The following is a 72,089-nucleotide window of genomic DNA, read 5'->3' on the forward strand; positions in this document are numbered from 1 at the left end:
CGTTTAAAATGCATGGGAACTATCCATGGACAAGCCCGTGAACTTGCAGGGCACCACAAACGTTAAGTGGCTTGTAAATATGTTGGGTACCGTTACCGTTTCCGCTATACCGCCTCCGGAGAGGCAGGTTGGAGGGAGGGCCCTGAGCAGAGCAGGCCAGGGCCCAGCCACCAAAGGAACCGGTGGCCACCCTCTGGAGGGGAAGGACAGATCCCGCTCGGGTAACTTGTGCTGGACTGTGGGTCAAGGGGTGCTGCCTGTGTTTTAGGGGCAGCATCAGGGCCAGGTTGCTTGGGTGGGAGAGAGCGGAAACCGTGACCGTATACCGTTGTAACGTTAAAAGTAAATGTGCCTCCCGTCTTGGGAAGAGTTGTTATTAAAAATGTATATAATTTACCGTTTATAATGTCATACCGTTTACCTTTTCAGAAAAACAAAAAGGAAAATAAAACCGGTGTTGGACGGGCAGCCCGAGGACGGTCTGCGTTTTGCTAAGGGGGAATGTGTCGCCCTGGGCAAGCCAGGGGACACAGATAACAACACACACGCACCCCACATTCCCTGTAGGTACACCAGCTAACCCAAAAATCCTTGTTGCCTTCCTCCAGGAGTCTGATGATGCACACCAGGGGGTGGGCCAGGCGGTTGGCTCCGCCCACCGAGGAGCTCACAACTCTGGAGGCGGGAAGTAACCAGGCAGATAGCTCAGGGACGAGCTTGAGTAAACAACAGGAGTGAAGCCCAGGCAGGGCAAGAGTGAAGGAGTAGTCTAGACAGGGTTAGAGTAAACAGCTAAGTGGAAGTGAAGGAAGAAAGCAGTAAAGAGAGAAAGCCTGAAGTTAGTCTGTGGCTGTGTGCCCAGAAGGAGCCAGCAAGGTCAGCAGACAGTGGTGAAGATCTGCAGTGGGACTGTCTGGAGGTTGCTGGAAGGGCCACGGAGGCTGTGTGTATCCGGGGGCCTGGAGCAGTATACAAAGGGCAGTCAGCACTAGAGCAGGGGCTTTCGGATCCCAGCAAGGCTTGGAGTCGCTGTAAATTGCTAAATCCGTTAGTGAAGGGGACGTAGATCCCCCAACAAGCAAGTCCTGATTGACGGCAAAGGTCCAACCACAACGGGGAAACCCCGCCACCGCCAAGGCACCAGTTTCCCAGGGCCGGCGCCTGCGGGCAAAGTGTGGAGCTCCTCCGGCACAGATTGCAGTCGGGGAGCGGGTAACCGGTGGGAATCCACCGCTACCAAACAGACATTTCAAAGGTGCAGGGAAGAGACCGTCACCGCTAACTGCAGGGAACCGCAGCACCGTGAACCGTCCGAGGGACCCGTCCAACCAGCCATTTGTTTACCGAGAACTGTGTCGTGTTTACTGGCTGAGTGAGTACCTCAGTGCCGCAAGGCACAGCGCTGCCCCTGCGCCCCTGCACCCCACTGGGCCCCGGGATCACCAACCCCTACCCACGGAGGGGGCAACGCAACACCTGGCTGCTCCGCATCACCATCCCCGGGACCCCCATACTGAGCAGCAGTGGTGCAATCACCACAACCGTGGGTGGCGTCACGAACTATAACAATCCCCACACCCAACCACAAAACCCCCTTTCACTCACGGGCGAGGAGTGTCGCTCGAGAAACCCCGGGATCCGGCCCACAGCTCGAGCCACCAGGAGCAGCTGCCGGACCCGAGCAGAAGGGGTGAGCGCGGTGTGCTGACACCCTCCTCCCCGCCCGCGACAGTTGTACATGTGATATAATGCCTGATGTTATAGGTTTTCAAGCCATCAGATGAGCAAAATGTATTGCTCCGCAAGACATTGCCACAAGCCACACAGTGACCACACGGGAAACATCCCTGTGGAGGACCCCGAGATCCAAATGGATTCATTCGAGGTGGAATATAGTGGCTCCGGACCAAGAAATCCCTCAGATTCCTCGCTCTCCTTGAGGTCATCAGGGGATCCGGGGCAAGCACTTCAGACAGCACCGGATCGGTCAACAAGACCGGCCAATGCTTCTTTAAGATCTGGAAACCAAGATCTCCTTTGAACACTTAAGGACGTACTTTATCATGTGTTGTTATGTATTGAAAATGGTTTATAAAGAAATATATAAAATTACTCTGTATATATGGACTGATTTATACTTACCTCCCTGATATTGTTGTGCGGATGTCTCTGAGCGATCGCGCCCGGTGCCTCACGTGCCCGCGTAGCCGCGGCCGTCTCAGCATCGCGCGCATGCGCGGGAGCCTTGGTGACGCGTCCCCGCTCCCGTGCATGCGCGATTTCGACGTGACGGCCTGCGTCTCGCGTGATCTCGCTTGGCACGGTGACGCGACCGCCAACAGTGGGACTTCCGGGTCCGCGGTAACTATCACCACATATTTAAAGCCTGCCATCATGGATGTGCTGCATGAGACGCCTCCTCCCTGATGAAGATTTTCACTCTATAATATTGAAACGTACGTAGGTGATTCTGGGGCTGCCTTTTGACAGAGTCTCCTCTTTTATTATACTTGGCTGATGCTTACTCTTGGGTGCAGTCACCGTCTAACGGTGTAGTTACTGGAGCAATGTGACTTATGCTCAGGATTTTGTCTTTATACACGGTAGTTGTATGCTCTAAGAGAAATTAATGTTGATTTATCACTACATGCTTTTCTGACAGTGCTGCACCATCATGCTTTGGAGCTTCATATTTGAACCCATGATAATATTGTAACATGGGAGTAATCTGTCATATGATTTTTTAATATGTTTTTAATGTTCATATGGATGTTTATTTGTCCTCACCTTGTCTAATAAAACTTTGTATTATTATTTATTATTATTTATTAACCCCGACAAACCCTCCATGTCCGGCGTACTCCACGGACCTCCAGCGTCGCGTCCAGCTCTGCTGCATGGAGGTGACAGGAGCAGCAGAAGACACCGCCGCTCCGGTCACCTCCACACAGCAAATGAGGTGAGTAGCGCGATCAGCTGCTGTCACTGAGGTTACCCGTGGCCACCGCTGGATCCAGCGGTGGCCGCGAGTTACCTGACTGACAGCAGCTGATCGCGCTACTCACCTCATTTGCTGTGTGGAGGTGACCGGAGCAGCGGTGTCTTCTGCTGCTCCTGTCACCTCCATGCAGCAGAGCTGGACGCGACGCTGGAGGTCCGTGGAGTACGCCGGACATGGAGGGTTTGTCGGGGTTAATAAATTGGTAATGAGGGAATTTGTGTGTGTTTTTTATTTCAAATAAAGGATTTTTTCGGGTGTGTGTTTTTTTTTTACTGTAACTTACAGATTAATCATGGAAGGTGTCTCATAGACGCCTGACATGATTAATCTAGGACTTATTGGCAGCTATGGGCTGCCAATAACTCCTTATTACCCCGATTTGCCAACGGCACCAGGGCAAATCGGGAAGAGCCGGGTACAGCCCCAGAACTGTCGCATATAATGTATGCGGCAATTCTGGGCGGATGCTGACTGATATTGTTAGGGTGGGGGGCTCCCCATAACGTGGAGCTCCCCATCCTGAGAATACCAGCCTTCAGCCGTATGGCTTTATCTGGCTGGCATTAAAATTGGGGGGACCGCACGCCGTTTTTTTTAATTATTTATTTATTTATTTTACTGCACAGTATAGACACGCCCACCGGCTGCTGTGATTGGGTGCAGTGTGACACCTGTCACTCAGCGTGGGGGCGTGTCTCACTGTAACCAATCATAGGCGCCGGTGGGCGGGGAAAGCAGGGAATAGGAGATTGTTTAATGAGCGGCCGGCTTTTTCAAAATAGTAAAAGCCGCCACAGCCGTGTGAATGCCGTGCAGCGCTGCGCCGGAGATCGAGGAACGGTGAGTATGAGAGAGGGGGGGAAACTTCAGTCAATCGGGGGATTAGCGGTCACTGGTGAATCCTTCACAGGTGACCGCTAATCAGTACTCGACACAGACAGAGCCGCGGTATGAGGATGAAGTCGGGTGAAGTTCACCCGAGTTCATTCTCATCGCGCAACTCTGTCTGCTGTCAGCCGACATTTATAAACGACATTGTGCATCACACACACGGACATTACACACGGACATTACACGTACACATACACGTTAATTCCACACGCACACACGGACGTTCTGCACACAAACACGGCTAGCATACGCAATTCACACAGGTGCCACACGGACCATAAAAACGGACACAAAAACGGGACACGGACCCGAAAAACGGCCCGTAACACACGTGCGTGTTTTTCACGGACGTGTGAAGGGGGCCATAGACAGAGTGGGAGCTGCATCCAAAGCGCAAGAATTAATTGACATGCTGCATTTATGAACGCACCGATTTGGGTCAAAATTTTAGCATCCAAATTGCTGCGGTCAAAAAAGCAATGTGCGCACGTATCATGCACAATCTACATAGATTATGCTGGGGATGCAGGATGCATGAATTTACGCTGCAGTGCTAAACGCAGCATAAATGCATGATATTATGCAACGTGCGCAAGAGCCCTTAGTTTGGCTCATTAGCACAATCAGGCTGATATTTGTGGCTTCCATATGGGCACAAAAATGTCCCATCTTTACATTTGTGTGCAGGCAGCCTTTAATGTGATGTTTCCCTGAGGGAAGAACAGCTATAAAGAGAGTCGCTTGCTCTGGAGGACCCAGCTTTTCTTTACTTCTTCTGCGGATTTCCAAACATCAAACTGTACATCTTCAAAGAAATCTGGGTGCAAACCTCTGAAAAAATCTAGCAAATATGTGTTGGATTTCCAATAAGCAAGTCTGACACCTGAGAAAATAAACTGTGCTGTGTAGTTCATAAGTACTCGGTGACCAGCAGGTGGCAGTATTAGAGTAGACATCTGACAAATTAACTGGCTGGTATTAGTAATAATCTCAATCGCTAGAACTAAAGTGAATGACGCGTCTGATTTTGGAAGTAAACGACGCAGATGTGCCGGGTGTACGAAAGCATCTGAGCATATGAAAACCATTCCTTCACGGCCCAATAACTTGTAATTTCAAGTCAGATTTAAAAGGTGACGCCTCTGTGCTCTCAATAAAACCTTTTTCATTTTCTCTGGGTAAATCCTGTTTCTATATCACATGACGCAGAGTCCTCGCTGGGAGAGGCGGTTTTCGCAGTAATACATATGCAAATTATACTTGTTTTATTTTCCAATCTGTAAATTGTCACTTTTTGTGCCAATCATTGCTGCTTTGAAAATAAAACAGTCTTCATTAACCCCTCTGTGACCACCACCTCCATTCAGATTGTAGAGGCACGCTACCTAATTAACAAATTATTAATGCTCAAGGCTCCGCTGCAATTATGAATTTCTAAAGCAATTTTCATTTTACCTGTCTGAGGCTATCTATTATTTATGATCATTGAGACACTCACAGGAGTGTATATCAGCATCAAACAGGTTATTACTGCTTCTATAGTCTGTACAGTCATCTCATGGGTGAAATATTCTGCACAATGACGACTTTTTTGTTTCAAAAAATGTATTTACAGCCAGCTTACATGATTATAACAAGTCTTGTCCTTTAGAATAGGCTTTCTACCTAACCTAAAGAACCAATCCAGCATAGATTTTTTTATTTCACTGCTGGAGTGGTGTGATTTACATATAAGTCCCCTGCCAATGGTCTTATACTCACCTTCTGCCTTCTTCATCTTCTATCACCACTGCTCCTATCAGTCTCTGGCAGTCTGTGACCTGCCGGCAGCTGCAGTGTTTCATGGAGTGAGCCAGAAGTTACCAATGCATACAAGTCTATAAGAGCCATATTCTGGCTGTCATAGACTTGTATTGACTGTTTGTGATGTAACTTCTGATTTCCAGCATGTCCGAAGTTGCCATCACAAGTTGGCGCTGCGGAACCATAGAAACAACAAAAAAAGTGAAAATGCTAGAGTCTAAGAATAAGACCAGGAGCAGGGGACTTGGATTTAAAGCATCATTCCAGCAGTGAAACAAACACTAAAGTGGTGATTTAAGGGCAATGCCATACCCCTTGCACTTGTCCACGTGTGGGGCTATTTTTTAAAATTTAAATGCATGTATTTGGAGTTAAAAATAAAGTGTAATCATTTTCATTTTTATTTCAGAAATCAATAGTACATAGGAAAATAAGCAACTCTGTAATTTATATTATCAGATAAATTTGAGTTGATCAGCCTGTAAAAGCCAAATGGATTTTTTAAAGAAAAGCATCAAAATTATTTTTTCTCCAAACACATATACATTTAAAAAATGATCCAGAAATGTGTGTGATAACAGATATTACAAAGTTGATTATTTTCATATGTATAATTGATTTCTGAAATAAAAATTAAAATGTTTACGCTTTATCGGATATTAGACCCCCTTCACATGTTTGTTTTCCCAGTACATGTGCTATCTATTTTCACATGTCCTGGAGACACGTTCACACACATACTCATTAAAATCTGTGTTGAATTTCTCACCTCCGTATTTTCATGCGGACCATGTGTCTGTGTGAATTACACGTTTATCCATGTGATCCACACAGAGACGTGACTTTTTTTAGCACCAGCACAGATGACAAGGGCCAATAGAAGTCTATGTGTCTGTGAAAAACCACATATAGCATATGGATAGGATCTGTGTAACATCCGCGTGCTGTCCGTATGACTTGGACCAGAATTAATTGCATTCAAGAAATTAAAGATTTTTATATGATAAAAATGTGGAAAAATGATAGAAGATAGATACAATTGAAACCAGGAGTTTACAAACACTTTCTAAAAGATAGTAATAGATAATGGTAATAGATACAGTTGAAACAATTCCACAATTCCCTTCCTGAGATCTTGGCTGATTTCTTTTGACTTTCCTATGACGCTACACAAAGAAGCAGTGTGTTTCAGGTGAGCATTAAAATACATCCACACGTGTCTTTACTTAACTCAGATGTTGCCAATAAACCTATCAGAAGCTTCCAAAGACATGACATCATCATATGGGCCGTCCCATATTGTTTAAAGGCATAGTACTCTTTTGTGTATGTAAACTTTTGACTTTGCAGAAAGTAATAAAAATGCCTTAAGACATTCTCTCTCTCCCTCTCTCTCTCTCTCTCGCATTATTCTGACATTTGGCAAATATAAATAATTTTGGTAATCCTAACTAACCTAAAACAGGAAAAGTTTATTCTGATTTCATGTCAGATAGAGAGAAAAACCTGCAGATGTGTCTTTTTAAGTGGGTTATATGTGTCTTTTTTAGTGTATGTAAACCTCTGATTTCAGGTGTAGATGATAGGTAGATTGATAGATAGGTGGATAGAGACATAGATGATAAATAGCTAAATGATAGATAGATTTAACAGCTGTTAGATAAATAAATAATGAATTGAAAAAAACAACATGGAGTCTTACTATTTTTAATAACCAGCAAAGCTAAGTAGACAGCTGCAGATGGATATTATGGGCCTGGGAAGGTCCATGTTTATTTGGCTCTTCCCAAACTAAGAATAGAAACCTGTAACTGCCGCAAGAGTGGCGCATAACATTACATGTGTCAATTTACATCTTGGGTAAGGACACTGTGGGCGTCGGAAACGCGTCTGGGTCATGTGGTATGTGTGCTTCGGCACCATGTTTTAAAGTTTTGTCTATGTTTTGAATAATAGAAGAAGATACTTTTTTAACTATACCGGATGTCCCAGATTTGCTAATTTTTTGATATTTATGTCTCCCTGACGGACTTCATCTGAGCACTCCACTACATGTGCACACAACAATTCCACTATTAGGAACGTCAGCAGCTCCTTTCTACCTTTTTTTACATCAATTAACGTTACCGCTGTTTAGGGTAGCGCCTGCAAGAATGCCGATTAACTTGCCCTCACGGCCGGACTGCGTCCTCCCCCACTTTTCCCCGGCAGTCCATGTGTGTTGCTGTACTCTTCTCCCTCTGGAGCTTGTGCACGCCACACTGACTCCCCGGGAATGTGCTTAGGGTATGCGCGCGCACACCGTACCTCCTCCCAGAATTGCCTCTCAGCCTTTGGCATTGTGTATTTAAGGCACCCTCTCATTAGGGGAAGTGCCTGCGCAACACTTCTAGTTAGTTAATTTTTCATTCTGCTAGCTAGTTGTTAGGTCCCCCTCACGAAGGTTCATACCGAAATGCGCATTGGGCGCATTCCCACTGCACTTACCAACATCCAGGTAATGTTATTCTTTGATTAATAGTCACCTTCTTTGCCTATTCCGCTTGCTGAGTAGCTATTTTGCCCTTACGTTCCACCTATGTCATTCATTGTCAGTGTCTATGCTAAAATTGTATTATTAAAGGCACCCTTTCTTTGCTGCAAATGGTTTATATATCAATTCTGATTGATCTTTGATTCTGCAATCATTTTTGCAGCCTGGATAGTATATGCCAATATATGATCCTACTTTATGTTTTATTAGTTGTCATTTTTTAGGATTTACACTGACTAATGATACATGGGGATATTTCCTTAACATCTACTGTATGCTACTCATGTTGGGTGTTTCTCTGCATGAATTAATTATTGTATATATGTTATCGGTGGTTTTTGAATTCACTCCATGCACAGGATACACCTTACATTAAGGACTAATTTTCATCTCTTTGAGTATGTCATTACTAGAGGTTTTTCAGGCTAATTATTTAATGTTTGGCCATTAATTTTTAGACTAAGGATTTTTGCAGTCTGACAATTGTTGTATTTTTATATCTTGATGTCATTATACCTGTCAGTTGCAGTGATGTTACATAAGGATAAGGCTGCACATCAAAGTAAGATAATAGTATAATGCTATAAGCATACCGAAAAACATTGACGCATACAATGAAAATGCCACTTGCTAACTTGAAAGTGTGAATAATGAAATGCATACCTGCCATGAATATTAGGAAAAAGGAGATATTTAGCAAACGCATTGATCAATGTAACTGAGCCCCAAAACCTCGTCAAGGTATATCTCAATATTGGGGTCCCTAGCTCTATGACCCTAACTGTGTGTCATCTCATTGCAATTAAAAACTGCTGTGTGTGGAGAGGGGTAACCAAGGACTTTCTTATCTAGGAGATGGAAAAAACATGGCTGAAAGGGGCGGAGCTGTGTTCACATTCAGAAAAAAAACTTCATAATACTAAATAGGATAACTGAAGTGAGCATTAATATATATTATGAGTGCAGAGCCAAAAAAATCTCCTTTTTCCCTAATATTCATGGCAGGTATGCATTTCATTATTAATATCTCCTTTTTCCCTAATATTCATGGCAGGTATGCATTTCATTATTCACACTTTCAAGTTAGCAAGTGACATTTTTCATTGTATGCTTCAATGTTTTTCGGTATGCTTATAGCATTATACTATTATATAACTTTGAAGTGCAGCCTTATCCTTATGTACTATGTATTTTTTTGGCTTGCACTCATAATATATATTAGTGCTCATTTCAGTTATCCTATTTAGTTGCAGTGATGTAACCTGTTTTCTCCCTTACCACATCTGCACTAATAAAAATTATATTTTGGACCTATTGATCGCCTTCCTTGTTCTTGTTTACTATTAATCACAGCAGCACACGGACTGCTCACTGATGCCATGGACCCATTGATTTATATGGGTCATTTTAATTTATGATTTGGATCAAAAACAAACGTGTTTCAGAGATCTTTTGTTGACACACAATTGGCAAAAAAAGAAAAACAGACGTGAATATGAGTACATGTTCCATCTATGAAAAACATGGATAAAACACATGTGAAAAGCGTAAGTCTGAATGAGGCTTTTTGGTTATTACAAGAGTTTTTAAACTAACCCCTTCACAAACTATGACGTACATTTACACTATTGGCTGTGTCCCTGTCTTTTTTGCGGGCTTACATTTAATCTGGCATCAAGTCCCTCTAACAGCCGCTGGTGGATGCAAGATCCACACGTGGCTCTTAACCAGTTACATGCCATTGACAATCACTGACGGCGGCATTTAACACATGCAGATAGAAAGCGCAAAAATGATCCTGCCCATTGTGCGCCCGTCACATGATCATGGAGTGCCGATGGGTAATCATTACAGCTGTGGGTCGGCTTAAGACTGATGCACTACTCTGTAACACAGGTGAACGTTTGATTGTAGCTTCAGGTGCCCTAAAAGAACTATTAAACACAATAGAAAGTAAAAAAAAAAGTTTTAAAAAAAGATAAACAAAAGTTTAAATCACCCCTCATTTTCCCATTGAAAATAAAAAAAAATAAAAAATACTTATATTTAGTATCGCTGCATTCAGAAATGTCTGATCTATCAAAATACGAGTATTAAATAAATTAATCTGATCTGTAAATGGTGTTAGGAAAAAAGAAAATACCAGAAATATGTTTTTTTGGTTGCTACGATATTGCAATAAAAGGCAATCAAAACATTGTATCTACCTCCATATGGTATCAGTAAAAACATCAGATTTTTAACTATAAAGTGATGATCAGATCTGGCTGTTTATTAAATGGAACTTTTTTGTAGTGCCATTCAATTGGTATCAGCTCATAGTTTCATAGTGTTTAAGGTTGAAGGTAGAAAGTCCATCGAGTTGAACCCATGACCTAACCTAATACGTTGATCCAGAGGTAGGTAAACCTGAGAAGATGGTGAAACAGATAAGACAAAAATAAGTTTTGTTTGATGTGCTATCTTTTAACAATGTACAGCCAGCCCAAGTATTCAAACTTTTTTTTTTTTTAATATTTTATGCCTTTCAAACAGGTGAAGAAAAAGATAAAGAACTAAGGAAGTTGTTTAACGGAAAAAGTTGACGCAAGTGAAATCTTGACCATTACTTTTATTTTTTATTAATGTACTTTTTACATTACTGAGACATGTAAATATAATTGGAAATTCTGTCTTCTTTGATCGCAGATTTTACTTGTAAACTGAAAATTTTGAAAATGAATGATCTGTCCTGGCAGAGAAAAAGAGAGAGTTCTGTATTAAGATATATTAGAAAGTTTGTTATTTTCACCTGTAATATTGATTTATGAAATCAAAATTATAATGACAGTTACTCTTTAAGAGCTCATTGATTGATGATGTGTGTTTAAACGAGTGTCTTTGAGCTGAGGAAAAAAATACACCCAGCCAAGAATTTATTTCAGTATGGCAAAGCACAACCTCAGCTACTATTGGTCATGTGAGATAACCATAGGGTTACAGCTTCCTCTCTTGACTCAAGACTCAAGAGTATTGACACTTTTAGATTTAAAAAATTGGGCTTGGTCATTAAAGTCAAAATTGGCTGTTACTAATGGGTTAAATAAATATTATTTAACAGCCTACACCTTGATCCATGGTGACTTGATGGATGAGCGCTCTGTGCAAGTCTAGATGAGTTCACCAGGGTCTTCTCTGCTGTTATCTTAATTGTATCATGCCATCGGGTTGCTGGTCTTCCTCTTCACCTTGTTCTTAATTGGATAAAGCCATCGGGTTGCTGTCTCCCTCTTCACCTTGCTCATTTTACTCTTCCGACCATAATGTCCTTCTCCAGTTATTTTTTGCTTCGTATGATGTGTCCAAAATAGGCAAGTCATAGTTTGGTGATCATTGCTTTGAGTGACATGTCTGTTTAATTTGTTCAAAAATTGATTTTGTTTGTTCTTCTTGCCATCCATAGTATTGATAATGTCCTTCTCCAGCACGAAATATGTTACTTGTTTAATAAATAATATATACATGTTTTACTGAAACTTTTCTCACAAAAGTTATATAAGTCTTATCAGCTTCTCCTGCTATATAACAACCTGACTGCAGATCAAATTATATTGTCAACAAGACAGGTGTGCTTATAGCCTTTGTCTTGATTGCTGCAGAATGAGTTATTTGAGAATCTTTCAGTGAGTTTGTTCTGACATACTCCTGAGAGTTTGAAAAATTATTTTTCTGAGCTCCTCTCTCAAAGTTGGAAGGTGTAGGGCAACAAAATGCCCATGAATGCTAAACTGCAAAATTTGTCATGAAAATCAGTTGCACGAATATTTAGCCTCAAATGCCTAAAAAAATAAAAAAAAATAATAGTTGAGCCCCTTTTAGGTAATGCTCAGACCAGTATGAAAAAATGGTCATGCAGGTGACATTGCATCGACACATCTGCCAAGTCGAATAGATATCACCTGCCAGTCATCCAATCCAACAGGATTGTGCATGATCAGTACCTGCTGACAACTCCTTTAAATGGGAAGGGACCTTAAACAACAATAAAAAAACACTTAAAAATTGTAAAGAAATTTTAATTTAAAAATAAATGAAACTTTTTAATGGTATCTAATTAAAAAGAAATGCATAGTGTGAGCACCTGCTGAAATTTTTTATGAAACCCTAGTGTAGTGCTAGGTAACATTACACCTGCAGTAAATGTGTGAAGGATCTGCTCTCGTGTCTGATGTCTCCTCCCTTCTAGATTTTGATCCTAAACTTCACCCTCCCTTATTCTTTTGCACAGTCCAGAGCTGTTACTGGTGACTGCAAAGTGATACTGACATGTGGACAGTGACACGAAGGACGGCTGACAAGGCTGATTGTTAATTGTTGTCACATGTTGCAATTAGATATGCAAACTATGATACGCTGGGGTTAGATACATGAATCAGTGTAGCGTATCACACAAGATGGGATTAGATGTGCGGCCCCGCTCCATCCACTTCAATGGGAAAAGTGGTGTAATGTGTGACTCTGCACCATCTATTTCTATAGGCGCACTGGTGTAATGTGTGACACCGCACCATCTATTTCTATGGGAGCAGTGGTGTAATATGACCCCTCTGCAAGCAGAGGTGCCATGTGTCAGAGTTGTATTGTAGCACCCAAGGGGCAGGGGGTTCAGGTCTGGTCTCATAACTGTTAGGGCATGTGCGCACATGTGTGTATTGCATGCATTTAAGCTGCGTCTAGTACTGCAGCGTAAATGCATGCGTCCTGTGTCTCCTGAACAATCTATGAATGTGCATAATCCTTGCGCACGATGCTTTTTTGAACGCAGCGATTTGGATGCTGGAATTTTGATCCAAATCTCTCTGTTCAAACATGCAGCATGTCACTTCTTTAGTGCGCTTTGGATGCAGCTCGCACTCTGTCTATGTGAGAGGCAGCATCCATACTGCATGAATTCAGCATTTATTCTGCTGAAACACTGCATCCATTACGCAGTGTTTCTGCAGCGATTTGAAGCACACATGTGCTGTCAAATCGCTGCAAAAATCGTTGCAAAGAACACAGCCTTACTCGTCACCGGGATGGTGTAGCAGTCTGGGATGTCATGGTGGCCTGCCCAGCTTCGTGCCCTGAGGTGTCTACAATAGAAGAGTGTAGAAAGTTATGATGGGGGTTGTAGTCGTGGCTAGGGTTTAGTCGCTGCTGCTGTCGCTGTCCTCCGGGACGGATGGTAGTAGCAGCAAAGATGGTTTCACTCCCCACAGGTGGAGCGGGCCCCAGGGAAGATGATGAGGGGAGTAGTAGTGGTAGCAGTGGCTGTTGGCGCTGAAGCACGGGGCACTGGCGCCGCTTATAAGAGTCCGAGTCGGCTGCTGTGGGTCCAGGTGTGTTTACTCACTCATATGCCGCTCACCCGGGAAGTACCGGTCACCCGCTGTGATGGGCCCCGTCAACCTCAGATTAGTTGGAAGAAGCTACTGATGTTTGGAAAGTGCCCTTTGTAAGAGTTGCCCCTCCAATATTGAGGAACCCAGGCTGAACGTTCCGCTCCAAGCCACAGGCCACGTGAAAGAAGAAAAAGGAAGAAGATGGTGGTGGTGTTGTGTCGCCAGAACTAATGTCCTGGGTAGACTCACTCAAGATTGTGTAAGGTTGCTCCTACTTCTACGCCAAGTGGAACCCGTCCCCCAGGAGGCTGTCCTAGTGACCGGGAAAGTCCCAAGCTTCATGATGGCCAACCCCCCCTGCTTACCCTAGTCTAGTCCACCAGTAAGAAGGCTCCTAAGCTGTATGTAAAGTGTAAATGTTGAACACCGGTTATTAACCTCCTCCTTACCCGAGGCGAATATCGCACCTTAAATGAGGTGCAGTACTCTGTGGTGACTGGAGCCACAGGGGCGCCATAGTATCACAGATGATGGATTAGATACATGGCTGGGAGGTTGATATGGGCAGCTGGGCATGTACAGGTCACAGCTGGATTTAATTTCTGTGTGTTACCAGTTTTGAAGGTGTCTCGGAGCACCAGAGTTACACCTCTAATTGATGCACCGCTTACTTATCAATGTCGAAGGTAGAAATGCTGAGCCAGGCCATGTCCCATGCATCCATTGCATGCCTTTATACTATTTGTACTTTTGGGCAATTAATGTCACTTTAGTGGTGTCTTTCCCTATTTTTTTTGAAATGTGGAGACTGCAAGTTGAGTCTCCATGTTGTCTGTTGCCTGTAGTGGCCGGGGTCTCAGAAGACCAGGCACACACCTGTCATTCATTCACCTCTTTATTTTAAATTAATTTGAAAGCTATAAATGCTGGCCCAGACCCTGTCTTGTGCATAGCTCTTGTCTGAGTGCTGCGCCATGACAGTATGGGTACTCTGGAGCAATTGATGCCACTTTCCTGGTGTCTGCCCCTAATTTGGGGAAATGTGGAGACTCCAAGTTGGGTCTCTAAGTTGTGTGTTGCCTGTAATAGTTATTTATCTCCAGTGATACATTTGTGTAGGTCCACACAAGTATTCAAATCTTTTTATCTCTGCTGGGATAATGTGGCAGGAGGACAGTATTATCAATCAGTATTTATAAGCTAAAATGTCTATTTGTGACAGGCCTTAGGACCACAGATTTAGCTATCATAATTTAGATGCTGAAATTTCAATAGCCGGCAGGACCATAGAAGTAACAACAGCTATTTCAATGATGGAATAGCAATTTGTGGCTGGACCATAGATTATGGAATCTCTATTTAGATGATGAAATTGCAATTTTTGGCTGGGCCACAGATTTTGCAGTCTCTATTTAGATGATGAAATGACAATTTTTGGTTGGACCACAGATTTTCAAGCTTTATTTAGATGATGAAATGGCATTTTTGGTTGGACCACAGATTTTGCAATCTCTATTTAGATGATGAAATAGCAATTTGTGACTGGACCACAACTTTGCAACCTCTGTTTAGATGATCAAATGGCAATTTGGGGCTGGCCCCAATAATATGCAATCACTGATGAAAAGCCAATTTGTGCCACACAACTTTCCCTACACTGCACGCCCCTGCACTTATCAACACAAGATTCATAAGATATTCAAATCTGACATAGGTCAGGAACCATCTAAAATAGAATGGGTTCTTCCGAACCTCATATCCATTAGGATACTCCACAGACCAACAGAACAACAACATATGCGGAAGGAGTAACTGGATAAACCACCCAAAAATAGTAGATGTAACACCCATGCCGACATCCTCACACTCTGCTGTCCCACTCCCCCAACAAGGATGTCAATTCTTTCACCTGTTCAGGCGTCCTGCGGCTGTGGTCCTGTACTCATCCCATGCTGCAGCCTCACGGAGCATCTGTACTCCTGACAGGCTCTGGGCCTCTGTCTATAGGGCACGCCATGCCCCCTTTTTTAAAGAGCCAGCGTCCTCCTAACCCAGATGTGCCTCCCTGGTCAACTGGGAGGCTGCAGGTATTTAAGGCAACTCTGCTTAGACTCATTGCTCTAGACAGGTGCTGTTGCTGCCGCTGTCTCTTTGTACTAGTCCTGTTACTTATTCCTGTTTGTATTACAGAGTGCTGCTGCCATCATCTAAACCTGCTGCGGGCCACTTCAACGGCCGCCATTACCTAACCTGCCACCGCTGCCACAAGCTGCCATGCCAGCCATGTGCCCTGCTGCTGCAAGCATCTCCACCAGCTGCTGTCACATCCATCTATCCGTCCATCCATCCACCTTGGACGGATTCCCTACACCTCCTGCTGCCGCAACTGTTTGTCAGAGACTATCGCTCCTGTACCCCTGGGGCCAGCCGAAAAAACACCAGTCTTCCCGAGTGCACCCGGACCAATACCTGCAGCATAACACATCCACCATCAGGGGCTCTAGAGAAGACCAGACTCAGGTCTGTAGTCAAGCCCCTGTGGGTTTCTGTGTGTTGCGGTCCAGTGGGTTTGCTAACATCACTGCTCAACTGCCGAGCATAACAGTAGAATAGGTAAAAATAGACTATTTATTAAAAATAATTTAAAATCAATACATATACAATAACATCAAGTGAGTTGAAGGGATGCTAAGTCCCGTAAGCACCCCGCGACGCATGCACAGGCTGAATTGCTAGCGCCAGGTCCTAAGTCCTGTAATGCCTCTATGGAGCATGCTCAGCTTGTTAGCGATCAGTCAGAGAATAAGCGTGGAAATCTGCTTACTGAGCATATGCGGGCAGTTTCCACTGTCTCTGAGGCTAAGTCCATAAAGGACTCTATTGAGCATGCCCGTGATGTGGCGGATCTTGATTGGCTCTCCTTTTTCAGCTGTCCTGCTGACTTGTCAGTTGCTGATTAGCCGCCGGACGCCTGCTCTCAGGACTTACCTTTTGGAATTGGCTGAACCCCTAGTTTGGGGTGGAGCTAAGGTTATTTAGTGTTCCCACTGGTGCACATGGGTGCGTACTTATCATCACATACCATTTGGCATTGAAATGAGGTTGTCTGGCTGTCCATCATTGTTGCATGCTCTGAGCACTGTGACCTTGACCTGTGAGAGCTACTCCAAATCTTAGGCAGGTTGCCTTGGCAGGTACCATCTGTCCAGTGGCCTGCATCTGTGAGAGGGTTACTCCACACCTAGACCAGCCGCCTAGACAGGTGTCGTGCATACCGTGACCTGGGTCTGCGAGAAGGTTACTCTGTTCCTTATCCAGGTCACTTAGGCAGGTAGCGCCAGACACAGTCTTGTAAGCACAGCGTGTTCAAGGCTGTTGCATGCACCGTGTGCACATGTGTAGCACCCAGGGGGCAGGGGTCATCAGGCACGCAGTATCTCGTACCTGAATTACTCGTCACCGGGCTGGTGTGATGATCTGGTATGTCATGGTGGCCTGCCCGGCTTTGTGCCCCGAGGTGTACACCAATAAGGATGGAAGATGATGGGGGTAGTAGTAGGATGAATGTCATGATGCCACCGGTGGTATATGGCCAGGGATTTAGCCACCGCTGCTGTCGCTGTTCTCTGGGGCAGATAGTAGTAGCAGCCAGAGATGGTATCACTCCCCACAGATGGAGCGGGCCCTGGGGAGGATGATGAGAGAAGTAGTGATGGCATTTGGCGCTGAGGCGCGGGGCTGGTAATAAAGAGTCCAAACTAGTTGCTGTGGTTCCAGGTGGTTTACTCAGTCTTTAGTGCAGCTCGCCCAGGTAATACCGGTCACCTGCTGTGATGGGCTCCGTCGAACCCAAATCCTTTCATAGGTCAGTCCGGTGAGGTGCTCTATGAGTCCCTTCCTCCTAGCACATTGATTCTTTAATCCCTGTGGCTTAAAGCTACTTGTAGACCCCAGTTCGTCTTAAGTAATATGTACCGCCCTGGGGGCTCGGCTGCCTGCCAAGCCGCTCGGATCCGGGCTCGGGTTCTTGGTGTCTCGAGCGCCTCCGGACCGGGGATCACGTCGCTCCGAAAAGGGGGGTGATCTTGCTGGCGCTATGGGTAGGGGTGGTGTGGTGGACGGTTCAGGGCCAAAGCCGCGGTATTGGTAAAGTTCGTGACGCCACCTACGGGTCATGGTAATTGTAGACACCACCGCTGCGGTGAAAGTATGGGGGCTCCCGGGAGTAGTGTAATGGCACAGCTAGGTGTTGACCCCTCTGTGGGTAGGGGATGTTGGTCCCGGGGCCCGGTTGGTGAGGGCCGGGGTGCAGGGCGGAGTGTTGCGGTGCGGTGCCTGATGGCACTATTGTACTCACGATTATAACCACACAAACAGTCACTGGTAAACCAAGTTCGGTGATGATCGGTGCCCGCAGCCGGCTGCGTGTTCTCCTAGTAAGGTTGGTAATGTCAGCTTTTCTCCTGCACCTCTGTGTAGTGACTTTTGACTCCTATTTCCAAGCGACGGTAGTCCACTCCCCGACTTGTGTACGCCGGAGAAGCCCGTTTGCCCACAGACGCTAGCCCTTTGGATCTCTGGCCCTTGGCGGTGGTACTTATCCATACTGGTTGGGCTGTTGCCTTCAATCGGGACTTAGTTAGGAAAGGACCCTGAGGTCCAGACCGCAATCAGTTAATTTGACTAAGATCCAATGGCTTCTGGACTAGTTCGGGGTCTGAGTACCCTGCCTGGTGCTCCAGTATCCAGTTGGCTCCCTGGTTCGGTTCCGGTGGGCCACTACCCTGTCCCGGTCCCTTATGGTTCCACCGGTCGTCTTCCAGGTCTCCTGCAGGCGGCCACTACCGTCTGCCTCCTGGCTGAAAAGGGTACCTAGGCTCCTACCCAGGCCCCTGACAGTTCCTAGTTTTTCTCCTCCACTCCTCCTCTGTCAACTGTCAACACTGTTCTGTTTTGTGTTCCCGCCCCAGGCCATCCAAACTCCTCGGTGGGCATGGCCGACTGCCTGACTCCGCCTCACCGGGTGTGACTGTCTGGACCTGGGAGGGGCGATTCAGGGTTTCAATGCGTGGCTGCTATTACCTTATTAGGGTGGGGTGTGGTGCGTGGGACTACCTGTGACCCCTGGCTAGTCCAGGGCATCACAAATACTCTTGTCCCTATTAGCAGGTACCGCGGCTCCACACTGGGACCTGGTGCTGTCCAAGGCCCCGGATCCTATCTTGGTACTGTGCTTTCGGGCTCTTTGTGGCCAGGGAAGCTTGAAACCTCCCTGTCCCGGCAGATTCTGGAAAACCAACATGAAGTGTGATCTTCCCTAGGGTCCTGCACCCTGCATGGCACCAGTTCTGAGGGAGCAGTGACACTCTCCTTGCGGCAACCACGTGAAGTCCTCTGTCTCACCGGAGCACCAGGGAGACACGTCTGCTCCTTTCCTCTCCTGCTGGAGAACTCTCTCTAACTGTCGTGTAGGCTCCTAACTCCCCCTAAGTGGCCGCCCCTCCCCCGAGTTCCTGTCACTAGTGGGTGGTGCCCCCCATGTTTGAAGGCAACCTTACGACCCTACCCTAGCCTGGTCCCCATTGGGGAGGGCAACCTGGTTGTGTATTTGAGTGTGTAAGTGGTGAAACCGGTACCAACCTCCTCTGGATTCGGCTGCAGCATTACACCTTAAATTGCAATACTCTGCGGCGACTGAAGCCTCAGGGGTGCCACACATGCTTATATATTGATTCATTATTCAGTGTAACCCCTGTGAGGTTAACACAGGTTACAGTGTCTCATTCTCTATTTAATTTGCATAACCTCTCTGAGATCAACACAGGTTATTGCGACTCATCCTTTACTTCTGTGTGACGTTAACACAGGCTAGTGGGTATTTATTTATATTTTACTTATAAGCTGTTGTGTGTCTGCTTTATCCTCTGGACTACTAGCAGCAGTTTACCAGCTCTGCACAGTGGGCGTGATTACATGATTTCCATGAGCTGGTGTCATTGGAGCTCCTGGAAATCTTGCGCATGCATGTGGCTCATTTTGGCAGTGTTAGTGTGACTCAGATGCCGGGTGTACGAGTCCCGGTATCAAAGAGGCCCCTACAAATGATCAGAAATGCAGAATCTGTTCTTCTGATCATGTGCAAAACATTGATTTTAGTAAATAGAATTACACAAGGCTGGTTAGGCGGTGAATTTTGGCATACTTATGTGAATGCTGCTGGGTAAGAGGGTATAAGGGACCTGACAGTTTCCATTAATTGTACAGAACACTTTCCTATTAAGACACCAGAATTGTTTTTCCTCCACATTTAATGAATATCCCCTGGTCCTTTGTAAGGTCCTTGAGGGAATAAGTCATGTCTCAGCCCTTTAAATTGACCACACATGTATTATATTATTTTTTTTCTAAACTTAAAGGGAAGGTGCTGTAAAAAAAAAAAAAAAAAAATTCAATAACTGAAAAAATGGAAAGTATTAATGTTTTAATGTTTTGTTTAAATATTATTATTTGCTTTTAATTGAGCAAAATATAAAAAAATAATAAAAAGTTTGATATTTTCCACTGTTAAACACTAGGGGGAGCAGCTTCTGAAATCCTACAGAAATCCCACTGTAGAAAGAGCCTGGATTAAAGCTGCAGTAAAGTGGGCAGAATCTTCTCTCCTGTTTGTGATGTCATCTCCCCCTCCCAATCTGGGTGTTTCCAAAGGATAACAGAGAATGAAATTTAGGATCACAATGCAGAGCTATTTTGTTGGTGACCATAAATGTCTAAAGTGTCACCAAGGACAGTTGGAGTATCACACAGGATAGGATTAGATACACAGCTCAGTAGACAGTATCACACAGGATAGGATTAGATACAAAGCTCAGCAGACAGTATCACACAGGATAGGATTAGATACACGGCTCAGCAGACAGTATCACACAGGATAGGATTAGATACACGGCTCAGCAGACAGTATCACACAGGATAGGATCAGATACACAGCAGTGCAGACAGTATCAGACAGGATAGGATTAGATACATGGCTCAGCAGACAGTATCACACAGGAGAAGATTAGATACACAGCCCTGCAGACAGTATCACCGGTACACACACAGACCGACAGGTGGCAGGCGGAAGGGTGGGGGGTGTTGAAGGGGGGTGTTTTTGGAAATGGTAGCCCAACTTTTACAACCTCTGATCATTGGAGAGACCTTCTACCCCATCTAATGATCTAGCTGCCGTCTTTGAACTGACTCCATAGAATATCTTTTTTAAAGAAAATTGAATCCTATATTAAAAATATATGTTGTAAGGGCCTAATTTATTACTGCACTTGTGCCTGGTTTGTTGGTTTGCATTCTATACTTTGCATCTTATTTCTTTAGGCATCATTTTCTTTAAGCATCACAAACTGTTGTCAAAGTTTGTTTTCACTATGTCACCATCTGCTATGAACTATGCTATGATTGCTGGTTATAAATGCCATTTTTCTCTTCATTTGCTCTTCCGGTCCCGGGGCTTCTGGAATGTCATGTCTTGCTTGTTTTTGTGCCGTCTATCATAGTCTTCTGTCCAAGTCCTTATTGTTCCACGTGCCTTCCTGCCATCCCAACACCCTCGGTTCCTTTTGCCCATGCAGATCTGCGGCTTCATGAATTCAACTCACCAGGTGAGTCTAGCAGTGTGTAACACTAGAATTCTCTCATGAAGAAAGCTGAACACACCGGACAGGCTGGTACTGATTTCAGCAATGTGAAGATGCTGGAAATGTCAGTTCTTTCCCTCCCCTTCCTATTAGACCGTTGTCTGTAAGATCTGCTCTCTGCTCATGTTGGTCAATGGGGAACATCTCTCCATTGTAATGTTTCTCTTTTATGCAGATAACATAATGTAAGGCTATAAAAGTAATACATGATCCAGAGGTGGGATGCAAGGGTGAAGAGATAAGAGAAATTACTGCACTTTCTGTAGGCCCTTTGCTGCAGTACCAGTGAAATACTCTTATAGCATCTAATCGGAAACTCAAAATGAAATGAATGCTTTTAATAAAGGTTTAAACTAGTCTTCAGCTATCTATGATATAGCATATAAATGGCATTGTGCTGGCATTGAGATTTTCCATTGATAGCAAATGGACCTCCACTCCCTTTTCATGACCTTTGGGTCAATTGCCCACCTGCTGCAGAGGTTTTTCCCACTCAGTAGTGAAGGAGATGGGACCAAGCAGGGCTGGACTTCCTCCATTATTCCCTACATGTCCCATCTGTATAATTTAGAAGCAAAGGAACATTGAACATTGAGAAAGAAAAACGTACTGTAGATCTGTTACTGCTAAAACTTTTCATAATTCCTATTTATGTGAATTTGCCTGTTATAAATTAAATTAGCTTGGGATTCAATATTCCTACAAAATGTTTTACTGCTGAATCCATTTTGTGTGACACTATGGATAATGGACTAGTTCTATTACTTTTTCATTAATGCTCTTAAACCTTTCTAATGGATTGAACTATTTTCTACAGTTGATAGTTTTCTATAGAAGCGTTTACATTAGTCTCCATTAGGCCCATGCACTTGGCCGTTAAAATTATTGAAGTTTTTTTGTGTTTTAATTTTTTTTTTTTACTTAATGAAGAACAACTATGGTAGGAAATAAAGAAACACGGAAATTCATATCCTAGCAGCAGCTCAACTTCAGCTGTATTGTTCAACAATGCCTTATAAAGAAAAGTTTTATATATTGTTACACTCACAGGCTACATGGCGTACGCTGCTCACGTGGCGCCCTGGGCAAGCCAGGACGTCACAAGCACTACACCAACACACCCCACACTCCCAGTCAGGCACACCAAAGTCAGACAAAAAAACCCTTGTTGCCTTCCTCCAGGGGCTGATGTCCACACCAGGGGGTGGGCCAGGCAGTTTGTCCCGCCCACCGAGGAGTACACAGTCCTGGAGGCGGGAAAAGCAGGCAGAGATAGAGTTTGGAAGTGAAAGTGGAAGGAGGGAAGTAGCAGTTGAGAGGCCTGAAGTTGGTCCGGGTGTGTGGCCCGGACGGAACAGCAAGGTTGGCAGACGGTGGTGACCGTCTGCAGGAGTGGCCTATTGGAGCTAGCCGTAAGGACCGTGGACGGGCGGTGGCCTGGCGGTACCGGACCGGTACGCAAAGAGAAGCCAGCACCATCTGGCAGGGGCTTCCCTACCCACGGAGGGGAGGACTAACATCCAAGCTGCTCCCAGTCATCGTTCCCGGGATCCCCGTCCAGAGCAGTGGTGGTGTCACCAATCTCACCACAACCGTGGGTGGCGTCACGGACAATATCTAATCCCCACAATCAAGCGAGGAAAGCCGCTCGAGTCCCCGGGATCCAGCCCACCGCTCGAGCCACCACCGAGCAGCAGCCGCAGCGGCCGGACCTGAGCAGTGGGAGAGCGCCGCTACCCCTCCTCTGCCCGCGACACTCACACATTGTAATATATACTCAGTTGTCATCTCAGTTCAGTTTTCACATACTGAACTTGGCCTTAGGGTTCGGTCCATTTGCATTTTGCATGGATGAGTGCAATCCGATAAAACATTGGATTGCTCTCACTCTAGTGCAAAACTATGGGGCAGTTTCCATCTGCGATTGATTTATCATGCCATAACGGAATGAATTGCAGCATGCTGCGTTTGGCAGCAAGTCTCGGCTCACGCACTCGGCTCACTCGCATGTCATTCGATTGCAGTGCGATGTACGCAGAGACAGGCTACAGAGGAGATGGAAGAAAGTGCTCCCTCCCTATTCTCCACAGCTGTGATCCGATCGCAAGATCGCATCACAGTCGCATGACCCTCAGCTGACACTCGCAGCAGAGGGTCATTAGCATATCACTTCTGATGCTCTCGCATCGGAAACTGTGCGTAAGTGTAACCGTACCCTTATGGCTACAATCCCACAATGAGTATTTGCTGAATTTTTGATGTGGCAGAATTTCTGCAACATTTCTGCACCTATTGTATAAATTAAGATACTTACATTTTTAAGTGCCTTTTTTACTTGTTTTTATGTGTCATGTTTTAAAGCACCACTCTAGCAGATTTTCTTTATTTCACCACTGAAATAGTGCTTTAAATCTAATTCCAATGTTCACTATCTTATACTCACCTGTCACCATCTTCTTTTGTTTTCATTGCTGCTCCGGTCAGTCTCCGGCACTTTGTGACTTGCTCCAGTGTTTCATCCAATGCACTGGAGGTCAAAAATCAACGTTAAGTCTATGAGAGCCTTGTTCTGAGCACTTGTGACTATAGCTCCAAACCATCTCAGATTCAGCGGGACTGTCTTGATTTGAGGGCTCAGGCCTGTTGTCCCGGCAATCACTGATCTTGTCCTGTCTCCACCCCCTCGCAATGCATAAATTAAATATCCTCCTTTCATCTGGTCCCCCAGGACTAAAACTAATAAACCCTGTTTCTGTAGGGAGCAGCCCTACCATTGAGTCACTGCCTGAACTGTGGGGTAAAGGAGCATGTGGTAATCTTGACCTGTTTTGGAGGCAGGGCATTGAGTAGCAGATTTTTCAGGTACATAGAGATATATTGTAAATATATCTTTACATTCCTTGAGGGAAAAAAAAAAGTCAGATTCTTTTCCCTGTAAAACTACTATAAAATAATGAGAAACAATTGCAAACATTTTTTTTTTACTTTCACCTTTCCCTAGTAGGGCTGAGCGGGCCCGGGCTGTAAATGTCCGGATCCGCGCGGTTTCAGCACTATTCCCAGGCCCGATCCGGGCCCGGGATTCTGGCTGCATAATCCTGCACATTTAATAAAAAATGAAAAAAAAACCCCAATAAATAAATAGCGTTTCATACTTACCAGACTCTGTCATGGCGGCACACTTGCTTCCGGGTCGCGCTTTTACTTCCTGTGCTGTCACATAGCTTTCCGTGTTTTCCCCGCCCACCGGCCGTCCTCTCAGCTATGATTGGTTCCTGGCTGACCCGCCCCCCAGCCTGTAACAGTGTCTGCCGTGCAGTCATTGCTTATCGCGGTCAGTACTACGCTGCACTCAGAGCGGGCGGTCGTGCTCTATGGCTGCTCGCTCTAACATGTAGCAGAGCTGAAGCGGCGTGGGACTTCTCCTGTGGATTACGTTGGAACTGCAGGGTATTTGGGGGTTAATAAAGTGGTGAAGGAGGAGTGTTTTGTATTTTATTTCAAATAAAGGATTTTTCTGTGCGTCTGTGTTTATTTACTGTCACTTATAGGTTAGTGTGATGCAGGTATCTGACAGACGCCTGTGCCATCACACAAACCTAGGGTTTAGCAGCAGCTAAGTGCCGCTATTAACTCCTGCTATTACCCCGACTGGCACCGCATCACGCCAGCGGGAAGAGCCGGTATCTCACACCGGTATGTCGCATCTAACAGATGCGACATACCGGACAGCTGTGGGCTGAGCATATACCAGCCCCCGGCCGGCGTTATCTTGGCTGGATGTGAAGATTAGGGGGACCGCACGTAGTTTTTTTTTTTTTATATATATATATTTTTAAAAAAAGCAAGCGTTTTTTTTCTACGTCGCAGTCACACTTGTCAGCAATCCCCGCGAGTCTGACATCGCAGAACAGCTGCACACTTCTGACAGGAGCGTGCATGTGTTTCTAGGTATATGCACGCTCATGTTCAGACAGCAGAATATGGTGTAAAAATCCCAGCATCAAATTTGCATCCCTTGGCCCCCAAAAGTAAAAACAAATTTAAAAAAATCTGCCACAGGTGGAAATTTGGTGCTGAAAGCTGCTGCAGGTGATTTTGTTTACTTTCACCGGAATCACAAGTGCGAGGGGCTCTGGCAGCACCCGGCAGCCTTGCACGTGTGTGACTCGCCCACCCCAGGGCTATGGGACACCCGGTGCCGGGCCGAACTAGTCCGGGGGTCGTCAGTGGTGGCGGGGCCCGGCTCCGTGGCCCTGGTGGGTGTCAATTAATATGGCTGGTGACTTGGGAGTAATTAAAGCTTTTATTTCGTGATGCCACCTGTGGTTTGCAGCTATTAAGCCGCCGCTGCTGTATGAGGCCTCCGGGGTGATGATATGGCAGCAATGGTGGTACTGCTCCCCACAGGTGGAGCGGTGCCCCGGGGACACTGTTGGTGCTTGTGAGAGTCTATGGTGTTGTGTGGATAACACGGTGCAGGGCCGACAAGCAATGAAAGAAACAGGCACAAACAACAGTCTCTTTACCTTCTCCTCTTTTACTTCACAAACGGTTAGTCCTGGGAGACCGTTACAGGTGGTAGAGGGCTCCGGCCGGCCTGGAAGTAACTGAGATGTCGTTTTGGCCAGATGCGTATGAGGCCTACTCCTGTTCTTTTCCTTACTGTGATAGGACCCTGCTCTCTGAATTAAGCAATGGCCCTCTACGTCCCTCTCCCTGTGTGGTAGGCTGCGCAGGCCCTCTCTGGTGCTTCTCTGCTGGAGTCCACACCGGGCCCTAATGATGCAGCTGTACCTTCGGGCTGTTTATGGGCCAGGTGCTTGCAGCTCTCCTGCCCTTCGGATTCGGCTACCAGGGAGTATTTTAGGCCCTGGTGGCCACAGACTCCGATGTCCGAGTCTCTTCTGTGCCTCTCTGCTCCTCCTGCTTCACTGGGCCAAGCTGCTCCAGCTCTAGGCCCCAGTTCCACAGGACAGCACACTCTGCGTCTGCACTCTCTGCTTTCTCCTACAGACTGAACACTAACTCCTCCCTCAGGCCAGACTTAAGGAATGCTCCCTGGAACTCCAGGTTCAGAGCTCCCCCTGCTGGCCTGAGGGAGAAACTGCGTTGGATGTTAAACTTACTGGCCAATAGACCTCCCAATTACCTCCAGGCTCAGCATTAACCCTTTGGAGGGGCAATGCTGTTGTGGCGACCAGGTCCTGGGGCACCACATGTGACTCCGGGCACTGGATAAACAGCACAGATACTGCGCGACGGCTGGGGCTGCAGCTGAGCGCTATAACTGTGCTGCCAAGTGTGTTTACCACCGTGACCGACAGTGCACTGCTTTCCCCGCCCACCGGCCGTCCTGGCGCCTGTGATTGGTTGCAGTTAGCTGACACGCTGACACTCAGGATAGGGGCGTGTCTATCTGCAACCAACACACGCCGGTGGGCGGGGAAAACCATAAATATTGAATTGTCGGCTCCGGAAGGTAACAGCGTGACCCAGAAGGAGTGTGTCGCCATGACAGCGCCTCGGTGAGTATGCCGCGCTCGTTCCCAGCCCCCTAGCCCCTCCACAAACATTTTAACCGGATTCCGGTCCCCATTGACTTATATGGGCACCAGATTCCGGAGCGGATCGGACTTATTTTTAAATCTGTTAACGACCCGCCGGCCCCAGATTATTGCCTTCCCGCTCAACTCTATTCCCTAGATCTCAAACCAAGAAGTTTCAAACATTTTAGCAGGAGCCCTAGCTTTTCAGCCATACACTGTGATGAAGTCAGAAGGTGAATTTAGTATACTTGAAGATGCATCGCAGCCTCTGATTCCATATGCAGATTGCACTGAGCATATAGATCCATTGTGCAGATCAGTGTATCCCTATGAGTAGTGTGCATTACACATGATCCATCAAAAGTAATCTGACAGGTGCCCCGCCCCTATCAAAATGTGTCAAAGTTGTGCTGTAGCACGCCCCTTATCTATCAAAGTGTATCAAAATGTGTTTTCTTTTATTGATTCGTGATATATTTATTGGATTTTGATAAATCTTGGTGTTGTAATTCACACTCTATAATATTAGTTCATAGGACTAATATTATAGAGTGTGTATTACAGCATACAATTAACATTTGATTGGGCATATTATGTATATGGCCAATTATACTATTACCCGTCCGGTGCTATTAATTAGCTTTTATAAGTCCCCGAGTATAATGTTATACTGTTTGTATAAAAGATAGACATTAATATTATCTACCATTATTCACACTGTGTATTTTGGTTTTGATCGGGCATATTATGTATATGGCCAATTATACTATTACCCCGTCCTGTGCTAGTAATGAGTTTTTTATAACTCCTCGAGTATAAAGTTATACTGTTTGCATAAAAGACAGACACATTAAAAGTTTAAATTCTTTATTGATCAAAATGTCAATTGCAATCAGTAAAATGTCAGAGGATTACAATCAATACTGTATTAAAACAGAACAATATAAAAGTATTACAAGCAATAGTATAATACACTATTTAATAAAATACAAATATATATTAATTCTCTTACATAATAATTTATTACATTACATTTCAGCATTCTGGCTGTTACATTGTGAGCCACATTGATTGTAGTATCGGGAGAGTCCTTTTTTTAGGCATCAAACTTGCTTGTGTGATACCTAATGGAGAATGTAGAGATTGAATTGGTCGGCGGGGTGTGGATAGAGTCTGAGGTTTAGATACACCACTAGCTTCATTGATAGGCAATTTCAATCCGTCTAAAACCGCTCTAGTAGTGGGATTACCCACAATGGTCGACGGTATATTTAACTCGGCCAATGCCTGCATAAACGTATTCCAGCCCTGGGGTAAATTTCTGTTAGTCAAGGCATGACTCTGTGTTGTATTACGCACTAAATCCAACATGTTCGTGCCCGGTATTACAGAGCCTTTGAAAATAAACTCGCTTTTATCATTCCATGTTGCAATATTTTTGTTCTGCAGCAGTCTGTTTAGTAAAAATTCAGCATTCTTTTTATATCGCTGGTTTACATGACTTACAATTTCAATAACAGTTTTGTTTTCATCAGGGTCTGGATTTGACATTTGCCGATGATCAGACTCAGGAGTGTTAATGATCTTTAAAGTTGATAGTTCCATCGCATCATGTTTAGCATGAACCAAGTATCTCTGTAGTACCTCGCTATATTTTTTAATTTTCACGTCGTCAGGTATGTCACGACGCTGTAAAATGTCACTAATTTCATCATCAAGGCGGCGAATGACATTCTGCCGTATGTTGGTTGTAACAGGGGGACTTAGTTTGATTAGATCTTGTTTGGGGACTAGATACATTTTCTCCGTATGCTGCATTATTTGCCCGTGAGTAGACTTGTTATTATCGGGATTGCAAACCCTAAAAGAGGACCTATAAACCCGCCGGTCTGGTTTAGTAGACGTTTCTTTTTCTTTATGGGCTGTGATTTATCACTCAGGGTTCTTATAGCTTTACGCCACTTTTTTAGTATATTTTTTTGACGCTCTTTCAGAGGAATTCGGCCTTTTAAGATGTTTAATGCAATCTCTCCAATGGCGATAATTAAATCACGCTTTGCATTGCATAAAATAGATTTTCTGACAGCAGGAGTTGCCTTCACTAGCGTTTTTAAGAGAGCCCAGTTACGACGGATTCTCTCAGACATCTTTACAACACTGCGTACACAGCATAGAATGTCTGATTTATTGTAAAATTCACTTTTTAGAAGTATTTTTCTTTTGAATATACACAGCTGGCAAAGCTGGTGGAAACAAGCCTGTCCTTAAGCGCAGATCCTCAGGGGTATTGGCTCTCAAGTCTAACAGCAAATACCCATAAGGCTCCCGTGTGGCGTCCTCAAAAGCTTCTAAGAAGAAGCGTGTTTTTCCGGGGTACATTTGGCGAGCTAAAGTTACAATTTGTAATTTATCTCGAGGGTTATTAAAAAGTACCATGTACTTTGTGTTCAAATTTATCGTGCGACTTTTCTTGCCCTGACAAAATATGTTTTGTACCAGGTAGAAAATGCTGAGGTTTCTATGGTGCACATACTTGGTAAATGCTTTTTCTATCTCACAGTTATCACTAGCACTCTCCATGAGGTCATCAACAATAGTCAAATTTACCTTGTCAGGCGGGAATAAATTATCATCTACGAATGTATGCGGCAGACCCTCCACAAATCTGATGTTGGGAAAAGAGAGAGAAATTTCGTCATATAATTTTTGCCAGCACGAATAAAACCAAACAATATTATCTGGTTTGTGCGAAAAATGAGTATCAATATTATGTAATAACTGTTTTACAAAATAACTTTTTCCAGAATTAGACGGCCCTGCTAGAATACATGAGAATGGGTGCTGCAGTCTTGGGTCCATCTTGAGTCACAACTAATAGCCAAAGGGTAGGGTGGTAAAATTGTCTAACAGTCGCCGCTTTGTATAAACACACTTTTGTGTTTTGCGCAATGGCCTCGTCTCAATGTCCCAGTACTTTTTATTTCTCACAATACCCGGTTGTTCAATGATAATGCGTCTCTGTGTTTCTGAGTCAGAATTACGCTGGTAGTCCAGAACTAGATCTTTTAGACTGTTGAAATTAATAGACTGCGTGTTAGCAACATTTAGTGTTATACCCTTCACTTTTAAGACAGTTTTACCAGTGTTGAGTTTGTAGCCGTAGTTACGTGCGGTTTTACTAATTCTATACCTTTCCTGAACAACGGTACGGCTCGCCTAAAAAGGCCTCTAAAAATACCTGCAAGACCCCCGCCATACATGTGCGCATCACCGCGAAAGCCCTCTAAACCATGGCCCGTTTGAGCCATATAATACCTTGCATAAATTGCTGGCTCGCCATACACCCTTTGAGACACCATTTTACTGTGTTAGCCCTTTCTCGGTCGAAAGTGTAATCGAATAATTACCTTGCCGTATTTGAATTTAACAGGCACACCCTGATCTGATAATATAGAGATCGTCACAGAATCAAAATGTTGCTTGCAAAGCGGTACATAATCGGGCCTTGTGTATTGGAGAGTGGTTAGTTCGCCACTCTTTCCCGTTACCTGCGCTGTTCGCAGAAGCTGAACATAACTATCCCCCACAAGTTGGTGTTGTATTATATCTGTGTACACATATAATGTATAAAACCCATCTTTTATATCTGCATACGTCTTTTTCCTTTCCAGATGTGCATTATCTACAGAGGCCTCAATATAGGGTGGTAGTCCTAAAATATGCGAGAGTTTCTGCCCTGGTGCAAAATGTATAGTCGGTGAATCCGACATGGTAACAGTTCTCTTCACATCGTCGTATCTTAGTTTAAAACCATCGGGTGCTACCTTCAATGCATCAATACGCTCATTAATGGCTCTTATGAGTTCAGCGATGTTTGAATAAAATCCCGGTTTCAAATAGAACTCCTTCAAAACTTCACCACGCTTCCCTATAAAGAAATTTCCATCATTCTGCTCAAACGTATACCATGTATGCGGGTATTGAATCTCGGTGAGCGCAACTTCAAAGGGTCCAGAAAGGTGTACAGGCTTTGCCAATTTGGTGGTATAAGATGATATTGTGTTCTCAGGATATATTCTAGAAGATGCATTGCTTGGTAATGTTATATAAAATGATTCCGCCTCCATGATTTAGATGTCTGTCAGCTGATCTTCTTTAATCCAACTGTTAAACTTTGAAGGAAAACCAAGCCACTTAACTAATACCAGTCTCTCACCGCTCTTACGCTTGCGTCTCAAAATTTTTTCGATTCTGTAGATGCGATTCTCATCCATTGCTATTTTTTGCAGCTCTTCTTTATAAAACGAGCCCTGTACATCTTCACCGCTCAAATCAGCAATTTTATAGAGAGGTTTTTGAAATTTGACATTGATGGCTGTAATAACAAATATCTCATCGGTGTAGGTTTGTTCATAACCCTTAGCGAAAATGCCTTTATAGCGTGACACTCTTACATGATCGCCAATTTTTAAAGAAGGTTTAATAGGCTTAGCAGCGTTACTAGAAGCGTAAATATTTCTCCAGATTTGTAACGAGTTATGTTTGGTCACATCAATGGGTCTACAACGAATTGCAGTGTGATACGAATGATTATAGCTATACACCAAATCAGGTAAAATATCAATATATCTAAAGGTATTATTCTTCGTAAAATATCGCCAGATTTTCGACTTAAGTGTTCGATTAAATCTCTCCACCACGGCGGCCTTTACTGTATTGTTAGTAAAAAAAAGATGAATGTTATGTATATTACACACGCGCTTCACGGCGTTATTCATAAACTCGCGCCCCTGATCCGTCTGTAACTTCCTTGGTATCCGCTGATCATTTTCAAATATTAATTCGAGTGATCTGGCAACACTTGTTCCTGTCTTGTTTGATAAGGCCACGCACCATGCATATTTCGATAGGATATCAATAACTGTTAGAATGTATCTTATATTATTATTTTCTCTTGAATAATCAGTCATACTGACAAGATCGGCTTGCCACTGGGAGTCGATGTTTGCCACGATTATTTTATTGGTCAAAATTTTTTTTCTGACTGGCTTGTGTAAAGAATATGTATCTTGATTAGCCAACCAATTAAGCACATCTTTCTTTGTAATATTGTGGTTACGAATTCCTCTATATAAACTTGCAACACCTCCAAAAGAACCAATATTTTTAGGATTGTAGTACTGTTTTTGTAATATCTTTTCACAATGCCCAGACATCATCCTTTAAGTGTGTTGTGTATCTATCAAAGTGTATCAAAATGTGTTCTCTATTATTGCTTAGTGATATATTTATTGGGTTGCATATATATATATATATATATATATATATACAGTTATTGCTTAGTGATATATTTATTGGCCTGTATATATATATATATATATATATATATATATATATATATATATATATATATAATGTGTGTGTGTATATATCTCAAAATTCGTGTATCAATATGTGTTCTTTTTTCTTTTCTTTTTCTTTTTTTTTTTTGCTTAGTAATATATTTATTTAATGCTGATACAGCAAACGTGCGTAACTGGTCAGTTCTTAAGGGCGTAAACGGTAGATGTGTTATCTCTGTACAGCTTTAAATACAGAGCAAGAGCACTTGTCAAAACTAAGTGTCCTGGCTACTATCAGCGACTGACCGACACTCTCTCTCTCGACGCATTCAAGAAAACTTCAAAGATTCTATAAGCTGTAAGTATTTAACTTTTAACATCTAATATGCTTTTGCTGGTATTAAATCTAAATAGTGTATTTAATAGTGACTATGTTTATTTATAACAATAATAGATATATTTGTTAAGTTATAGAATGTAGCTTATTTATTATACACGCTATTATCTGTATTTGTCCTCGATATAAATATGTATCAAATACTATAGAAAATTCACACAGACCTAATATTTTAGATGGACGCCCAAAATAGTGTGGATCAATTCGGTGATATTCTCCCAGATGCGCAACAATGGGGTAGGCATTATATTTAATAGTTATATATTTAATAGTTATTATATTTAATAATTTCCTATGTTTTGCACATTATTTTCATATTATTTCATTCCTGCTTAAGGTGAATTCATGGATTACCGTGATGACGATGCTTTTTTAGAAGCTATGAATACGGGTGTTTCTGTACCGCCTAATACCCCGGCAAATTCAGAATGTATGATGAATGAGGATAGAGAAGGTAACATCTCTTTTATTATAGAAAAGTCAGCATATAGTGATTAAGGTTTTGATTGTACATTATTTTTATATTATTTCATTCTTGTTTAAGATGACTTCATGCAGATTGAAATTGATCCGGCATTTGTAAAATTTATGAATACAGGAGAAACAAGCCAAATTAATTTTCTGCAATCTATAGCCAGTAAGTTGCATATACATTATATATATATTTAAACGTAATTTAAACATGTATTTAGACATGAAAGTAAATACTAGTTCTTATACAGATGTTGTGCAACCGGGCTACATTATTGGAGATGGTGATGTTTCTATACCGGCTATTACCCCGACATTGCCAGATTGTGTGCTAAATGAAGATAGAAAAGGTAATCTCTCTTCTATTATAGAAAAGCCAGCGTCTCTTTGAAAAATTGCTTTTGCGCATATGTATGGCTCTCTTTGAAAATTTGCTTTTGCTCATATGTATTTACACATGCAACTAAAAATGAACTCTTATACAGGTGATGGTAAGATGCGTCAAGCGGCCTACATGACTGGAAGTCGGCAGCTTTCTAAAACACCTAAGAAACAGGGCAAGCCGCTACACCTGAAGACAGCGAATAGGAAAGGTGATGATGAGTATATGAAAAACAGCGTGCAGAAGAAATGCATTTGTACCACAGGTTAATGGTTATATTTTATTCACAGACCGTAAACTGAGTGGTAGGAAACTCATATTCTCCAAAGAGAATACACCCAAGTTGTCAACTACCCAGACACTTCCTAGCACATGTAAGTATATATTTAGATTTATTTATTTATTTTTTCTATGCAGGCTTTATAAAGGCCCTGTCACACACACAGTTGTATCTGTGTGTGTGTGTGACAGGGCCTTAAAACAATGTTACACAATGATTCAGGTATATCTGACACAACTGTTACTCTTTTCTTTTAGCCACACAAAGTGTCCAGAAACAAACAACTTCTACTCTACAGCCTCTAGCTGAGCATGACGGAAACATCGCTGCAGCACAGTTCACACTACAGACAGCATATGGATCTGCGAGAACACGCCCCATATCCCCATTTTCTGTGGTACGCCAAGAAGGAAGTGCTGTGCCAGCCAAGCATCATGGAGAGAGATGGCCAAAACCGACAACACGTAAATACAAGCCACGTTCAATCAAGACAGCTACGATACCACTACCCACCATCACGCCGCAGACCATGACCATGATTGACTTGACACAGACTGGTTGTGGAGTGTCAGCAACACAGATCATTCCCACGATTGACCAGGCACAAGCTGCTCGTGAAGCACTCGATAGAGAAATTGACCAGTTAGCTGACGGTAAGAATGTGTGTCATGATTTTAATATCGTGAATCCTTTGAAGAGGAGGCGAGCACATTCAGTACCGAGTAAAAGTAAAAAGCAGAGAGTTGACTCTACACCAGCTTGCACAGTGAAACCTGTGTGGTCTGATGAACAGGAAAACATGCTTCACGCTATGTCTGGTCAGTACGTCCAAAGCAAAATCTACCAGAACAAACTAAAATATTTCTGTGAAACGTATGAAAGATTGATAAATGCATGCCCAACACCTGACATTATCGCAGAACTATATGCATTCAATAGAGAACATGCTATTGTATCATCACAATCTAATAAAAATAATTTGCTGTGACTAGGCATGGTTGGTTATGGGCTGCCGAAATTGCCCAAAATAGGACCACAGAGGTCTTATAGATTGCGAGTAATTAAAAGGGCTCTAGCGCTGATGGCTAGATCGAAACGCTCACTAGCAGATAGAAGACGACGGGTGGCAGCTCGCAGCTCTATAACTACACAAAATCCACAGATACTGATACATGCACAGAGTCCATCTCTACACACTCAAGATGTTCCTGGTGGCATTAGCCCCAATGTGTCTCCAAATGCTCAAAGCAGCACCCATCTTGAAACACAGGGTGAAAATGTAAATGATGATTCTGTTGTATTTGGTGGTGACGATAATGTGCGGACCGTTAATGCTGATGTTTTACAACATTTTTATCATCACCAAAGACAACTCTGCAATTTCAATGCCCTCATGTATACCGATCATTTCAAATTTGTAAATTTAGATCGTATACAATCATTTGAAGAGGCCCTGAATGTTGTCCATGAGGGCATTCAATCATTACTGGACAGAATCATCAGAGACATTGAGCCTGGTGACTTTATTCAGTTAAGACTTGAAGGAGGTGACACGTTAGATCCCATTTTTACTACAAAACAAAGTCGTGAGAATTTTAGCTCTGAAACGTTTTTAAACGCTGTTGCTCGCACACTGCAAAGTAATGCAGAATGCATAGCATCCAACACCCTGAAATTAGTCGTAACAATAATTAAAAACCGAAGGGGCGGCGTGAAACGCCGATTAAAATCCATAGCAAGCACCCAAATACTTAAACAAAAGAGACGCTGGCTGTACGACTTTAACAATTACAACACAAATCTGTGCTTTGCCGCTAGTGTGTGTGCACTGATTGCTGACAGTGATGTTGGTGATACAATTTTGCTGAATCGTGCTAAAGCCGTACAAGCAGCGCTAAATATCCCTGAGAATCACCTAGTAAGCTTTAGTGATATTGTGAGTTTTGAAAAACATCTGAACGTCAACATAAAAGTGCTGTACTATAGCCGGGGTGATTGGCGTTACTTTGACACAGGTAATTCATCTGGGGCCAAAACTGTTTTCATACTGCATCATGATAATCACTACTATGGTATAAAGAATATGAAGGGCTTTATTGGCGAATCTTACTTTTGTGAGAGGTGCAACTCAATGTATCACCACAAGTATAACCATTCTTGTCAGTATTTTTGTAAAGCTTGTCAAAGAGAGGGTTGTGTGGAGAGCCCTGGTGCAGAACAACCCCGGTGTCCTGTCTGTCGGCTGTATTGTCGCTCAAGCGAGTGCTTAGTCCAACACACACAACTAGCTGCAGTTAATCCAGCTTTTTGCAGACTTAAAACATTCTGTGATGAATGTCACCATTTTGTGCCCAGAAATAGTGAGACCGAGCATAAATGTAGAGGATTGCGTTGCAGTGTTTGCGGCATTCGTCTAAATAAATTTGATGCTCATCTTTGCTACATGCGGCCGTATGTACCAAAGGGCGAGACAGATCGATATATGTTTTATGACTTTGAATGCATGCAGGAGACAGGCACGCACATCCCAAATTACATTTATGCAACAACGCTGTATGGACACCCTTCCTGGGAGTTTGAAGGTAAAACATGCACTCATGACTTTGTTCAGTTTCTAACCAGCGGTAAATTTTCAGGCTATACGTGTATAGCGCACAATGCCGGCAGATACGATGCATACTTTATTGTTAAGGAGTTGATATCTGAAAAACTACAAGTGAAGCTGATAGCGCAAGGTGGTCGTCTCTTGTGTGTGATGCTGCCTGATTTGGGAATAAGATTCATAGACTCGCTCAATTTCATTCCCATGAAGCTTAGTAAACTACCGCAGGCTATGGGGTTTTCAGGCTCAAAAGGACATTTTCCACACTTTTTTAACACCGAGGAAAATCAAAACTATGTAGGTCCCCTACCACCTGTAAAATATTACGGTGTGGAGTATATGACAGCTAGTGAGAAAACTGAATTTATAGAATGGTATGAGGGCCACACAAACACAACTTTTGACTTTAAGACGGAACTAAAATCTTATTGCAAGCAAGATGTTGAGATTCTGAGGCGCTCGTGTGAACTCTATAGGGAACGTGTTATGGACATGACGAGAAAAAATGTTAAAATATACTGTAAGCGAGAAAAGAAAAAAATTGAAGTGTCCAGATGCGTTGATCCGTTTCAGCTCATCACCTTGGCATCTGTATGCATGTCAATGTACAGGTTTAAATTTCTTCCTAAACATACCATCGCCATTTTACCCGGTGATAATTATCACAAAACAAAAAAGCGTTTCTCGTCCCCCGCTATACAGTGGCTCATGTTTGTAGCACACACAGAGAACATTACCATTCAGCATGCTTTGAGAGGTGGTGAAAAACAAGTCGGTAAATATTTTTTAGACGGGTATGCCTATGTTAACAATCAACACATAGCCTTTGAATTTCAGGGATGTTTTTACCACGGCTGCCCTGTGTGTTATAATGAAAATGATACCAACAAGGTCACAAACACATCCTACGGTCAATTATATTACGCCTTTCTAGCTAAAAAGCGTTACTTGCAGTGCTGTGGGTACACACTGAGATTGATGTGGGAACATGAGTGGAATGAAATGGTTGAAAAAGATTCTAACCTTCAAACATTTCTTCACCAAATGGATTTCCCTACACCCTTAGACCCCCGCGACGCGCTTTATGGGGGTCGGACTAATGCCATTAAACTCTATCACAGTCTGAAAGATGGGGAGACATTACATTACTATGATTTCACAAGTCTGTACCCTTTTGTAAACAAAACTAAAACCTACCCTGTAGGTCATCCGCACATTATCTACGAGAATTTTGGGTTCATTAAAAAATACTTTGGTATTGCCAAAGTCAAGGTCTACCCTCCAAGAGATTTATTTTTTCCTGTTTTGCCGGTAAAACTCAATAAAAAATTAATGTTTATTCTTTGCCACACATGCGCTGTAAATTCACAGACAGGGGTTTGTGGTCATACTGACGAGGAGCGATCGCTGACCGGTACATGGTGCACTATAGAACTTGAGATGGCCATAGAAAAAGGGTATAGGATAGCGCACATCTATGAAATCTGGCATTTTCCTGAAACCAGCGATGATTTGTTTGCCCCATACATTAAATTACATCTTAGGGATAAGCAGGAGGCTTCCGGCTATCCCAGCTGGTGCACTGATGACGCCAAGAAACAGCAATACATTGACTCCTTTCTAGAGAGAGAAGGTGTACAATTACGCCCTGAAAATATAGGGGTGAATCCGGCTAAGAGACAGATCTCTAAATTGTTCTTAAATTCTTTATGGGGCAAGTTTGCACAGAGATCTAATTTACCATGTACCAGCATTGTTAGCGACCCTGATGAGCTTTTTCAGCGTGTGTTTCTACCGTACTATGACATCTCAATGGTTCATTTTATTGATGATGAAACAGCCACCATCAATTGGAAATATGTAAAAGGACACCACACCGTCAACAAAAACACAAACATTTTTATCGCCTGTTTTACAACGGCGTATGCCCGACTAGAGCTGTATTCTCTGCTGGACAGGTTGCAGGAAAGATGTCTTTATCATGACACAGATTCAGTAATTTTTGTGCAGAAAGCTGGTGAGTGGAACCCGACTTTAGGTGATTACCTGGGGGAATTGACCAGTGAGATACCTGATGACACGTACATCACTGAATTTGTATCTGCGGGACCAAAAACCTACGGCTACAAACTCAACACTGGTAAAACTGTCTTAAAAGTGAAGGGTATAACACTAAATGTTGCTAACACGCAGTCTATTAATTTCAACAGTCTAAAAGATCTAGTTCTGGACTACCAGCGTAATTCTGACTCAGAAACACAGAGACGCATTATCATTGAACAACCGGGTATTGTGAGAAATAAAAAGTACTGGGACATTGAGACGAGGCCATTGCGCAAAACACAAAAGTGTGTTTATACAAAGCGGCGACTGTTAGACAATTTTACCACCCTACCCTTTGGCTATTAGTTGTGACTCAAGATGGACCCAAGACTGCAGCACCCATTCTCATGTATTCTAGCAGGGCCGTCTAATTCTGGAAAAAGTTATTTTGTAAAACAGTTATTACATAATATTGATACTCATTTTTCGCACAAACCAGATAATATTGTTTGGTTTTATTCGTGCTGGCAAAAATTATATGACGAAATTTCTCTCTCTTTTCCCAACATCAGATTTGTGGAGGGTCTGCCGCATACATTCGTAGATGATAATTTATTCCCGCCTGACAAGGTAAATTTGACTATTGTTGATGACCTCATGGAGAGTGCTAGTGATAACTGTGAGATAGAAAAAGCATTTACCAAGTATGTGCACCATAGAAACCTCAGCATTTTCTACCTGGTACAAAACATATTTTGTCAGGGCAAGAAAAGTCGCACGATAAATTTGAACACAAAGTACATGGTACTTTTTAATAACCCTCGAGATAAATTACAAATTGTAACTTTAGCTCGCCAAATGTACCCCGGAAAAACACGCTTCTTCTTAGAAGCTTTTGAGGACGCCACACGGGAGCCTTATGGGTATTTGCTGTTAGACTTGAGAGCCAATACCCCTGAGGATCTGCGCTTAAGGACAGGCTTGTTTCCACCAGCTTTGCCAGCTGTGTATATTCAAAAGAAAAATACTTCTAAAAAGTGAATTTTACAATAAATCAGACATTCTATGCTGTGTACGCAGTGTTGTAAAGATGTCTGAGAGAATCCGTCGTAACTGGGCTCTCTTAAAAACGCTAGTGAAGGCAACTCCTGCTGTCAGAAAATCTATTTTATGCAATGCAAAGCGTGATTTAATTATCGCCATTGGAGAGATTGCATTAAACATCTTAAAAGGCCGAATTCCTCTGAAAGAGCGTCAAAAAAATATACTAAAAAAGTGGCGTAAAGCTATAAGAACCCTGAGTGATAAATCACAGCCCATAAAGAAAAAGAAACGTCTACTAAACCAGACCGGCGGGTTTATAGGTCCTCTTTTAGGGTTTGCAATCCCGATAATAACAAGTCTACTCACGGGCAAATAATGCAGCATACGGAGAAAATGTATCTAGTCCCCAAACAAGATCTAATCAAACTAAGTCCCCCTGTTACAACCAACATACGGCAGAATGTCATTCGCCGCCTTGATGATGAAATTAGTGACATTTTACAGCGTCGTGACATACCTGACGACGTGAAAATTAAAAAATATAGCGAGGTACTACAGAGATACTTGGTTCATGCTAAACATGATGCGATGGAACTATCAACTTTAAAGATCATTAACACTCCTGAGTCTGATCATCGGCAAATGTCAAATCCAGACCCTGATGAAAACAAAACTGTTATTGAAATTGTAAGTCATGTAAACCAGCGATATAAAAAGAATGCTGAATTTTTACTAAACAGACTGCTGCAGAACAAAAATATTGCAACATGGAATGATAAAAGCGAGTTTATTTTCAAAGGCTCTGTAATACCGGGCACGAACATGTTGGATTTAGTGCGTAATACAACACAGAGTCATGCCTTGACTAACAGAAATTTACCCCAGGGCTGGAATACGTTTATGCAGGCATTGGCCGAGTTAAATATACCGTCGACCATTGTGGGTAATCCCACTACTAGAGCGGTTTTAGACGGATTGAAATTGCCTATCAATGAAGCTAGTGGTGTATCTAAACCTCAGACTCTATCCACACCCCGCCGACCAATTCAATCTCTACATTCTCCATTAGGTATCACACAAGCAAGTTTGATGCCTAAAAAAAGGACTCTCCCGATACTACAATCAATGTGGCTCACAATGTAACAGCCAGAATGCTGAAATGTAATGTAATAAATTATTATGTAAGAGAATTAATATATATTTGTATTTTATTAAATAGTGTATTATACTATTGCTTGTAATACTTTTATATTGTTCTGTTTTAATACAGTATTGATTGTAATCCTCTGACATTTTACTGATTGCAATTGACATTTTGATCAATAAAGAATTTAAACTTTTAATGTGTCTGTCTTTTATGCAAACAGTATAACTTTATACTCGAGGAGTTATAAAAAACTCATTACTAGCACAGGACGGGGTAATAGTATAATTGGCCATATACATAATATGCCCGATCAAAACCAAAATACACAGTGTGAATAATGGTAGATAATATTAATGTCTATCTTTTATACAAACAGTATAACATTATACTCGGGGACTTATAAAAGCTAATTAATAGCACCGGACGGGTAATAGTATAATTGGCCATATACATAATATGCCCAATCAAATGTTAATTGTATGCTGTAATACACACTCTATAATATTAGTCCTATGAACTAATATTATAGAGTGTGAATTACAACACCAAGATTTATCAAAATCCAATAAATATATCACGAATCAATAAAAGAAAACACATTTTGATACACTTTGATAGATAAGGGGCGTGCTACAGCACAACTTTGACACATTTTGATAGGGGCGGGGCACCTGTCAGATTACTTTTGATGGATCATGTGTAATGCACACTACTCCTATGTCCTGTATTCTAGTGGGAGAATAAAAGATTTTTTTCCTCTAATAAAATTACAAAAAATAATACATAGAAATTAGGAAATTGTAATTTTTAAGAATTTTTTTAAACCATATTGAACATATCAGCAAATAACGTGGACATATTTGCTGTCCCTTTAATTATAACAACCCGCAGAACACAGCATTATGATTATTTATAGGGATTGGTGAATGTCATAAAAACAATGCATGATTTCTTAGGTTTCTCTATTAAGCCCACAAACAAAATAGTACTTTTAATAAAGCTGCTTTGTTTGTGAAACTTCCTGGTATTTTGCTTTGACAAAAATTTATTGATTCAGATTTGTTCAGATTATATGTATTTTTAGAGTGTTCCATATTAAGTTAGCATGATGAGTTTTTGATGTTGTGTGTTTTCGTTATGCAAAAAGTGATATGAATGACATGCTTTTTTTTTTTCAGCATTTTTTGCTGTGGAAATTCACTAAAATTGAATGCATTTTTGCTCATCTATTGCAATTCTATAGGGAAAAGCAACACTTTAAGGGCTCGTGCATACACTGCGTCCTGACCAGTGCAGAAAAAAACGCACCCTCTGACAGACTTGACACTGCGTTTTGACAAAAAGAATGCATCCAAAAAGCATGTATTTTGGATGCATTGTGCATGCAGTTTACATGCGTTTTGGATGCATTTTTGTCAGTGCAGTCCCCCGGCAATTCAGCTCTTCTACATGCCCGCTGACAGCAGACAAGGACAGAGCCAGGCGATGAGAATGAACTCAGATGAACTTCACCCAACTTCATTGTCATCCCGCAGCTCTGACTCTGTGTTCTGTCATGAACTCAGATGAACCTCTGAGGTCAGTGCCAGGACACAGGAGTCCGCAGCAGTGACGTCAGAGCTTCACCCGATTTCACTGACATTGCGCGTCTCTCTCTCTGTGTGTCGCAGCCTGATTTGCGGTCACACGTGAAGGACTCACCGGTGACCGCAAATCCCCTGAGTGACTGAAGCATGCCACGCGATCAGCGGTGCCCTCACTTATGTGATCCATGGCCAGCTGGGGTCCTCCACCTGAGAGCTGTGGACGCGGGTAGAGTTGAGCGCGGTTCGCGGTTCGCGGTTCTCCAGTTCGCGGTTCGAGTGATTTTGGGGGCTGTTCTAGATCGAACTAGAACTCGAGCTTTTTTGCTAAAATTCGATAGTTCTAGATACGTTCGAGAACGGTTATAGCAGCAAAAAGCAGGGCTTTTTACAGCTACAGTGTGCAGGAGCCATCGCTGGCAGCCTGCCAGAAGCTGGTAACCAAGATAAACATTGGGTATCCAACCAAAGTGCTTTGGTTAGTAACCCGATGTTTATCCTAGTTACGTGCAGGAAGCCCAAACTTCCCCGCTCAGCTCGCTCCGCCCCCTCCTGCCCGTGGCATGTACACACACACTCACACACACACACACACACTCTGCACACATGGCCCCGCTCGGCTTATCTGCGGTGATGAAGTCCTGCCATCCCGACCTCAGCGCTGTCACTGTCCTCCATGGCCGCCGCTTGTCACATCACCTTCTCTCACTTCCGACCTGAGACTGACTAGCGGTGACGTCACGGGCCTCTTGCGATACTTGGCTGTGAAGGCGGCGGTCATTGAACTCAGTGACAGGTGCTGTCAGTGTGCTGGAGATCAGCGCAGGTAATGTACCTCACTGACAGCAGCACTTGTCATGCCCTGCAGTGACCTGGGCTGACCTATTTATGTTAGCTCAGGTCACTGCATTGCTCTCCCAGCCAATGGGGAACATTCTGCTCTTCATTGACTGGGACAGTGTGGATCGTCATGGCAACCCCTTGTATTACACCAGACCTGGATTTGTTTTTCTTTCTAATAAATTGGTTAAAGAGGGAATGTTTTGGGGAGTGTTTTTTCAAATAAAAATGTCTTTGTCGTCTATTTTTTTTTATTACTGACTGGGTTGGTGATGTCGGGTATCTGATAGATGCCTGACCTCACCAACCCCAGGGCTTGATGCCAGGTGACATTACACATCTGGTATTAACCCCATATATTACCCCGTTTGCCACCGCACCAGGGCGCGGGATGAGCTGGGGCGAAGCACCAGGATTGGCGCATCTAATGGATGCGCCACTTCTGGGGCGGCTGCGGCCTGCTATTTTTAGGCTGGGGAGAGTCCAATAACCATGGACCTCCCTAGTCTGAGAATATCAGACCCCAGCTGTCTGCTTTACCTTGGCTGGTGATCCAATTTTGGGGGGACCCCTACGTGGTTTTTTTTTTTAATTATTTATTTAATTTAAAATAACAGCGTGGGGTGCCCTCAGTTTTGGATTACCAGCCAAGGTGAGGTTGCCAGCTGTGGTCTGCAGGCTGCAGCTGTCTGCTTTACCCTAGCTGGCTACAAAACTAGGGGGAACCCTACGTCATTTTTTTTTCATTTTTTTGGCTAAATACAAAGCTAAGCACCCCTTAGTGCCACATGAAAGGCACCAAAGGGTGCAAAATTACAAAATGCAGGAGAGTGGGACATTATGTGTCTTTCTGCCATTATAATGACAGAAAAGACTGATATGAAGTGCACAAGCACAAGAAAATCACCAGAGCGCTCTACACTGTGAAAAGCAGTAGAAAATGGCACTGGAGTGAACATGTGACCGCCTCATGTAGGATGAAGCTATGGATCCTGGGTAAATTTATGCATTTACCCTCCTTCAGTTTTTTTTGCAGTACACAAAAAAAACGGAAGGCACGCGGATGACAAACAGATGACATACGGACCGTCTACGGAACGGAAACGGATGCCACACGGATGCACCCGTGAAAAAAAACGGACTGTTTTTTGCAGACCGCAAAAATGGATCGGTCGTGTTAATGTAGCCTTATTCTGATCTGCTGTTTATAAACAGCAGGCAGAAATAAGTGAATAGCGCCCCCCCAGTGTCAGAAAATCTCCAGGGTTTCAGGGCTAGCTGAGACCCTGGAGATCATGATTCAGGACGGTTTTTCCGGTCCCCGCTCACGTGATCACAGGTATACACCGTACACCGATGATCACGTTACAGTAAATGACAGCGCCGGTAAAAAATTATTTATCTCCCATCTGGCATGAACAAACACTTCTTCTCCACTTCTCCACTTCTTCTCCACTTCTTCTCCACTTCTTCTCCACTTCTTCTCCACTTTTTCTCCACTTTTTCTCCACTTTTTCTCTGTTCTTTTTTCTTCTGTTCTTTTTCTCGGTCTACCCATTAGCTCTGCCATGCATAGTGTAGCTCTACACCTACTGCCCATGTTACTTTATGATTGACATCTCTGTCGTACCAGAGCTGTCTAAGCCTACTCTGACCCCATATTTGTCATTACTATATTGTCCTTGTACTGTATTATGACATTTGTATCATGTGTTTCATTTCTTGCTGTGTTGCAATTTTTTTGCTGCATCCCAATTGTACCTCTACATTGTTCGAGTTTATGTTATTGTTCTCTCACTCTTATGTGATACTGATTATTGTCATTTTTCATGATTACATGCAGATAAGTCCAATCTGACGAAGGCTCAGGCCGAAACGTCATTTGTAACTTGTTTTGGACAAAAACATATATGCTTATGAACATTTTTTTTTTCTTAATACGGACCAATAAAGAGTGATTTTGCATTACTATCCGTTGTGACTTACTGACTTAGTCTGGGAGATTTAGGCTATGTGCCCACGCTGCGGATTTACCGCGGATTTTGCCGCGGATTTGCCGCGGATTTACCACGGATTTGCCGAAAATCTGCAGCAGCGGCACTTCCAAGCCATTTCAATGGCATTTTGGAAATGCTGTGCCCATGCTGCGGATTTTTCCGCGGCGTATTTGCCGCGGATTTTGATCCGGAAAAATCTGCAGCATGTCAATTATTGTTGCGGATTTTGTTGCGGATTTTTCCCATGCAAGTCAATGCAAGGTGTAAAATCCGCAAGAAATCCGCAGGTCTGTTCCCACAGGCTCTTTTTCCTGCGGATTTGGTGCGGATTTCGCAAACAAATCCGCAGGAAGTGATGTAGGATAGTTCAGGAAGAGGAAGTTTCACCATTTTGTAGTGTAGAGTAGTGGCAGTGTAGTCGTGTTGTGTCCGGACTCTGGATTGCCAGCTAAAAGCAGCTAGTTACAGGCTGCTTGCTTTTAGCTGGCAAAACAGGATCCCAGGTCTTTTTTCACAATTCTTTTAAAAAAAAAAAAAAATGTGCTCCCCTGTATTTTCACAGTCCAGCCCGATGCAAGCAAGCAACTGAGGGCTGTGCTTCTCAGCGGGATAAGGCTGAAGCATTCTCTGCCCCTCCCGCTGAGAAAAACAGTCCTCAGCTGCCCCTGAAAATGGCGGCTCCGTTGTGAAGCGCCATTCACAGGTGCTGTACCGAGGCTCATCCAGCTGCCCTGATGCATTTGGCTGGCTGGGTAATTACGGGGTTAATGCCAGTTTTCTGCAAACTGGCACTAAGCCCAAGGTTCATAATGTCATGCCTGTGTAGACACGGCCATTATGAACCTCCGTTTGGTACTAAAGAAAAGAAAACACTTTTTTTAAAAATTTTATTTGAAAGAAAAACACACAAACATCCCTGATTGCCATCTTTATTACTCCCTGAATCCCCCGACGATAATCCATGACAACTCCGAGCCGGGCTCCGATGTGCACCCGGCTGACCCGAGCACTGACGTCAGCCGGTGACAGCAGCCGTCAGTATATTATTAAATGCTGCACAGCTCTCTTCCGGCAGCTGGGAACGTCTGATATCAGAGCCCTGGTCAGCTGACTTTATTCGCGAGCGCGGGCGGGTCAGCTGACTGCACACCGACCAGCTGATGTGCCGGGCTCCGATGTGCACTCATGTGACCCGGGCACGGACGTCAGCCGGTACCAGCAGCCGCATCTAGTGGATGCGCCACGTCTGGGGTGCCTGCGGCCTGCTATTTTTAGGCTGTGAAGGCCCAATAACTATGGACCTTCCCACCCTGAGAACACCAGACCACAGCTGTCCGCTTTACCTTGGCTGGTGATCCAATTTGTGGGGGATCCTACTTTTATTGTGTAATTATTAATATTTATAAAATAATTATAAAAAAGAGCCTGAGGGGACCTCCACATTGGATCCCCAACCACGGTAAAGCTGCCAGCTCTGGTTTTCAGGCTACAGCCGTCTGATTTACCCTAGCTGGCTATCAAAAATGGGGGGACCCAACGTCATTTTTTTTTTAACTATTTTTTAAATAGAAAAAATTAATGGGCTTCCCTGTATTTTGATTGCCAACCAAGGTAACGGCAGGCAGATGGGGGTGGCAACCCATAGCTGTCTGCTTTATCTGCGCTGAGAATCAAAAATACCGCGGAGCGCTACGTCATTTTTTTAAAGATTTATTTTTACAGCACTGTGATGTCCAGCAATCAAAATACAGGGAAGCCCATTTTGTTTTTAGTTATTTAAATAAATAATTAAAAAAAATATATATGGGCTCCCGCTGCATTTTTTGTATTGCTAGCTAAGGGTAATCCAAGCAGCTACTGGCTGCCAACCCCCACTGCTTGGTGTTACCTTCACTGGCAATGGAAAATCCAGGGAAGCATTTTTTATTTTTTTTTGCCAAAAAACTACAAAAAAAGGACGTGAGCTTCGCCATATTTTTGTATGCTAGCCAGGTATAGCAGGCAGGTGCTGGAAGAGTTGGATACAGCGCCAGAAGATGGCGCTTCTATGAAAGTGCCATTTTCTGAGGCGGCTGCAGACTGCAATTCGCAGCAGTGGGGCCCAGAAAGCTCTGGCCAACCTGTGCTGCGGATTCCAATTCCCAGCTGCCTAGTTGTACCTGGCTGGACACAAGAATGGGGCGAAGCCTACGTCATTTGTTTTCTAATTATTACATGAAATTCATGAAATAATAAAAAAGGGCTTCCCTTTATTTTTGGTTCCCAGCCGGGTACAAATAGGCAACTGGGGGTTGAGGGCAGCCGTACCTGCCTGCTGTACCTGGCTAGCATACAAAAATATGGCGAAGCCCACATAATTTTTTCAGGGGGCAAAAAACTTCTGCATACAGTCCTGGATGGAGTATGCTGAGCCTTGTAGTTCTGCAGCTGCTGTCTGTCTGTATGGAGAAGAGCAGACAGCAGCTGTAGAACTACAAGGCTCAGCATACTCCATCCAGGACTGTATGCAGAAGTTTTTTGCCCACCAAAAAAATGACGTGAGCTTTGCCATATTTTTGTATGCTAGCCAGGTACAGCAGGCAGCCACGGGCTGCCTCCAACCCCCAGTTGCCTATTTGTACCCGGCTGGGAACCAAAAATATAGGGAAGCCCGTTTTTTTTAATTATTTCACTTATTTCATGAAATAATTAAAAAACAAATGACGTGGGCTTCGCCCCATTTTTGTGTCCAGCCAAGTACAACTAGGCAGCTGGGGATTGGAATCCGCAGCACAGGTTAGCCCGAGGTTTCTGGGCGCCTCTGCTGCGAATTTCAGTCCGCAGCCGTCCCAGAAAATGGCGCTCTCATAGAAGCGCCATCATCTGGCGCTGTATCCAACTCTTCCAACAGCCCTGGAGCCGGGTGGCTTGTTGGGTAATCATGAGTTAATACTGGCTTTGTTTTACTAGCCAGTATTAAGCCAGAGATTCTTAATGTCGGGCACGTTTGACCCGGCCATTAAGAGTCTCCAATAAAGGGTTAAAAAAAAGACACCACACAGAGAAAAAATACTTTAATAGAAATAAATACACAGACACATTAGAGACTCCATCTTTATTACCCCCTGTCAGCCCTCCACGATCCATGGTCTTCTGTCTTTCTCGTTCAACAAATGCAGCTCTGCTACATCACTGCTGCATGGGGGAAGACGCTGCTTCCCGTGGAGCATTCACTCTGTGAAAGCTGCACGGAAGGCAGCGTGCAGCCTTCACGGAGTGAGTGATCAGTGCTGCTAGTGGTAACAGCGGTAACGCTGACAGACGCGTTACCATAGCAACGGTGCTCCCGGAGCCGCGGTTAGCGGTGACGTCACCGCTAACTGCGTTTCTATGGCAACGGTGATCTCCGTTAATGACCGGCTGTGTCAGCCGGTCCCTAACGGAATGGGGAGTCGACCGTGTGCTAGAGCATGTCGCCGGTACACGGCGATACACAAATGTGCACCATGTACCGGAGAGATGCACTCGCAGGTCCTACATGACGCGTCATAGTCATGTGACCAGTCTGTAGCCAATGAGATAATAGCCACGTGACTGGTCACATGGCTATTTTGACGTCACGATAGGTCCTGCATCTCTGCTGGCAGTGCCGGTCACCGGGAGGATTCAGCGATCATCGGATGGAATAGCGGCAGGAGACAGAGTGCAGGAGGGATCGCGGGGACTGGTAAGTGTTATGGCAATGTTTATTAACTGTATGTGTACATTTATAATGCATTTTTATGTGTTTGTGATTGCCTCCCATTATAGCCTATTGGTTCGAGTTCGGTTCGTCGAACGTTCGACAAACCGAACTGGAACGGGAGCTCCGTTCGGCGAACCGACCTTGAGCCGAACCGCGACCAGTTCGCTCATCTCTAGCCGCGGGTCACCTGAGTGATATCACCACTGATCGTGCAACTCACTTCAGTTGCTGTGTGGAGCTTACAGAGACTGGCGGTGTTCTACGGCCGCTCCTGTCAGCTTCATGTAGCAGAGCTGGATGCGGTGCGGGACCTCGTGAGGATTACGCTAGACCTGCAGTGGTATTTGGGGATATTAATAAAGTGGTGGAAGAGGGTATTTTATTCCAAATAAAGGATTTTTTCGGGTGTTTGTGTTTATTTACTTTCACTTACAGGTTAATCATTGGGGGTGTCTCATAGACGCCTTCCATGATTAACCTAGGACTTAGTGACAGCTATGGGCTGCCATTAACTGCTTATTACCCCGATTGCCAATGCACTAGAGCAATTTGGGATGAGCTGGGTTGAGTCCCGGAACTGTCGCATTTAATGGATGTGGCTATTCCGGGCAGCCGCTGGCTGATATTTTTAGGATGAGAAGCCCGCCATAATGTGGCGCTCCCCATCCTGAGAATACCAGCCCACAGCTGTGTGGCTTTATCTTGACTGGGTATCATTTGGGAAGGGGGGACCGCACATTTATTATTTTTTTTAAATTATTTATTTATTTATTTTACTGCACGATATAGACACGCCCACCGGCGGTTGTGATTGGTTGCAGTGAGACAGCTGTCACTCAGTGTGGGGGCGTGTCTGACTGGAACCAATCATAGGCGCCGGTGGGCGGGGGAAGCAGGGAATACGTGATGGAATAATAGGCGTCCGGCATTTTCAAAAGAGGAGAAGCCGCCACAGTGTAAACGCTGTGTAGTGCCATGCCGGTGATCGGGGATCGGTGAGTATGAGAGAGGGGGTGGGAGGGAGAGACCGACATCGACAGGGAGAGAGACCGAAAGACCTGCATTTGTTATGTAAAAAAAAAATGCGGATCTTAATAAAAATGCAGTGCAAACGCACTGCTTAGCATTTTGGTAGCGTTTTTCTACAACTCATTGATGTCAATGGGTGTAGAACGCTGCCAAAACGGACGAAAGAAGCGACATGCTGCTTTATTAAAAACGGAGATTTTGTCAAATTTTTGACAATCTAAACGCTGCGTTTAAAAAAGCATCGTGCGCACGGATTTTGCATGATTCTCATAGACTTTGCTGGGGAAGAAGAACGCATGCATTTTGATAATCTGACGCTGCAGCTTAAAACGCTGCAAATACAAAAAAAAACCGCAACGTGCGCACGAGCCCTTTGCTCAGTGCACCCTCAAGAGAAATTGACTTGTGGCAGATTTGAAACACGCACCACAAGTCAGCTTAATCTGTGTAAAAAAAATAATCTGAGTAAAAAAAAAAAGACAGAAAGCATGAGATTTCTATGAATCCCATCCACTTTTTTGGAATTATAAGATGCAGAATTTTTGACTTTGCAAAAAGTTGCACAGTCACCTTGGCTATTTTTAGGCTGGCATGGGCCAAATAACCATTGCCCTTCCCGTCCTTAGAATACCAGACCCAAGCTATCAGCTTCAGCTTAGCTGACATTCAAAAACAGATGTCACCCTATTCTGCTTTTCAAATTATTTTTAAATAAATAATAATTAAAAATATTTAAATAATAATAAATTATTTAAACAATAATAATTTATAAAAAAAACAATTTGAGGTTCCCCTCAAATTGGATCACCAGCCAAGCTGATAGCTTGAGTCTGGTATTCTAAGGACGGGAAGGGCAATGGTTATTTGGTCTATGCCAGCCTAAATATAAATATCAGGCCACAGCTGCCCCAAAAGTGGCACATTCATTAGATATACCAATCCTGGCACTTCCCATTGGCTCTCCCATTGCCCTGGTGTGGTGGCAAACAGGGTAACATGCAGGATTGATGGAAGCTATTAATTGACAGCTGCCATCTAGCACCGGTATTAGTAATGGGTGGGTGTCTAGCAGACACCCACATTACTAATATAGTAGTTGTAAATGGTAAAAAATAAAATTGTATTTATAATAAAACCTCCCAAACACAAGCTTTCATTCACCTCTTTATTATAAAAAATTACATCCTTTAAGTTCTGCTGTAATCCACAAGGAGGTCCCACGATGTTCCTCCAAAGCAAACTGGGTTGAAGAACATCACACAAATGATATCTGTGTGCATCTGTTTGACACATACCGGAAAAACATGGATGATACTAAAATGAATGTCCCACGATGATCCTCCAAAGGGAACCTGAAAGACATCAAAAGAGAGATTTATTAAAGAAAAAAGATAAGAGACACCACCATTCATCAATTTATTTCCCATCAAAACCCTAAATCAGTCCACAGTAATCCATATAGAGGTCTCACAATGTTCCCAGACTCACTGTGCTAGTTTATGAAGAAAAGAACATTCCCCATATTTTTAGGCACATAAGTCACATTAGTACTATTGCATAAGGGTACAAAGGGAAATACTATTAATACATGGAGGCACAAAGAGGAATTATTAACATAAGGACATTGTTAGTATGGGGGCACAACATGACATTGATAATATACTGTATGTTGGTGGTGCAAGAGGACATTACTAATATACAGTATATTGACAGAAGGGGCATAATTTGGTGGCACATAGAATTATTAATATTTATGGCACAAGAGGGTGGTACTGTTACTGGTTACAGTGATATGGGTGGCCAATCTGGGCTTCACAGAAGACCAACAATTTTTATATTTTCTGCAATACTACTGTATTGCATTACATCAAACAAGTGATCAAACAATTGTAGATTCAAGTCCCATAAGGGGAATAAAATACAGTAAAAATTTTGTAAAATAAAATTAAAAAAATCACACTTTTCACAATTTATTTTTTTAAAGTAAAAATAACATAAACATATCTATGAAAACTCTATGATTTTCTATGAAAATGTAAAAATATTTAACCTGTATGGAAAATATTGTAAAGCAAAAAGAAATATAAATACTACATCTTTCATTTAGTGGCTGTGACTCCCAAAAAAATGTCATAAAAAGGGATCAAAAGTTGAAAACATTAAATCTAATACAAAATAATACCAATAAAAATGTCAGCTCACCATGAGTAAATATACCCACATAAGGCCATTGGCCGGAAAATGCAAATGTTACAGGTCTCAAAGATTGGCAACAAACCAATTTTTTTCTTTTTTTTTACAAAATCCTGAATTATTTGCATAGGCTAAATAGAATAAAAATTTAACAAGTTATGTATTACTATAATTAGAGATGAGCTGATTGCTTGAAATTTTAATTTGCCAATTTTGCTGGACTTTTCCCAAACCTTTAATTTGCGCAAATTAATTTGATATGAGTCTCAATACTAGAAAGCCTCTAATTACCCTTTTTAAACTCTCTAATGCAAACACATAGCCTTATTAATGTCATTGTGACCTCAAACTATCTGGCTAGGGGAAAAAGGGTGATAACCAGCAGCTGTAGTTGATTGGCATGTAACATAGTCTTTAAGAAAATAATAAAATAGAAGGAAAAAAAAATGGCTTGCCTGTCCCACAAGCCAGAAAGAACTCTTCTTATGACAAACGAGCCTTGGTTTCAGGATTTTACTAAAGAAACAAAATTAGGTCAGGGGGTATTAAACTGTTCTTCTTGTTTGCAGTGTGTGAAGACTAATATAAAAATGTTGTTATTATGGTGTTTTTACTGTAGTATATCACAGGTCAATCAATTCACAATCACATTGATTGTGGAGCTCCCTCACCTCCCTATCACTTGTGTCTTTGAATTGACCTCCTATCACTTTGCTGTAGAGTAGCAACTTAGCTAGCCTTCATCCTTTACACTGGCTGTAATAGCCCCCCTAACTGGCTATGCTAGCCACGTGATGTGGTATCTGCGGGACATTATGGGAAAGCCTGCACATCTCTGTCTGATATGAATAGCTTGCTCCGTTCTGAGTCTTCAACAGTGTAGGAGATGACTTTTTTTGCAATCCTCATGAGTGCCATTTCCTTTTATTTGGAATTGTGTGTCCTATTTTCAGGCACATTACATGAAAACATGCAAAGAAATAATGCATGGCTAACAAAAAAATTCTGAATGGGTATGTAGTGCCCCTGAAGCCTTCAGGGAGCTACAAGGTACTGCATCCCCACCAGGATGCAGGGCCTACCCCCAGGGTCCCAGAAGACCAGTGCCGGTAACAACAAAAACATCCCAGTTAATCCCTGTTTTTCGACAAATTCCCCAAAGACTATTGCCAGACTAGGGTTGGACCTAATGGATGGCCACCTAAAGGTGGAGCTGGTCCAGTCCACTAGACGACTTGGTGGAAGGGGCAGACAGTGGACAGTGAGCAGTTAGTCAGTGACAGGGAGAGGAAGTGAGCGGAAGCACTGACAGGAGTGTGACTGAGGGCCCAGGCATGTGGTTGCCGGTGGAGTACATTGGAGTGCTCCCGGAACCATAGCACCACCGGGGTACAGAATTCTAGGTCAGGCAAACGCTCCAGGCAGACCTGATAAAATCTGCACAGTAAGGGGATCATCAAGGACCTCACTGACCTTGAAGTTTGGGACACAGTAGCAACGGGAGAACAGGGGAACAGGACCAGAGACTCTGACCCCGCAGGGTCCACGCTACTGTCGCGGGCGGAGGAGGGGACGCTGCGCTCTCCCACTGCTCGGGTCCGGCCGCTGGTGCTGCTGCTCTGTGGCTGCCGCTGCTGCTCGGTGGTGACTTGAGCGGTGGGCCGGATCCCGGGGACTCGAGCGGCGTTCCTCGCCCGTGAGTGAAAAGGGGATTTGATTGTGGGGATTTATTATCCGGGACGCCACCCACGGTTGTGGTGATAATGGTTACACCACCGCTGCTCTGGACGGGGATCCCGGGAGCGGTGACAGGGAGCAGCTTGGTTGTTATTTCTCCCCTCCGTGGGTAGGGGGTTGGTTGTCCTGGGGCCCGGTGATGGGGTAGGGATTGATGGCAGGCGGGCTACGGGGCCTGGTGAGGTGCAAGGTCGCAGGGGCAGCGCTGTGCCGCACGGCACGGTGGTACTCACTCAGCCCAATGATGAAGACACAGTCTCGGTAAAACACACGGCTGGATGGACGGGTCCCACAGACGGCTGCGGTGTTGTTGCTCCCGGCAGGTTGGTGGTGACTGCCTTTCCCTGAACCTAAGATGTCTGTACGGTTCCAATGGGTTCCCACCGGTAACCCGCTCCCCGGCTTGGATATGGGACGGAGGAGCCCCTTTTGCCCGCAGTTGCTGGCCCTGATAAACGGTTGCCTTGGCGGTGGCGGTGTCTCTCTCACTCGGTTGGACGGTTGCCTTCTGTCGGGACTTGACTGTTTGGAAACCCAGGAGGTCCCCTTCACTAATGGATTTGGCAAATTCACTGCGACTCCTAGCCTTGCCGGGGTCTGAAAAGCCCCTGCCAGATGGTGCTGGCTCCTCTTTGTGTACCGGTCTGGTACCGCTGGGCCACCGCCTGTCCACGGTCCTTACGGTAGACTCCAATCGGCCACTCCTGCAGACGGTCACCACCATCTGCCAATCTTGCTGATCTGTCCGGGCCACACACCCGGACCAACTTCAGGCTGCTCTACTACCACTTTCCTTCCTCTCACTTTCACTTCTCAACTGTCCTCACTCCTCTCCAAAACTAATCTGCCTGGTTTTCTCGCCTCCAGGACTGTGAACTCCTCGGTGGGCGGGGCCAACTGCCTGGCCTACCCCCTGGTGTGATCATCAGCCCCTGGAGGAAGGCAACAAGGGTTTTGTGTTCTGGCTTTGGTGTGCCTGCTGGGAGTGTGGGGTGTGTGGGTGTTGTGCTCTGTGGCCCCTGGCTTGTCCAGGGCGCCACACTACCGTCATACGGACTACCGTTGAGAGACTACCAGGAGGGGACCCCAGATGCTCCAAGCCACGGGGACCCACCAACCAAAGACAGGTGCAGGGGAAAGAAGCCACCAGGTCACTAAACTGGGACTGAGGGGACCAGCAGTCATGACCAGCCTTCCTCGGGTGACCAGTTTGCAACTGACTGTGAGTAAAGACTCCAGTTACACTGCAATCCCTTGTGTAGCCTATCTTCTTTCTGCACCCATCAACATCACCTATCCTCTGGGACCTGACACTGCTTGTAGAGGGCCTAACATCCAGGCTGCCACCAACCCCAGCTCCAGTAGTGAGAACTGTGCAGTGGCGGCTCCATCTACATAGCCGCAACCCGCAAGTGGCATCACGTTATAAACTTTTATTCAATCTACCTTGTAAATGTACCCCTCTTAAAAAGCGTCTCCAGGGTCACGGAACCGGGCAACGGCCATAAAGTGACATCTCCCCAGCAGTCCACCGCCCGGGACCGAGTACCCCATAGCTCTGGGCGACACAGGTACAAGATTCTAAAAACAATGATTAAACAAAAATGGTGTTCAAATTGGAGCACAAGCATATAGCATATACGGTAAGCAGCAGTAGGTAAAGACAAACAAATTACACTGAATAAAATTATAAACACAACACTTTTGTTTTTCCCCTCATTTTTATGAGTTGAACTCTGAGATCTAAAACTTCTACGTAGACAGAAGGACTTTTTCTCTCAAATATTGTTCACAAATTTGGCTAAATATATTACTGAGTACTTCTCGTTTGCTGAGGTAATCCATCCTTCTCTCAGGTGTAGCATATCAAGATGCTGATTAGATAGCATGATTATTACACAGGTGTGCCTTAAGGTCCAGTCACACATAACGAGATCGTGAACGACATCCCTACTACGTCACAGTTCCCGGATCGTTGCTGAGTCGTTGGTGAAATCGTATGTGAAGTGTCACACACACCGACTTTAGGAACGAGCATGCAACCCGTATAACGATCTTGTAAATCGTCGGGACCCTGTCACACAACAGCTGTGGTAATGATTCCGTTCTCGATTAGGGGCATAGTGAAACGCAGTGAGCCACGTAGGCGTGCATTTGCGTCGCCTTTTCCACACCCCTCCTCTCCGATTGGTGGCCAATACTGTGTTCTGATTGGGCGGGTGGGCGAGCCTAAAAGGTAACTTTTGTATCGCGTCATCCTTTGTCACTTCTTTTGAGCTTTGCTTTGAAAATAGAACCTGCAACTCCACCCTGATTCATTTGTACTTTGTACCCGGTTGCTTGCTTGCTTTTCGAATCGAAGCTGCATCTGCACCCAGATTCATCCCTCCTTCGTTCCCGAGTGTTTATCAGCGCCAACCAATTGGTGCAGAAGGGGCGCGGAAACGGGGACGCAACTACACGCCTACTTGCCACACTAAAGTTCTAATCTAGGTCGTTAACGAAATCGTAGGTAGGTGTCAAACATACAGATCCATCCTGCCCAGCAGGACTCCAACGAGCCAAAAATAGTCCAGGCTGTTCAGCATCGACCAACGATTTCACAGCAGGGGGCGGATCGTTGGTACGTGTCAAACATGACGAGATCGCTAGTAAAGTCGTTGTTGCGTCACAAAAACTGTGACGTTGCAACAATCTCGTTCACGATCTCGTTATGTGTGAAGTGGCCTTTAGGCTGGCCACAATAAAAAAATTGTGTTTATGACTGCTACACTAATAGTGCTGGGAAAAAATATTATGAGAATATTTTAGGAATAAAAGAAAAGGATAGAATATAATAAATTGTGTGTGCCTGTAGTTTTGGAAGTTTTGTAGTACCTAAGGAGGTAATGCAGATCCAAAATTGTGTGCATCATTCCACTAGTGCGGGAAAAACACAAGGAAGTTTGAAATGAGTATGAGACAAACCGGGACCTATTGGTTACAATGGGGCCCTTAGTGTAAACCTGCCTTAATGACCGCAGGCTGTAAATTTACGTCCTAGCGGTCATAGTGTTAATCTCCACTTTCTGCTGCGGGCTACAGGCGGGGCTCTGCGCACATGTCAGCTGATTTATACAGCTGACATGTGTACCTAGAAAATACAAGTGGAATCACTATCCTTTCATACCTGTTAACCCCTTAAATGGTGCTGTCAAGATGTGACAGCGCCATATTAACGGCGATCGCTGTAGATCTGTACTCACAGGCCAAAAGTCACGTGACGTGATCACGTGGATCCGGTGGTTGTCATAGTAGCACAGGATCATGTGATGACTCCTTTAGCTTACATGACTAAGATCGTATAAGAAGCAGCTGAGTTCTGCAGATTACAGGAGATGATCATTTCTCCTGGTCTGAGTGATGCTGCTGTGATCGGGAGAAATGAATGAGCGATCATTTCAAGTTTTGAAAAATTAAAAAAATAAATAAAAAACCTAAAAGTTCAAATCATCCCCTATTCGCCCCATTGAAAATTAAAGGGTTAAAAAACCAAAAAATATACACAAATTTGGTATCGCCGTGTTCAGAAATGTCCGATCTATCAAAATATTAAATTAATAATCTGACCAATAAACGGTGTAGCGGCAAAAAAATTCCAAAAGACAAAATTATGTTTTTTGGTCTCCACATATTTTGCGTAAAATGTCATAACAGGCGATTAAAATGTAGCATTAGCACAAAAATGATACCATTAAAAGTCGCAAAAATAAGTTGTCAATGAGCCATAGATCTCGAAAAATGAGAACGCTATGGGTTGCGGAAAATGGCGCAAAACATACACCACTTTTTTCAGGGTACAGGATTAACATCAACAAAAGTGAACTTCTAGAATTAGGAGACAAAATATTCAGGAGCAATGGGTCAAGCTAGGTCTGGACCTACGTGTCTCAAAGTCATACATAACGTATTTGGGGATAAAGATAGGGAGGAGACCAGATCAACTCTATCCACTTAAGATGTCACCTGGTTAAAATGGTTAGCTTTGCCAGGCTCCTATACCCCTTGCAAACCCTGCCCTTGGTTTTAAAACATTTAGACATAAATAGACTGAAGAAGGCCTTTACACATTTTATTTGGACAGGTAAAAGACCCAGAATTGCACTAGAAAAACTGATGCTACTGAGAAGTGAAGGCGGGGTTAATTTTCCAAATATACGTGCTTATAATGTCACCTCTTTATTTAGACATGTAGTGGACTGGATACACGACACTAGTTTCTACTCAAACACCCATCTAGAACGACAGTTAGCCGCCCCTTGGGATCTGACCGCTCTTGACCACTGAGGAAGGATTTTCCGGTCGTGATGGTTACTATACCCCTTAAAACTTAACCTAAAAATAATACACCAACTGCATGCGACTTGGTTAAACAAATTGGCCACAGCAGCCTTTATTACCTATTATTAACATACTACCACAAAAAGGGGGCGCCGTCCAACGGGCGACCCCAAACACACAATAATAGGTAACACATAATAATAAACGGTACATGAAACCCTATGTAGGCCCGGTCCAGAAACCCTTTCCTACACCAATATCCCTGGCCGCAACACTCCGACCCAGAGATGAGGTATTAATCACCCCACGGATTAATACCCCCCAAACTTTGCAGAACCCCGTGCCTGCAATTTCCCGGAACCCAGAGACACCATACCAAGACATTGCCTCTCGGTCCAGCTACAAATCCCTTCCAACCGCTTCTGGACCAGACCTACCCCCGCTGCTGCGACAAAACATACATCCCTTTTATAATAATTCCTTGTTGTCTTTTTTTTTTTTTTTTTTTTCTTTTTCTTTTTTTTTGAACATAGTTAAACAAACTCACAAACACAAAAAGGGTGGGTGGCTGGGAATCTGTCGCCGTCCGGAGTCCAAAAGGGGAGGTAAGACCCTCCCTCATCGCTTTTATACTCCCCCCCCTCCCCTACAGGGATCCTTTCTCCACCAATCCCCTATACCTTCCCATAATGCCCCTCATTATAACTTTATTAACCCCTCACTCCCTCCCTTCCCTCTGGTCATGTCGCCCCTCCCCCCTATGGGGTCCATGGCTTTCTTGACCACTGAGGAAGGATTTTCCGGTCGTGATGGTTACTATACCCCTTAAAACTTAACCTAAAAATAATACACCGACTGCATGCGACTTGGTTAAACAAATTGGCCACAGCAGCCTTTATTACCTATTATTAACATACTACCACAAAAAGGGGGCGCCGTCCAACGGGCGACCCCAAACACACAATAATAGGTAACACATAATAATAAACGGTACATGAAACCCTATGTAGGCCCGGTCCAGAAACCCTTTCCTACACCAATATCCCTGGCCGCAACACTCCGACCCAGAGATGAGGTATTAATCACCCCACGGATTAATACCCCCCAAACTTTGCAGAACCCCGTGCCTGCAATTTCCCGGAACCCAGAGACACCATACCAAGACAGTGCCTCTCGGTCCAGCTACAAATCCCTTCCAACCGCTTCTGGACCAGACCTACCCCCGCCACAGGACAGGACACGTGACACCTTACGTGGCCTGGACCCGCCACACGCCCAAGGCTTGCTCCACACCATCCCGCAAACCCAGGGCCCATAAATCAGAACCAATGTCATTAAGATGAACCCCATCACCTCTCCGAAACTGCCACTTTGCCGATTCCAGGTCCACATGCCTCACCACCACACCGCCGTTTCTCCGCACGAAACGCGCAACCACCCTGTTCACTTGTGCCCGGGCGCGATTAATCTTCTCAACCGACCGGGCCCCCCTCCACCATAATCTGGCCACAATATCCGACCACACCACTATCAGGCCCGGATACCTTGCCCATAACCGCAGTAGGTCGATCTTAATGTCCCGAATCAGATCGCGGGATGCCCGCGAACCCAGGTCATTCCCCCTCACGTGCAAAACCAACACGTTCGGGGGTCTGTCCATCCTACAATAGTATTCAAATTCCGGCACGACCCTGCTCCATTCCATGCCCCGCACTCCAATCCACTTGACCGATGCCAGCGATCTGTCCACACCCAACTGCCGACCACTCGGGCGAGCGTCGGCCCGACGGGCCCCCCAAAAAACGAACGAGTGCCCCAGGATCCAGATCAGACACACTCCTACAATAAAGGAAACAATTTTAATAACAACACCAGCATTCCAGATTGCAACAAAGAACAACAAAAACCTAACGGCAGAACAAACAAACTCCCCACCAGAGCCCTCAACGAGATAATAACTGCGGGCGCACATAACCACGAAAACGAGAGGACTCCCACTGACCAATCCGTCTCACCATGTCATCTCCAAGACCCCAACGAGAAGCCTCGGTAGCCGCTTCAATCCTGAACGAATGGGACCCGTAATCCTCTGGGCGCTCACCCGCCCAGCGCAAACAACTCCTCAGCACTGCCACAAACTGATAACGAGACAACCAAGCCCCGTCCTCGTGACGTAGCAGCGGGCCCGGAAGACCGCCCCGCAGACCACAAAACTGACTCACCACCTGCACCGGGCACAAGCCATCCCCTTGCACCGCATACAACACTACCAACCTGCCCCGACCCATCTGGTCCGTCTTGGACCGCCGAAGCCGACACTCCACTCTCTGTCCCACTACCGACACATCCTCGAATAGCAAACCCTTGACGGGCTCACCAATTCGCCTATGCGAAAAGCCCCGAAAAAAGCCAACACGAAAGCAGTTTTAAACAACACCGTCTCATACGCTGAGACACAAATGCCCTGCAAACCATCCACCAAACGCCGTAACAAGTCCAACGAAATGGGCCGCCTAGTGTCCCGCACCTTCACCCCTTTCCGAAAACCTTTCAATGCTTGCCGTACCCGAAAGTCCCGTGAAACGTCCTGCTCACCCCTAACCTTTAACCAGAAGGCCACGGCCGCCACCCTAATCGCCGCTGACCTCCCAGCCCTAAAATCCTCACTCACCAATGCCAAGAGCGCCAGTAAATAATCCACTCGCCCGTTACCAAACATCTCACCCAGCACTGCCTGCCACTCAACCCACACCTTAGCATAACGGCACCAAGTCACCTCAGTCACCGAATTCCTAATCAAACCCGCAATCACTGCCTCACCAGGCTCCACAATTCCTCTGGGCACACCGCTCCGACCTCGTCCGCCCCCGGCAGTAACTCCCGAAACCTGTGGAACTGAAAACGAGATAAAGCGTCAGCCACCCCGTTATCCACCCCCGGCACATGTTTTGCAACCACATGAATATTCCACAGCAAACACTTGAGCACCAAATGCCGCAAATATGCCACTACAGGTCCAGATTTCGCTGACAAGCTGTTTATTGCATGTACAACTGCCTGATTATCGCAATGGAAGCACACCTTACGTCCCGAAAATTGCGACCCCCACAACTCCACCGCCACCACTATTGGAAACAACTCGAGCAGGGCCAGATTTTTGACAAGGCCACCCTGTCGCCAATCCTCGGGCCACCTTCCCACACACCAATGACCCTGAAAAATGGCACCGAAACCCGCCGACCCGGCCGCATCCGTATATAGTTCCAGAGCATCATTGGGCACCACCTTCTTCAACCACAAAGTGCGGCCGTTAAAATGTCGCAAGAAGACGTCCCAAACCAACAAGTCTGCCTTGATCTCCCGCGTGACCCGCACGAAATGCGCCGATGACCGTACTCCTGCCGTAGCTGCCGCCAACCTCCTGGCGAAAACACGCCCCATCGGCATAATCCTGCATGCAAAATTCAGCTTTCCAAGCAAAGACTGTACCACCTTAAGCCGCACTTTTTTCGCTGCCAGCATTGCTGCAACCGCACTCCGCAAATCCACAATCTTGTCCTCTGGCAACCTACATTCCATGGCCAGCGAGTCGATTTCAATCCCCAGGAACCGCATAACCGGCGCCGGCCCCTCCGTTTTTTCCTGCGCCAAAGGGATCCAGAACCGATCCGCCACTCTCTGCAAGGCGAACAACAAACCAGCGCAAACCATGGAACCCGCCGGACCAACACACAGAAAATCATCCAAATAATGAATAATGGACGACAAGCCGGACACGTCCCGCACCACCCACTCAACAAAGGAGCTAAAAGCCTCAAAATATGAACAAGAAATCGAACAGCCCATGGGCAAACAACGATCAACATAAAACTTCCCGTTCCACCAGCAACCCAGAAGGTGCTGACTCTCCGGATGCACCGGCAACAAACGAAACGCCGATTCTACATCCGCCTTTGCCATCAATGCACCGCGTCCTGCCGCCCGTACCAAGTCCAACGCTTTGTCGAACGAGACGTAGTACACCGCCGACAATTCCGGCGCAATGCCGTCATTCACAGACGACCCCTCCGGAAATGAAAGATGATGAATGAGCCGAAATTTATTCGGCTCCTTCTTTGGCACCACCCCCAGCGGGGACACCACCAAATTACTGCACGGAGGGCTCTCAAATGGGCCCCCCATCCTGCCCAGCCCAACCTCTTTACCCAACTTCTCACCCACAACCATAGGGTGGTCCCTTGCCGACCGTAAGTTGCGACAAACCAGAGGCAATGCCTCAACCGCCGACGGAATCCGAAAACCGTACAAAAAACCAAACCGCAAAAGCGACGCCGCTGCCCCGTCCGGGTACCTACTTAAAAACGGCGCCATCGCCTCTACTTTCACCGGCGTCCTCCCTTTTTCCAGACCCGTCCCCAGCCTTGCCTCTCCCTTTCTTAAAGCATTTGGACAAACTATGTCCCCCCCCGCAGCCGGAGCACTCATGCTTGAACCTACACGCTGCGCCAAATTTGCACTGGCCTTCGTTAAATTGCCAGCACAATCCCTTTTTCTGAATCCCCGAGGGCCCGGCTCCCGGTCCCCCGGCACCGCCACGAAAGGGCTGGCTCGGGGCCGCCATTAAGCGCATCCATAAGGAAATGTCCTTATGGTCCCACCGCATGCCGGGCCGCAACGCCTTCCGCTGCCTAAACTGCTCATCATACCGCAGCCATGCCAAACCCCCGTACGTGCGATGCGCCTCCCCGATTGCTTCCATATAGCCGAATAGAGCCGAGCAGTGCTCCGGCTCCTTTTCCCCTACCACGCTAGCCAAAATTGCGAACGCCTGCAACCAATTGGAAAAGGAACGAGGAATGAGCCTATAACGGCGTTTTTCTTCCTCCTCCTTTTCCTTCTTGGAATCGCTCGGCTTCACCTTGTCTAGGTTAAATTTTTCCACGGGCAGCAGGGAAAATATCTCCACATACTCCCCTTTCCAAATTTTTTCCCTCACCTCTTTTTTGAGGTGCGCCCCTAGCGGTCCCTCAAAGCACACATACACCTCGCTCTTAGCCCTATCATCCAGCCTCACCACCTCATCTTCCTTCTCCTTCTCCTTTTCTCCCGCTTTATCGCCTGCAGGCTCCACTACTCCGCTACCTACACCCGCCCCCACCGGCACCTTCTCGCCGCTAGCCGCCGCCGCGCCATCCACCGCCAACCCTGTCCAGGCCGTTGCCGCTGCCGGCGCTCGCGCTAAACCCTGCAAAAGCCCCAGCAACTGGCTAAGCAAAACTGACCCCTCTGGCGCTGCCGTGCCCGCAGCCACCTCCCCAGCACCCGCACCCCGCGCCGCAAGCAATGCCGAATCCACGGCTAGCTCACCCGACCGTGACGCGGAGACGGAATTCGATACTGCGATGTCGTCCGCCAGCGGCTCCTCTAATTCGTCCCCCGACCTGAGGGCTCCTTCTTCCTCTTCGCTGTAGCCGTCCTCCACCGTCCCAGCTCCAGAGGACGCAGCCGATGCGCCCCCTCCACCACAGCCGCCCTCCTGGGCAGCCGCGTGGGCACTGGCGGTGGGCGTCCGCTGCTTTCTTTGTGGCGACAGCCCACAAGACCGTCCTGTCCCCTGGGCCGCCGCCGACCGAGTCCTCTTCCTGGAGGAGCCTCTCCCCGAGCTCAGGGGGCTCCCCACCGCCGGTTCCCGCCCTCCCGGGCCTCCGACCGAGACCTCCCGCTGGGTCCTCCTCCCCCCGAGGGAGACCGCGTCCGCCGGGCGCAGAGCAGATGACCTGAGGGACCTGGCGCGCCCTGCGGGGGTCCCACCATCCCTCCTCTCCTCCGCAGCCGTGCAGGTATCCGGGTGGCGCCTGCCCACACCGGTCCCCCTGCTGGCTGCCTGCGCCCGGCCCCCCCAACGTCCCCAGGGGGTATCGCTGGCCTCCATCACACGCCGGGCACGCTCCTGGTCAGAAGCAGCCGCCGGGACGTGCCCCACCGCCGGGGGCCCGGCGTCCAGAGCAGGCCCCAGGCTGGACACGCCCCCTCTCCGTGCCTCCGGTTCATGCTGGGCACGGCCCGGTCCCCGGGCTGCCGCCGGCCTGTTAACTCGAGCCCGCGGCCTGGGACCGGAAGTAGGCCCCAGGCCGGGCCCGCCTCCATCCAGGCCACCGCTGGCCTCATTCCATCACCGGGCTCGCTCCCGGCCGGGAGACGCCGCTGGGCTCTGCACTCCAGCCCGAGGCCTGAGACAGGAAGAAGGCCCCGGGCTGGCCACGCCCCCTTCTCGGCCGTCGCGGCCGCGTCGGAGATTCCTCCCGGCGGCCGGAGCGGACGCAGGGAGCTGCCGCTGCCCACCCCGCCGCGGAGGGTCCCAAGGGGGGCTCTCACTTGGCCTCCTTGCTCCCCCCGCGCCCGGAGAGTACCTGACAGGGGGCCTGGAACGCCGCCCACGGCGAGGGGGGGAACAAGGGGCAGGTGCCGACGGGGAAACCCAGGCAGCCCTGAAGTGAGACTGCACTGCCTGGGCCCCGTGCACCGCCATCGCCGCCCGGATCATCCGATCCAGTTCCTGGAGATCCGCCATCAGTCGTGGTCTAATCTGTCGCCGTCCGAAGTCCAAAAGGGGAAGTAAGACCCTCCCTCATCGCTTTTATACTCCCCCCCCCTCCCCTACAGGGATCCTTTCTCCACCAATCCCCTATACCTTCCCATAATGCCCCTCATTATAACTTTATTAACCCCTCACTCCCTCCCTTCCCTCTGGTCATGTCGCCCCTCCCCCCTATGGGGTCCATGGCTTTCTGATCCACACAAGACAAGCTAAACTGCCACAGATAGTGAGATCCTCCTTTTTACTAAGGGACACCATAGTATGTTGGAAGATAGTGAGGAAGGCCTATCAGCTTCCCTTTCTGGTTTCCAAACATATGCCAATATTTGGTCACCCCGATTTCCCCAGGGAGCTGAAATTAAGAGGGCCATTGATCAGAGCTGTGATAAGTTGCAAACAGCGGGGTGCATTATGTGCCGGGAAGAAGAACGGTGGATGTCTCCACAAGAAATTAGGGACAAATTCAAGATACACAGGAAACATTTCATACAGGTCCTGCAGCTTCATTCTTTTTGTCAGTCCAGACTCAGAAAGTTGGAGAGGGAATCTGTCTCTCATGCCTTAAGGGGGCTTTACACGCTGCGACATCGCTAATTCGGAGTCGTTGGGGTCACGGAATTTGTGACGCACATCCGGCCGCATTAGTGATGTTGCTGCGTGTGACACCGATGAGCGATTTTGCATCGTCGCAAAAACGTGCAAAATCGCTCATTGGTGACATGGGGGTCCATTCTCGATTATCGTTACTGCAGCAGTAACGATGTAGTTCGTCGCTCCTGCGGCAGCACACATCGCTATGTGTGACGCCACAGGAACGAGGAACCTCTCCTTACCTGCCTCCCGGCTGCTATGAGGAAGGAAGGAGGTGGGCGGGATGTTCCGGCCACTCATCTCCGTCCCTCCGCTTCTATTGGGCGGCCGCTCAGTGACGTCGCTGTGACGCCGCACGGACCGCCCCCTTAGAAAGGAGGCGGTTCGCCGGTCACAGCGACGTCGCCGGGCAGGTAAGTATGTGTGACGGGTCTGCGCGATGTTGTGCGGTACGGGCAGCGATTTGCCCGTGTCGCACAACAGATGGGGGCGGGTACCCACGCTAGCGATATCGGGACCGATATCACAGCATGTAAAGTAGCCTTTAGATGACAGTATAGCCCCGCGCACCCAAATGGCGAGTATCACCTCATTGTACAGCACCATGAGGCACAAATTAGTTAAATTAAAACAGAGCAAAATGTTCAGAACATGGGAGAGGTGGACAGGAGATGAGGAGATAGCGAAGACAATATTACAAGGGTGGGAACGGATGAGAAAATCCATCTTGTGTGAGAGATGGAGGGAGACTTATTTCAAGCTCATGCACACAGCGCTGTATGGCTTTAACATCCCGCCTTCACATAGTTGCCCTGGCCGGATTACAGCGTGTCCTAAGTGTGGGGTGCCCTTTACGAATCTGTGGCATGGGGTGTGGGAGTGCATAGAAGTAACAACATATTGGAAGCGAGTAAGGGACCAGATTCAAGCATGTTGGGGAACGAAACTTCCATAAACACCACAGGCTCTGCTCTTCCACCAATTACGCCCCCCCGATTCTGAATATCAGAGTATGGTAGACAAAGTAAAGATTCCTAGAAACATCCACACATTTTTAGTGGTGGCTCTTCGGGCTTTGTTTAGTGAGTGGCTTAAACCAAACACTCCATCGATGGGAGCAATAATATCTCAAATGAAACATCTCTTGGGACTGGAACTGATAGAAGCAGAAAGGAGTAAGGCTGTGTGCACACGCTACATTTTTTACCGCGGAAACGCTGCGTTTAGAACCGCAGCGTTTCAGTGGCAAATTGCATGCGTTCAGCTTTCCCAGCAAAGTGTATGAGAAAGCCGAAAAATCAGTGCACACACTGCGTTTCTAAACGCAGCGTTTTGGATGCCAAAAATCGGTGCGGAAAGAAAAGCAGCATGTCACTTTTGTGCGTTGTGGCTGCGTTCTCTCCCCCATTGAAATCAATTATGCGGGTCAGAACGCAGCTACAACGCAGTTCGCTGCTTTTTTGTTGCGTTCCGCGGGCTTTGTCGGCATGCCAGAACGCAGGCATTTACCTGGAAGTGAGGTCAAGAGGTTTCCTGTTGACCTCACTTCCTGGCAAAGTTCAGGAAAGCCCCAGGTGTCGCCAAAGTGCCCGCACCGACCCCCGACCCCCCTCCCGAAAATCCAACATGGCCGCGCGCACAGCAGCGCACCGGCCGCCCTACTCCTCTGTTTCTGTTGCATGTGCAATAACACATGCGACAGAAAACTGCTCCCCAGGCCCTGCCAGGTCACCCCCTATTCCCCCCGGTGTCCTCCGGTGTTCCCCGGTAACCCCCGTACCTGTCACAGCGCTGATCCCCCGCGGCCCCCTCCTTCACAGTGCGTGCCGGTCACATGTGCCGAGCAGCTGACAGCTTCCTGTGTTCAGTGTGAGCTGCGCTGGCTGCTGCTGCTGCTCGGCACTGTTGAGCTGTGACCCGGGGAGAGTGGGTGCAGATTCTTTGCACCCACTCTCCTCAAATGGAGGGTCTGCACTACTAGAAAATAGGGGACACGTTCCCTGAGCGTGCCCCCCATATTCTAGAAGGTCCAGAGGCGATGTGGGACGTCAAAAATGGATACTGCGGACCCAATTTTTTTTCTTTTCAATAAATTGGTGAAAGAGGAAAGGTTTTGGGGAGTGTTTTTTCAAATAAAATTTTTTTTTGGTTGTCAATTTTTTTTTTATTACTGTCAATTAGTTATGTCTGGTATGAAATAGATGCCGTGACATCACTAATTGCTGGGCTTGATGCCAGGTGACATTACACATCTGGTATCAACCCCATATGTTACCCCGTTTTCCACCGCACCAGGGCGCGGGATGAGTTGGGGCGAAGCGCCAGGATTGGCGCATCTAATGGATGCGCCACTTCTGGGGCGACTGTGGCCTGCTATTTTTAGGCTGGGAAGAGTCCAATAACCATGGCTCTTCCCATCCTGAGAATACCAGACCCCAGCTGTCAGCTTCACCTTGGCTGGTGATCTAATTTGGGGGGGAGCCTTTTTTTTTTTAATTATTTATAAATAAAAAAAAAAAACAGCTTGGGGAGCCCTCCAAATTGATCACCAGACAAGATGAAGCTGTCAGCTGTGGTTTGCAGGCTACAGCTGTCTGCTTTACCCTGACTGGCTATCAAAAATAGGGGGGACCCCACGTCATTTGTTTTAATTTTTTTTTTTGGGGGGCTAAATACAAGGCTAGGCACCCTTTAGTGCCACATGAAAGGCACTAAAGGGCACCAGCTTAGAATATGCAGGGGGGATGGGACGTTATATATATGTTTGACATCCATTGACACATTTTAGGCTGTGTGCCCACAATCAGGGTTTGCAGCGTTTTGGGCGCAGAGTGTTTTCCCTGCATCCATAACGCTGCGTTGTGCGGTAGAAGCACAGTGGAAGGAATTTTAGAAATCCCGTGCCCACTGTGCTTCTCTTCTCCGCAGCATAAACCGACTTGTGGTGCAGCTTCTCGAGCCTCAGCATGTCAATTTATGCTGCGGAGAAGAGTGTTCTCTGCAGGTAGCATAGAGCTCCACAGCAGCCTGAACCCAAATCGTGGGCATGGGCAGCTGCGTTCTCCCGTGGACAACACTCACATCTCTGCAGGAAGGCTGGCACTGTGTACTGGATGTACTGTGACACTGTCACTGGATCATGTGGTCAAAAACGCACCTGAAGAAAACGCATGAAAAATGCACGAAAAACGCACGAAAAACGCATGCTTTTTTGATGCATTTGTTCCAAAACACATTGTTTACAATTCCCCCCTCTGCCAGAGGGTGCTTTTTTTTTTGCGCTGAAAAAAACGCAACGTGTGCACATAGCCTCAAGAAAAGTCAGCAGGAAAGGTTTTTCTGCTGTGGAAAAAATTCATTGGTTTTCATTATAGTCCTGAAAATAATTAGCCCTTTCCGCCATACAGAATGGTTTTGTCTGGAAGACCTGGGCGGGACGTTGGGGGTTTTGGGACCATCATTAGACACTTAGCATGTGCCATATGGAGATGGTAGTCGACACCATAGCAAGAACATAATTGTGGAAGGGTTCACACTCACATTCTTATTCTTTTGTGATACTACCTTTTATTTTTTCTTCCTATGCAAGGTTTACAGTTACAGTTGCATTGACGAACAAATCAATCTCGTGTATGCTGATGTTTACTATTTGACCATGGAATTGACTGTTTAATTTTTTTGTTATGTTTTAAAAATTTGAATAAAAAAGATGTTTAAAAAAAACCCTATGAATTAAAACATGTGGAATGAAATACTTAAAAAAGTGTGAAACAACTGAAAATAAGTCTTATATTCTAGGTTGTTCAAAGTAGCAACCTATTTCTTTCATTACTACTTTGCACACTCTTGGCATTCTTTTGATGAGTTTCAAGAGGTAGTCACCGAAAATGGTTTTCCAACAGTCTTGAAGGAGTTCCCAGAGATGCTTAGCACTTGTTGGCCCTTTTGTCTTCACTCTGCGGTCCAGCTCACCCCAAACAATCTCGATTGGTGACTGTGGAGACAAGGTCATCTGGCGTCACACCCCATCACTCTCCTTCAAAGTCAAATAGCCCTTACACAGCCTGGAGGTGTGTTTGAGGTCATTGTCCTGTTGAAAAATAAATGATGGTCCAACTAAACGCAAACCGGATAGAATAGCACGCCGCTGCAAGATGCTGTGGTAGGCATCCTGGTTCAGTATGCCTTCAATTTTGAATAAATCCCCAACAGTTTCACCAGCAAAGCACCCCCACACCATCACACCTCCTCCTCCATGCTTAACGGTGGGAACCAGCCATGTAGAGTCCATCTGTTCACCTTTTCTACAAAGACACGGTGGTTGGATCCAAAGATCTCAAATTTGGACTTGTACCGCCCCGCGTGCTCAGCTGCGACCGCCGAGCCGCTCGGATCCGTGCTCGTACTGCGGGTGGTGGTCTCAACACGCGGGGACTTAGGTGAGGAGCTCTACGTCCGGGGCCACGGTGGTTTCGTTTGGGATGTAAGTTCGTGATTTGGCGCTACACGCGGGGACTTAGATGAGCAGCTCCACAGCCGGGGCCACGGTGGTTTGGTTTTTGATGTAAGTTCGTGACGCCACCCACAGATTGTGGTGATTGTAGACACCACCGCTGCGGTGAAGGTATGGGGGCTCCATAGGTGTAATGGCGCAGCTAGGTCTTGACCCCTCCGTGGGTATGGGGTGTTGGTCCCGGGGCCCGCTTGGCGAGGGCTGGGGTGCAGAGTGAAGTGGTGTGGTGCGGTGCGGTGCCTGATGGCACTGGTGTACTCACTCTGACACAACATACTGGAGTCTCTGGTAAACCAAACGGAGTGATGAACGGGGCCCGCAGCCGTCTGCAGCTTCTCCCGGTATAGGTTGGTGGTTTCCGCCTTTCTCCTGCACCTCTGTGTGTAAATGTTTGACTCCTATGCCTAGACACCGGTAGTCCGCTCCCCGACTTGTATATGCCGTAGGAGCCCGTTTGCCCGCATACGCTGGCCCTTTACGTGTCTATGCTTTGGCGGTGGCTCTACCCTGTATGGTTGGGCTGTTGTCTTCTAACGGGGCTTGTGTGGCATAGGTCCTTAAGTCCAGTCCGCAATCAGTTGATTTGACTTGGCCCTGTCGATTTAGGACTTTGTATTGGGTCTGAGTACCCCTCCTGGTGCTCCGGTTTCCAATCGGTTCCACGGTTTGGTACCGGCGGGCCACCGCCCGACCCCGGTCCCTATGGTTCCACCGGCTGTAATCCCAGCTCCTGCAGGTGGCCACCACCGTCTTCCTCCTTGCCAATGGTGACTGGGCTCCGACCCAGCCACCTGGTAGTCTCTTGGCATGCCTGGACACAGGACTTCCCATGAACTTGTCTGCTCTCCACCTCCTCTAGACTACTCTCCACTTGAACTAGACTCTTGTGTTGTGTTTTCCCGCCTCCAGGCCTGTGAACTCCTCAGTGGGTGGAGCCATCCGCCAGGCTCCGCCCCTGGTGTGGACATCAAACCTGGAGGGTGGTGACAAGGTTTTTAGTTTGACCGTCACCTACTCGGGAGGGGGTGTGGTGTTGTGTGTGACTACCTGGGATGACCTGACTAGTCCAGGGCGTCCCCTTCCCCCTTGGTTTAATGCAGACCGTCCGCGGGCTGCCCGTCCATCACCGGTTTATTTTTGTTTCTGAAAAATAGGAAACGGGAACATAATACAATTATACTATCATTTGTACAAACTTTCAACATTTTTAGCTTTTTGGATCTTCCCTTACGGGAGGCACATACTTAAACGTTACGAACGTCAAACACTTTTATTAAAACACGGGAACCGGGTCCTCAGTCACCCACCCAAACAACCTAGCCTTGATGTTGCCCCTAAGAAGTGGGCAGCACCCCTTTTCCCCAGTCCAGGAACGGGCCCAGGTATGTTTTACAGGACGGGTGCAAGTTTCACAGTCCTTTCAGAGGCCCCGCGTCCAGGGGACCCCTGACTCGGAGGATATCCACCAGTTGTAGTGGTGGCGGGCCTCGGCCAACAGCTTCCCGCAGGCCCATCCTCCAGTCTGCCTCTCCGGAGGCGGCGACACCGGGTGGCCTGCCAGTTCTCGGCCTTGTCTTTTGTAAAAAAAAAAAACAAAACAGGGGCAACAAAAGTCACAACGGGGACGGGCAGTAAGGGTCCCAACGGGGACTGTGTCACTTTGGCAGCCGGGTTCAGCTGCTTTTACTTTAGATCATCCTCTTCGTATTCTTCCTCCACCGTGACTTCAGAGCTGTATGGTGGGGGAGGGGACTGGGAGCGCCCCGTGACATCCTGGCGCACCCTTCTTTTAACACTGAGGGCAAACCAGCCCCTCTCCCGCAGTGACAGGTATAGGTCACCAGGTCCGCTGGAACCAGATCCCGATCCGGATGACCCAATGGGAGATGGGAGTTAACGTCCCGTCGGGAGACAAACACTTCGGCCTCCAGGCCCAGTTCAAAGATGAACCCCCATCCACGCTGGGGGTCAAACCGGCGGACTTGGCCTTGGAAGATTGGGCCCCACACCCAGTAGGTGGCACTTCGCAGGTTGTCTTTCTCCCGGATCGTGCGGGCAAGGATCTCTGCTTTCCTCCTCTCGCAGGCCTCAATCTCCCAGCCCGTCTGGTTTGGCCGCCGCTCCCAATACGGGGCATCGGCGTGCCCGGGGTCTCTATGGGTGGGGGTCTGGCCCAGATGGAGCTCCCTGGTGGTGGCCACGACCGTCACCCTCTGGGGGGAACCCCGCTGTGTTGCGGCCGGCCCTGCTGCCTTGCAGCAGCCTCCCCTCGGAACCTCAGCCGAGGCCCCAGACCCGGGAGCGGCCTGCCTCACCTTCGGGGCTTTCTTTCGGGTGACGCTCTCCTCTTCGGCCGGGCGGACTGCCGGGGCCGGAACTGGCAGGATCACGTCCGGGATGGGCACCTTCCATGGCAGCAGGG

The 72,089-nt window shown here is 45.9% G+C and overlaps 2 protein-coding genes across 2 annotated transcripts; both read left to right on the top strand.

Annotated features, from left to right (window-relative positions):
* The first annotated feature begins 32,377 nt into the window (after positions 1 to 32,377).
* Positions 32,378 to 34,699, top strand: LOC142250114 (uncharacterized). The gene is made up of 8 exons (XM_075322194.1): positions 32,378 to 32,534; positions 32,750 to 32,810; positions 32,911 to 33,027; positions 33,118 to 33,210; positions 33,296 to 33,394; positions 33,530 to 33,637; positions 33,717 to 33,800; positions 33,964 to 34,699. Exons 2-8 carry the CDS (start codon positions 32,750 to 32,752, stop codon positions 34,692 to 34,694), a joined length of 1,293 nt encoding a protein of 430 aa, XP_075178309.1. The 5' UTR covers positions 32,378 to 32,534; the 3' UTR covers positions 34,695 to 34,699.
* A 1-nt stretch (position 34,700) lies between these two features.
* LOC142250113 (uncharacterized) lies at positions 34,701 to 40,738 on the top strand. The gene is made up of 2 exons (XM_075322193.1): positions 34,701 to 38,981; positions 40,465 to 40,738. The coding sequence occupies exon 1, from the start codon at positions 34,701 to 34,703 to the stop codon at positions 38,715 to 38,717; it is 4,017 nt and encodes a 1,338-aa protein (XP_075178308.1). The 3' UTR covers positions 38,718 to 38,981; positions 40,465 to 40,738.
* Positions 40,739 to 72,089: the final 31,351 nt, after the last annotated feature.

This window comes from Anomaloglossus baeobatrachus, chromosome 8, assembly GCF_048569485.1.
Source record: "Anomaloglossus baeobatrachus isolate aAnoBae1 chromosome 8, aAnoBae1.hap1, whole genome shotgun sequence".
In the NCBI taxonomy this organism is placed as follows: Eukaryota; Metazoa; Chordata; class Amphibia; order Anura; family Aromobatidae; genus Anomaloglossus; species Anomaloglossus baeobatrachus.

Coding starts and splice junctions, on each gene's coding strand:
- LOC142250114 (XM_075322194.1), top strand. CDS start 32,750: ATGGACGCCCAAAATAGTGTGGATCAATTCGGTGATATTCTCCCAGAT. Junction 33,028..33,117: donor GATGAATGAGGATAGAGAAG/GTAACATCTCTT, acceptor TTCTTGTTTAAG/ATGACTTCATGCAGATTGAA. Junction 33,801..33,963: donor CCAGACACTTCCTAGCACAT/GTAAGTATATAT, acceptor CTTTTCTTTTAG/CCACACAAAGTGTCCAGAAA.
- LOC142250113 (XM_075322193.1), top strand. CDS start 34,701: ATGGTTGGTTATGGGCTGCCGAAATTGCCCAAAATAGGACCACAGAGG.